Source organism: Argopecten irradians, chromosome 16 (assembly GCF_041381155.1).
Source record: "Argopecten irradians isolate NY chromosome 16, Ai_NY, whole genome shotgun sequence".
NCBI classification, from domain to species: domain Eukaryota; kingdom Metazoa; phylum Mollusca; class Bivalvia; order Pectinida; family Pectinidae; genus Argopecten; species Argopecten irradians.
Genome location: NC_091149.1, coordinates 18,176,369 through 18,239,318, shown reverse-complemented (window position 1 = coordinate 18,239,318; position 62,950 = coordinate 18,176,369). Strand labels below are relative to the sequence as shown.

The 62,950-nt window shown below is 34.2% G+C and overlaps 2 protein-coding genes across 2 annotated transcripts; one reads left to right on the top strand and one right to left on the bottom strand.

The window, feature by feature from the left end:
• Positions 1–30,259: 30,259 nt before the first annotated feature.
• LOC138310058 (N-acetyllactosaminide beta-1,6-N-acetylglucosaminyl-transferase-like) lies at positions 30,260–33,457 on the bottom strand. The gene is made up of 4 exons (XM_069251204.1): positions 33,451–33,457; positions 32,496–32,621; positions 31,283–32,227; positions 30,260–30,579 (listed from the first exon to the last, which is right to left on the bottom strand). The coding sequence occupies exons 1-4, from the start codon at positions 33,455–33,457 to the stop codon at positions 30,302–30,304; spliced, it is 1,356 nt and encodes a 451-aa protein (XP_069107305.1). The 3' UTR covers positions 30,260–30,301.
• An 8,063-nt stretch (positions 33,458–41,520) lies between these two features.
• LOC138310277 (neuronal acetylcholine receptor subunit alpha-9-II-like) lies at positions 41,521–57,402 on the top strand. The gene is made up of 7 exons (XM_069251410.1): positions 41,521–41,672; positions 47,264–47,385; positions 51,735–51,779; positions 53,266–53,375; positions 53,970–54,505; positions 55,446–55,615; positions 56,182–57,402. The coding sequence occupies exons 1-7, from the start codon at positions 41,630–41,632 to the stop codon at positions 56,452–56,454; spliced, it is 1,299 nt and encodes a 432-aa protein (XP_069107511.1). The 5' UTR covers positions 41,521–41,629; the 3' UTR covers positions 56,455–57,402.
• The last annotated feature ends 5,548 nt before the right edge of the window (positions 57,403–62,950 follow it).

Below are 62,950 nucleotides of genomic sequence, written 5' to 3'. Positions count from 1 at the left end.
TCTATGTGTTATCCGTCTCGAAGGAGAAATGGTTACATTCAATTTCTTAAAATACGTTCAACATTTAAGTTACTATTCATTTTCGTATGCACGGTTAGGACGATATTAGATTTTCCGGCGAACATATTGTTTGATTTTCTTACATATTCTTACACCTATCATATCCGAGGTGATATTTTACATCCGAGGAGTTCCGATTGTGCGATATACGCGAAAAATAATCACAAGCAAAATTATTATTGTTTGCAGCAGTCAAATTTATCTTTATTCTACAAAAAAGTAGGTATTCGATTCTAATGATAACGGTGATTCATTTGCTACTGACGCGAAGTTATTCAATTTAGGTCCACGTATATCCATGAGTATCCCATGAGAGGTCTTCACCAGGGGCAGAAAAATAAACGCGCAATGATTGACATAGCAAAAACACCGATCGTATCACGTTTTACGTCAATGTAGTCAAGGTAACAGGTGCACAGTTTTTAAACGTGTAACTAGGTTATGGCCTAAACCAGCCAAATAGATTCACAAGACCCTGTCAGACACATAGCCAAGCATGAGCTAAAAAAGGGAAGGTCAGAACTTTCGTTTAATAGTAGAACCGTAAATAATATTGGAAATAACTTTTTCTCTTGTAATGACCGGTTTGTTCGTTGCCTGCGAATGAAATTTGAAACTTGAACCAGCTGGTGGTATTTATTCAGTTTAAAAAAAAAGAATAAAACCTTGGTATTTTGGTTTATGATTTTATTAGTTTAACGTCCTATTAATAGCCAGGGTCATGTAAGGGCGTGTCAGGTTTATTTGTGAACCAGTCGTCCACCTCCTTAATGCTGAGTGTTAAGCAGGAACAGAAACAATCACTTTTATAGACTATGGTCTGTTATGACAGACCCCAAAACCTGCCTTAAAGCGTTCAACTGAAAGCAAAACGTGAGGTGGTGCACAAGGGAGCCGTTAGGAAGAAGACAAAATACAAGATCCAAAGTTCAGTCGCCTTTTAAAAGCTTGCAAAAGGGGCAGCAGGTACCATTCTGACACCCTATTTACAGGGTAGACATGGATGAAGTACGATAAAGCAAGTATTAGTCCCATATTTCGATGATCGTGAAGTCTTATTCTGACATCATTAGGTGACGTTACAATCATAAAGTTTTAGCATATGGTTATTTAATTTAATTCTTTATTTACTTAACGAGGATTACAAACAGCCCGAAGGCTACTAGATGCTCTCCTCAACATATATCAAACAAACAATATGTACAATTACACAAAAGACATACAAATTCGCGTGTCCATATGTATATAAATATATTTTTTGTGGAGTGGATAGATTTGACAGTGCTAGAGAGAAGGACGTTAGTGAAGAGCTATTTCTTAATGTGTCAGGTAGATTGTTCCAGTCGCGTATTGATTTTGGAAAGAATGATTGATGATAGAAAGATTTTCTTGACATAATCGGGAGAATAGTATTAGAATTTCTAAAGTTATAATTTTGTGTTCTATGAGTCTGAATTGGACAGATAGTTTTCAAATATGATGAACACAGATCATGCTTATTTTTGAATAACATTTTTAGTCTGCAATCCTTTCGTCTATCACTTAGTTTTTCCCATTCCAATTCACCCAACAGTTTAGCATATGTAATATTCTGATGGCTTTAGCTACAATTTCTGAAATATGAGAATGGCAGCTAAGGTTACCAGATAGAAATATGCCCAGATGTTTATGGTTAATTACATGTTTAATCGGAATGTTATCAAGCAGAAGGTTCGGTTTATTAACAAATCTTTTTTTTTGGGAAATTAACAAATTCAGTTTTTGTGCATTGAACGTGACAAGCCATCGCTTTGACCACAGAGACAGAGTTGTTAAATCGTCGTTAAGTGTATTTACTAGAGAAATGTGTCGTCAGCAAATAAGTTGAATAATAAATGCCTACATTGATATCATTTACATTAACTAAGAATAAGAGCGGTCCAAGGATCGAGCCCTGGGGGGACACCAGAGTTAATATATTTATGACCAGAAGATTGGCCATTTAAGACTACATACTGTTTTCTGTTACAAAGATAACTTTTAAGCCAATAAAGCAAACCTCCTCTTATACCTATGTTTTCTAATTTGTGAAGTAAACCTTCGTGCCACACTTTGTCAAAAGCTTTGGAGACATCTAAAAATACTGTGCCAACATCCTCGCCGTTGTCTATACTTTTATAAATGCTGTGGATTATTTTTAGCAATTAATTAATGGTAAAATCATTTCTTTTAAATCCAGAATTTTCTTTGATAAGAATGTTGTTTGCCACAAAGAATTCATAAATACGTTTGTATACTATTTTTTCAAGACATTTAGATATATTTGAAAGAAGTGATATTGGTATTTGCTATCTTTTTATGAATAGGACAAACTTGAGCTGTTTTCCACAAAGTGGGAAAAATACCTGATCTGATAGTAATATTAAAGATATGTGCCCAAATATGACATAAATTTTTAAGAATGAAATTCCCAATGCCATCAGGTCCTGATGCCTTTTTGGGGTTTAGCGACTTAAGTATATTATATACCTCTTCTGGAGTGGTTTGTACGGTACTAATTACAGGTAAGTTATTATTTACGTTAGTTTGGGGTAGTACTGGTTTCTCAATATTATCCGGGATAGTACATTGATCAGATAAGTATGTGTTAAATAGATATGTCTTATCAGTATCGTCGTGTATATAGTGATTGTTTTCCATTAAATGAAGGATAGTATGATCTCTATTTTTGCCAAGAAGAGATTTAGTTATTGACCAGACAGTTTAGAATTGGTATTTCCGTTAGATAGATTAGTAATGGTGGATTCTTGCCAACGTTTAAGTGCATCGCGTTTTACCCGATTTGCTTCCCTACGTGCTACCTGGAACCTGAGCTTGTCGAAGTCTTTACCTGTTTTTTGAAAGAATTTGAAAAATATATCTCTAGTCCTAAAGGCTCGGCGTACTTCGTTTGTTAACCACTGTTTGTGGCGAGGACGAATATTGACTACTTTATTTATTTTAAATGTTTTACACGTATCTAAGATAAACTTGTTTACATTTTCAATTATATCATCTAAAAGATCAAACACACCAAAGAATATATCGACATGGGAAGTGTAAAATGCATTGTTCAGACCATCGATATCAGCAGTTTTGTAGTCCCATATGGTTCTTTATATGACTGAGGCTTTGGAACATAATATTTCAGTTTACAGGAAACAGAACTATGATCAAGATTACAAAGTGGTAATTTTATATCAACGTTTGCCACCATGTGGACTTTATCAACAAAAATGAGGTCAAGTATATGTGATGAATTCTCGGTAAAATAGGTAGCTTTATCAATTAATTGAGACAAATTATTTTGGATCGCAATATCAAAAAGACGACGTCCGAGTTCACAAGTCACGTGCTGGGCATCCCAGGAAATACATCTATCATTAAAATCACCAGTTATTATGATATTTAACGGGTTTCCGGACTGCATGATTTGGACAGTGTCAGAGAAAATAAGATGAGAAGTCGTTTTTAGTGCGGGCATCCTGGTTAGGATGACGATATATTGAACTAAATAAGATATTTCCTGCTTGATGAGTTATTTCTTGTTCAAGACTATCAATATTTGGGAATTCTAAGTCTAGCCGACATTTGCATTTAATAGTATTACGGGCATATAACTACATCTTCACCATGTCTATTTTTGTCGTTTCTGTAAAGGTAAAATTTTAAAATTGAAGAATAGAATCTTCAGTTTCTGGACATAGCCATGTCTCAGATAAAGCTATAATGTCATACATAAAGTGATTGCAAAAAACGCTCTCAATTTCATCTAACTTATAAAAGCGACTCTTACTTTCATCTGTTGTGGCCAAAATACTTCGTGCATTTGTGTGACAGATAGATAGATAGTCAAGTTTATTAGGAGACAGGGGTTAGGCTGGACGTCACCACTAGTTAGAAGGAGAAGAAACAATAGGTAGCATATGCAGAGTAAAACTTTGTTTGTTTGTTTGTTTGATTAATTAACGTCCTATTAACAGCTTTGTTCATGTAAGAACGGCCTCCCATGTATGCAGTGTGTTGCGTGTATGTTGTGCGAGGTGCGTGTTTTGGGAGACTGCGGTATATTCATGTAGTGTCTCCTTGTATAGTGGAACTGTTGCCCTTTTTATAGTGCTATAACACTGAAGCATACCGCCGAAGACACCAAGCGACACACCCCACCCGGTCACATTAGAGTAAAACACTAACAGAAGCAGGGTGAATACAGCTATGTGAGGATTTAACCCTCGTATTGCTGCAAACCCGTTAATCTGTTCAATGCAAACAAATAACATTAAAAATGTATTCAATTATCAATAGAACGTCAACGTAGCAATTGGTATGGTTGTTAACTCATGGACATTGGCCGTTTTAATTCCGTGTAATTGTTTGAAAACAATTTTTATTTCATAACCGAATTAAAATTAAAAAAAATAGTGACACCAATGCTTTATAAGTAGTTTTCCAGACAACTTGTTAAACGAATATACTTTACATATACGATTCCAAGGGAATGGATTTTCCAAGGGATTATTATTCCAAGTCAATATGAAACGTCAACGTGTCTATTGTGACGTCACGAACTAAATGAATCAGCCATTGAGAAAGCCAGATTTAGTATGAAAATAAAGAGATGACGTCATATCAGTCAAGAATGGCAGCTTTCTATCTAGAACTACTCAAATCGTTCTTAAAGAATGTAGAGCGTTGATATATGTTAGTGTATGTGTACTAAGGTGGAAGATCTAGATGTTGTCCAAAAAAAACAGCTTTATCATCTAACCCGTGGTTATCTAATACACTCAATTGAGTCATATGACACCGGTTCTATTAAAAGTGTTAAAAATGTCGTGCAATTCGTCAGTCAATATTTTTCGGGTTTTTTCATAAATATATTGATACCATATTTTGCTTCGTGATTATGTAACAATTTATCAAATTTGTCTCTTTAACATATTAGTTTTTTGTGTATGTATATATATATATATATATATATATAAAGGTCGTGTATAGATCAAAATCATTGATCGTATCACGTTTTCGTCGTTATCTAGTGTTGACTAACAATTGTGTCCGAGGAATAAACTTTAAAAAAAACTAACTAACCCTGCAAGCCAGTGTTAAACACTAGGGTGTTTTTGTCTCTTGTTATTGTATAACTGCTGAATGCAAGGTCATTCATAAAACAGTGTCACGACGTGAGTCATTGTTAAGTGTGTAACGATCTACGTATTTCAACAGGTATACGACCATTAAGTATGTCAACAGGTCAGGGCACATACCCTTCCTCATAAAGCCAGTTTATACCCAGACAAGACGCTCCTGTCACACGCATCGCTCGTTCCCCGGTCGTCTGGTGAAAGTTGCGCTTGAGAGCGCCCACTTCCTCAGCACTTCAGTGAAATATATGAACTGCATCGAGGAAGGTTAAATCTGTTCTTCGTTTAAAACCCCCATTATGAATATTTTATCTTACAGATCAGCCTACCGAGAGATATAATCTGTGTAGATGTAGGTCATGTGCCCGGTTTAAAATCCACTTGTGTAACGACAGGCGTTTTTTAACACATCTGGGATCTGACAATAGATTATCTAATCACAAATATGTTAGCAGTGATTCATGTTGATTGCCATTTACGCAAATGACTTTTATTAGGTCACCTGAGACGAAGTTTCAAGTGACCTATTCTAATCGCCTTTTGTCCGTCGTCGTGCGTCGTGCGTCGTCCGTCGTGCGTCGTGCGTCGTGCGTCGTATGTCCGTAAACAATTTACATTTTCGACTTCTTCTCCAAAACTGCTGAAGCAATTTCAATGAAATTTTGCACAAACCTTCTAAGGCATAAGGCCAATCAAAATTGTGAATTATATGGTCCCCACCCCCCAGGGGGCTGTGGGAGGGGCCAAAAGGGGTAAAATTGAGTAAAATTTCAAAAATCTTCTTCTCTACTCACAGATGTGATGCTAAAATGACTCTATCTAAAACCTGACATTGATTAGTTAGCCATATACGAGTCTTATGGAGAGATAAAATAAAGCCAGAGTATTGGGAGAAAATCATCGATATGTTTCAAAATCCTGACAACTGCCCCACTCCACATAGGTTTCGAACTCAAATGTGAAAGACATCGCGCGACTGTCACTAATCGGACCAAAGACCAATAAACACTGCCATTCCAAAAAAATGTTTCTTTAAAACTACATGTGAAGAAAAGATTCATTGAGCTGTTTTGTCATCTGTCGCAGTGATAGTCAACTAACGCACGATATATTAGAACGAGGCGGAAAGCACAAGACGACCCGCGTTATGAAGGTGAACATTTTATTTAAAATGTTCAGAAGATAATGATAAGTGTAGTGTTAATAACTTTTGCAACTCTAAAAATTATCAGTCTCGTTTTATATTCTTATTTTTTTAAATTAAAAGGTGTTTCGAAAAGGTACATGTTGTGGGGTTTTATGTCAAACGGGATATTTTCCATGGATTTATTGTTGACTTTAATAAAAAAAAAAAAAAAAAAAAAAAAAAAAAACATGTATATACGCTGACTAATGATACACAAATGTTTCTCATTATTTTACAAATGATAGTCGATTGATTATCACTATAAATCGATTTGTTTTGGCTACTTTTTCACATTTTTGTTTCATGTATAATCAGTGTATGTATGCTGATCTGTACATATGAAAATATTTACATTAGTAATATTTAAATGAGTTGTAACATGGTCCGTCTTCATACAGTGGTGAAATACATGTATACTAATCTAGTATTAAATGGACACAATATATTGTTTGTTTCTTAACATCAACCTGTACATGAACGTCCGACTCACCCATTATATCGAGTCAAGGTCAGACGTTTAACTTACACCAACTCGTCCATGCTACAATAACGGCCCCTGGTTTCGCCAATTCGATAGCCCCTTCTCTAGCAGCAGCCCTTGGACCATCTATTAGTGAATTCATCACATCAGTAATGTCTCATTTTACATCCCAAATATCGAAATTGACTGATGAAATGGCTGCTCTCCTTGGGGACAATAAGCACTTTAAGTGTAAGGTAGAGCAGCTAGAATCTAAGGTTGATTATCTCCAGAACTCATTAGAGGAATTGGAGCAATACGGGAGACGTACATCATTAAGGTTTCACGGGGTGCCAATGGGTCCTGAAGAAATGCAGTTGACTGACGATAAGGTGGTGGATATCTGTGTTAGCAAACTTGGTGTGAATATCAATAAAGAAGATATCAATAGATCACATGTCATCGGTAAAGTTACGGATGGTAAAGCCCAAATTATATGTCGTCTACGTAATTGGAAGGTTAAAAACGAGATCTACCAAGCAAAAAAAAAGTTGAAGACTCGAGATAAAACGGACAAAATTTTCATATCTGAAGACCTCACACCAACTCGCCAAACAATTGTCCGACGTCTTGGTAAGGCCAGAAAGTCTAATGAAATGCACTCTTACTGGACCAATGACGGACGTATTTTCTACAAAGTCGGGCAGGATTCTAGAAAAATCATTGTTAAATCAATAACAGAAATCGCGCATCTTGTCACTGACACTGATCAAGCAGATGGCTGAACAGGTCTCTTTCAAAGTATAAATACCCAAATGACATTAATGTTCATTTTTGTTTGTATTTAAATTTATGCATATGTAAATTGTACAATTGGTGTTTACACTTTTTTATGAGATAACCTGCTTATGTATTCTTATGAAATAACCCCCTTGTGTGATATATGTGTAAGGTATACCTGAATTCAATATTATAAATATAATATATGTATGGTCACAATATAGATGATAAATGCATAAAAAGTTACATCTAAATATTATAAGTGACATTTAATTGATATATGGAACATCTACCCTGGTATCCAAATGGTAAAAGATATTTCTACATTGGTATCTGGATGGTATAGGATATTTTTACATTGATATCTGAATTGTATTGACTATTTTTACATTTGTATCTGAATGGTATAAGATATATCTGCATTACTATCTAAATAGTGTAGGGATTTTCTACATTGACATCTAAATGGTATAAGAGATATCTACATGAGTATCTGAATGATATAGGTGATATCTACATTGATTTTTGAATGGTATATATGTCTACATTAATATTTGATTGACATAGGAGATTTTGATATTGGTATCTGAATGGTATAAGGAATTTCTATATTGGTATCTGAATGGTATAAAAGTCTTCTACATTGGTATCTGAATGGTGTATGATACATCTACAATGGTATTTGATTTGTATAGGTATAAGATATATATGCATTGATATCTGAATGGTATAAGAAATATATACATGGGTATCTAAATGGTATAGGATATTTCTACATTGGTATCTGAATGGTATAAGATATATCTGTAAATGTATCTGAATGATATAGGGTATTTCTATGTTGCAATCCGAATGATATAAGAAATATCTACAACGGTATATAAATAGTAAAAGAGATTTCTACATTGGTATCTGAATAGTACATGATTTAAATAAGTTGGTATCTGAATGGTATAAGAGATATTTACATGGGTATCTGAATGGCATAGATGTCTACATTGATATCTGAATGATACAAGATACATCTACATCGGTATCTGAATTTGGTGGGTTTTGTTTTCTTTTTATTGTGATGTATAATATCACTTTGGGCCTGATAAAGTTATTTTTTGGTAAATCACATCATCAATCCGATAGTTATTTGTATTAATATGCAAAACTGAATACTTCATTGTGTCCCCTAGAGATTGAATAGCATTAAATTGTATAGTATAGGAACAATTATAATAATACCACATTAGATCTTTCTTGTGTGGTTTTGGTGTCGGTTTTTGTGTTTCTATTTTGTTATTTTCAAATGCTTCAATGCGCTCAATTGTTAAAAACATTAATTAAAGTTGAATTTATCCTAATTTTTGTTACAAATATCCCATGTGAAAATGTACATACAAAATGTTTATGTTTTTTTCTCTGTTTCTCTATTTATGTATTTTTTCTCTTAATACGAAGTGTTGTTACCTTAACCTAGAACAATTAACCACGTGCCTTTCTGTAGTGTACCTTATCCGGTTTTTCCAGCGTTTATATGTGAGTGCGTCCGTGCGAGACCTTGTGCTGTATTTATGCTATGACTATGGTTAACAGGCGATATATCTGCGATTTGGCATAGGGTTTCAATCGGTTGCTTCTATTGCAAAGCGTATGAAGGACCAAACTTTAAAAAGAGTCGATATATTATCCACGTTAATTTCGATTTCTTTGCCCACGAACATGTTATTTATCGTGACCTCTTTGTTTCTAGTATAAAAGCCAGTTTGGCATCTGTAATACTTATGTGCTTACAATCACATTTTAAGAATATTAATTTTTCTCATATTTTATTACTATTACTCTTTTTAGACATGGATGTAGAAAAAAATCCAGGTCCAACTGAAAATGAATTGTCTATATTCCACCTGAATACACGAAGCATAAGGAACAAATTAGAATACATAGAAAATATTTGTGATGAGTTTAACATTGTTTGCTTTACAGAAACACACTTAGATGATCGGGTGCCTTCATCTGATTTAACCCTATCGGGATTCATGGAGCCATTTAGGAAAGATAGAAATTTTGCTGGGGTTGGAATTTTAGTCTACTACTCTGATTTCTTAAAATGCATACGGAGAGATGATTTAGAATTTCAAGGCGGAGAAGTAATCTGGATTCAGGTGGATATAGCACGTCAATTTTTTTTAATCTGTACTGTTTATAGACCCGAAAACTCACGTCATCCTTTTTGGGAGAATTTTAAATATTCAATTGAAAAAGCTTTAGAAAGTACACCAAATGTTATTATTGTTGGTGACATTAATATTGATATGTTAACTCTATCAAATAATCACATTTTAAAGCAAATTATGTTGGAGCTTGACTTAAGCAATGTTATAAATGAACCGACCAGGTATAGAGCCACAAGACACAGTTTACTCGATCCTATTTTGTTAAGTGATATTTCGAAATGTATAGATTCACATGTAATTTCAGTTGATCGTGATATCAGCGACCATGACGCATGTGTCGTATTTTTATCTACGCCTATTAGCCTTTCACGAACCTATATTCGTGAAGTTTGGTCATACAAACATGCAAATTTTGAAAAATTAAATATATTAATAAATTCCTTTGACTGGGAAACAGTCTAATTACACGTCAATTGATATTGCGAGCGTTAAATTTACCGAACAGTTTTTGTTATTTGCTAAAGAATGTATACCAAGGAAAAAAGTATATATACGACCACATGATAAATTATGGATGAATTCTGATCTGCAGAAAGCCATCCGATTGCGAGATAGGCTACACAATGCAGTTAAACGAGTTAAGTCCGCATCCAACACCGATAAGTTTAAAAGACAACGTAATAAAGTCAATAACATGAAAAAATATGCTAGAGAAGTTTTTTTATGAAAATGTGGGCGATGTTATTGATAATCTTAATACTAGTGATCCTAAAGCATATTGGAGATTGGTAAGGAAAATTTTTAAACAGTCGAACAACAAAGAAGCTATACCACCTTTATTAAACGATGATACGGGAAATGTAGAAATAGGTGATTCTGAAAAGGCAAACATTCTCAATAAATACTTTTGTTCTATTTCCACGATAGATGACAGAAATAAACCTCTGCCTATTTTTGAATCTCGTACAGAATCTGTGCTTGAATCTGTTGTGGTAAACCAGTAATGAAATTTGTGATATTTTAAAAATTCTTAAATTAGGTAAAGCATCTGGTCATGATAATATTAGTCACCATATGTTAAAATATACTGCAAATACTGTGTGTAAGCCATTGGCTCTTCTATTTAATATGTCATTAAATCTTAATATTTTTCCAGAAACTTGGAAAAAAGGCATTGTTCTACCCCTATTCAAAAAAAGGGGATAGGCATTTGGTATCTGATTATAGACCTATAACGTTGCTATCTTGTCTAGGTAAAGTTTTTGAAAGAGTTATGTTCAAACATATTTACAATTTCTTTTTTGAAAATTCATTGTTTTATGAAAAACAGTCTGGTTTTATGATGAACCATTCAACGGTTCATCAATTAATAGAAATGTATAATACTATCTGTTGTTCACTTGAACAAAAGAAACATGCCTGTCTTATATTTTGTGATATCTCCAAGGCATTTGATCGAGTATGGCATAAGGGTATGTTATTTAAATTGAATGCGTATGGCATAAAAGGTAATTTGCTTAATTGGATGAAAAGTTATATATCAGGTAGACAACAGCAGGTAATTGTTAAAAACGAATATTCCAGCACAGGTTGCACCAATGCTGGAGTCCCACAAGGAAGTGTGTTAGGGCCTCTTTTGTTTTTAATATATATTAATGATATAGTTGACAATTTAGATAGTGTATCACGTCTATTTGCTGATGACACTTCTTTGATGTATTCTTCATCCTCTGTTCACGATATTGAATTAAATCTTAATAGAGATTTAGATAGATTAAACAGATGGTCTCTAGATTGGCTCACTAAATTTAATCCTCAAAAAAACGGACGTTTTACTAGTATCCAACTCTGAAAACCTGCATCCCTTGCAACTTTCTTTTGGTGATGAAATTTTAAGATGCGTTGACAGTCATAGGCACTTAGGTGTGACATTTAGTGCAGATGCTAAGTGGTCGTTACACATTTCAGAAATTCAAAAATCGTGTATGAAAAAACTTTCAGCATTACGTAAGTTAAAATTTTTACTCAATAGGAAAACTTTATTAAGGATATATAAAGCATTTGTGTTGCCTGTGTTGGAATATGCGTGCGAAGTATGGGATGGTTGCTCTCTGGGAGATGTTAACAAACTCGAACAAGTGCAGCTTGAGGCGGCAAGAATCATAACGGGTATGCCATCCTTCTCAAGTAAAGACTCACTCTATTTCGAAACCAATCTTGTACCTCTAGTAAAAAGAAGAATAAACTCCATAATAACCTAACCGCATCTTATCTGACCAATATCCTTCCTCCTAAAGTTGGAGAGCGATCCGCCTACAACATGAGAAATAGAGAAAACTATGTTATTCCGAAAGATTCTTGCCATCTTCTATTACATTATGGAATGATTTGCCTAGCAATGTCAGAGAGCAGCCATCCGTTCGTACCTTCAAAACATTGATACAATCTGATGTAAATTCTTTACTCGTTTATTATTTTACTGGGATAAGGAAGTTTAATATTTTACATACAAGATTGCGACATTCGTGTAGCAGTCTGAACTATGATTTGTACAGAGTAAATATAATTAACGACCCATCATGCGCATGTGGTAATCAATGTGAAAATGCAACTCATTATGTTTTTGAATGTAGTCTTTATACTAGACAAAGGGATGTTTTATTCCGTAATGTTTCACAATATGGTAATATTTCAATTAATATTTTGCTTTATGGTGCTCCACACTTGTACAACATGGAAAACCAAATGATATTTCAATGGGTACAAACCTTTATCAAAGATAGTGCTAGATTTTAGGTCAAGTCTGTAACAACAAACTCATTTTGATTTTTTTTCTATTTCTTCTTCAATATTTTCTGTATATATACATAATTATATGATTGTATGCTGTCAAAGTATTGTATATACATGTATTATGGAGAAGGCATTATTAAGTTGTGATAACTTGTGCCTAATCCATTATTGTATTTTTGACAATAAAAAATATGTTTGAATCGAAAACATGAACTCGTTCAATTTTAAAACTGTACAGTTGTCCTCGTCCGAACGTTGGAGCTCAAAGGCATCTGCAAATTAATCAGTTTATATACATGTATAACCATTTTCAGTCGTTGTATAGATTTATATAATAAATCGGCTGGAATCATACTCTACATGGTGTACATGTATAATACAAATGTAAGATTTAGACCTTTAAAACGTATTGTGGTAGACACAGGTCATACAATGTTTTCCATACACGAGTTCAAGCTCGTAACTTTCAACAAGTAACTCACCATGTGGAATATATTCTGTATTCAACAACAACGACTCATGTAACCTGTATTTCTATAAACTGTAACTAAATATCAGATCCCTGTATTGGGCTTACTGACGACTGGAAACCAATCTGACACTGTGACGTCTAAAGACGATATCAAGTTTGGTATAAAGACAGTTCGGAATAGCTTCAAGGTTATTTTATAATATTCTTTGAACTTATTCGGCTGAGCGTTGTAACAAATTTCGAAACATGAGGTGCGAGTACTTTCAAGTAGGAGTGGATAACATTGGCGAATAGAGAGATGTGACGAATACCTGTGCTCAAAATCCCAAGCACTGTGTTATTCTTTATATACAGGTACATATGACTTAGCACAGAAAGGCACAGATATATGTTTTTTTAATATATACATGTACCATACACATCGTTGTGTGCAGCAATGTTTTACAGAATTTGGTAAAACACCATAGAGTATTTAGGTACACATTCCTTGTTTTGTGGAATCACCTTGGCGTCGGCGTCAGATTAGGTTTTGGTTAGTTAGCCGTTGTAAATGACATTGCTTTCTACATTGTTTTATGGTCATTATTGCTTTATATGCAAAAACATTTAAAGGGAGAAAATGTAAGATTTTGAGAATTCCAATAACCTCAATTTACTTGCATGGTTCAGCGCAAGAAAAGGATGCTCAGTGAGGGGCGATCATCATCGATACTCCATGGGTTGCTATCATTGACGTTATATCCACGGTTGATATAAAAACAGTCATATCAACCCCTGGGTTATCGAGGATGAGTAAAGATTGATAAGTTATCTTGTAGAAATTATGATGTGTTTTTTTAAAGATAGGATATTGACTGAATAATGGGAAAACATTAAACTTGTGCTTGTATTTCGTCAATCTATAATATGAAGTGATTCTTCGCAGCCTCCTATATATACACCACACACTACAGCGATTTCCCTTGTACATGTTGTGAACCACAGTAGGGAACAACCAACTAAATGGAAAAAGACCTTCGAAATGGCCCCAGTGTATACGAGCCCAGGATAGAATGTAACCCGGCCGCTGATTGGCTGGCTAATTATGAATTTCAAAAGTAAAAATGTTTTCTGACAGGCAATTATTCCTAGATAACTATGATATGAATTTGGAAATTCATATTGAGATTTAAGTTCAAAATATCAATTTTGATAATGAATATATAAAATATTAGAATTTCAGGATTTTTTAGCGCAAAATGCGCCTGATTTCAATATAGCTACCCTGGTTGGAGTTTGAGCAGAAGGACCCATTTTTGTTCTATCTAGTGTTATATGAGAACATAGACTTTAATTATAGAACTCAATAGCTAACTAATATTCCTTTGTTTTAATAATACAGTACAAAACTTTATCAAAGTTTAACACTGTGGTCTATGTAAAATTATTTAGTTGGTTGTTCTCTATAAGGACGTAATCCTTGACCACAGGGACTTGATGGTCCATATGTACTTAAACTCGTGATATTGGACATACACTGCCCTCCAAAAGTTTTGTTACACATAGATTTTTGTCAAAACTATTTTATACAAAATTTAGACACTTGTAACAGACTGGCAATGTATATTATATGTTTTAAGGGTCTAGATTAAAATCGGTAAAAATCATACCTCTTTGTACTGTATACAGTTGTATACATAGGGAAGAAAGTTTTGAACTCGCGATCCAGAGGTTTGTGGTAATATGTCAGGACATCTGAACCACTTGGCCACTCTCCTTTAACTAATTCTTAGGCTCCTGTATTGTGCACGCGTTTAGAAATAATATGATAGCTACGCCAACTTTAGAATGAATTATAGGTATTGATATTACATATGTAGCATTCTTGAATAATGACAACATAAAGCGTAGGGCCCCCAATCGGTCAGACAACTGAGTAATGTTCCGACAAGCAAGGTAGCCCGAGTTACTATGACACTAATACCAAACTATAGAGTATGGTTTTTACCTATTTTTTTTATCTAGCCCCTAAAACATCTAAAATGGTCTGTGGACACTCTGATGTGTCCATGGTTATATGAAGTGTAACTAATTCTCAAATCCCTGTGAATCAGGCGTCAGCTGGCATGCTGCCCCTAATTATATAAATTGCCAGTTCGAAACTTGCTTTTTGATGGCTATGGCATAATAAGGCACCACTCATATATCGAAGGTACATGTACATGTACTCAGTTTTCCCCGACTGTCACGTCACATTCTAAGACGTTGTTCGATCTATTCAAAACGATGTCTTATATTCACTTGTATTTACACAAAATTTCAGGATTGCTTTAAATTTAAATACGTCGCATTTCAATTATTTTAAGTTTATCAGTGAAATAAGTCCCTTCATTGGTCGGGAACTAAGATCATTAATTATCTCTGACAATTATCTGCACTGTACTTTACAGTTTATTAAGCCCGTTGTATCACCGTGGATAATATCTATAAGGGTATTTTAAGCTTGCAGAAACCGTGGGTTGCTAAAAGGATTTAAAGGATTTATCCCAATGTGCATATTCCACATCAAAACTGAAGTTATGATTTTTAATCAAGCGATTATATGGATATATTTGACGAAATATCGCTTGTTCGATGGCATACATGTCCATCCGTCATCCATAACTGTAACAGAAAAAATACATTTTGCATAAACTACAGACAGTACATTGTAATACAACATTTTATGTATCCCAAAATCTGGATTTGATTATATGCCATTATCTTCTAACAATATTGTCTATATTCAGCATTTTATAATTAGTGGTTTAATGAATGAAAACGTCGTTTAAACTCGAAGAAAAACGTGGAAATTGTACACCTGGTATGTTTTCTCACATCATTTTGATTATATCACCAGGAAGTCAGAAGTAGAATACAGCTTTTCTCCCAAACAAAATAATGCAAAGAATTGACCAAAAAGGTTAGATAAGAGAAAGTAGCATGTCCTTACCTTATATAACCGTGTAATCCTTAATACTAGCTCCGTGTTAACCCTTAGAATTGAATTGAACCCTTGTTCAATTGATAAACCGTGCAAACGGATTCACAAACCGTGCGAACGGATTGACAAACCGAGTGCACGGATTAGTAATCCGTGCGAACGGATTGACAAACCGTGTGCACGGATTAGTAATCCGTGCGAACGGATTGACAAACCGTGCGGACAGATTCACAAACCGTGTGCACGGATTGATAAACCGTGCGAACGGATTCACAAACCGTGTGCACAGATTAATAAATATATTTCCAGGTCCCTTCGCGGGCTCCGTAGCTATATGTACTTCGATAATCAGCGGTTTATTTGTTCGCGTTTGTCTTCCGAAGATTTTGATTACACGACTTAGTGGTATGAAAACCTACCGGTAGTAACGGGAACAGTGAGGTTTTGTTACCCTATTTCCCCTGCAGGTTATCTATTCGCTTCTTTCTAACCCATTTTCTGATTATTATTTTGGCCTACGGTTGAACGTTCGCATGAGGAAGGTCGAGGTCTATTTATCGACCGAGAAAACAAATTCTATAAAACTTAAAGTATCTGCTCCTGCTTTGGGATTTCACTATAAATGGGGGCACGAGTTCCACTATACAGCAGTCTGCCAAATGACCCTGCAGGGGCGTAAGAAGCGGGGGGGAGGGGGGGGGGGGGGGGGGGGGGGGGACATGTCTTTTTGCCCCCCCCCCCCCTTTTTTTTTCGCCGACTAATGAAATTTTCTAAAAATGTTTACTTGAAGGAAAAATGGGTCCTCCTGCACATTTTTCATACTTCATTCTAGAAAATTTTCCGCTGCGCGACGCATTTCCTAAAACGTTCAAGCACATAATGTCAAACCTTAAATAGTAAAAGTTCAATACACACGAACTAGACTAAAAATGTCCATCAAGGGATTCTATGTACTATTTAAAAAATCCTCTTAAAAGATCAATTTGTTTATATGTCTTTTATGACGACACAATTATAATTTCTAAATGCAGGTAGCTTTAAATCGAAAAAATGACCATGTTAAGAACGCTTTATAATCATTAAAATGCATCGTAAAACTCATCTCAGTCATTCTAAATCGTAATTTTTTTTCCCGGGGAGACCCCAGGACCCCCCTAACACCAAATTCTCGCGCCTTTGGGCGCTCACAAATTCATCAAAATGCATCGTAATACTCATCTCAGCCATTCTAAAACGTATTTTTTTCCGGGGGAGACTCCCGGACCCCCAAAACACCAAAATCTCGCGCTTTTGGGCGCTCGCAAAATCATCAAAATACATTGTAAAACTCATCTCAGCCATTCTAAATTACAATATTTTTTCTCGGGGTTCACCCTCAGACCCCTAAAACACCAAAACCTCGCGCCTTCGACGCTCACATGCTAATTTGGCCAATTTGCGTATTCGTTAAATTCCTTTTAGCGACCCCACTGTCTATATATGTGTACAATGATTAAATTTAATGATATATGAGTATAGCAGGGAAGGTGTACGGAGTATAGCAAGTTTAAAACATTTTAAAACGTGTTCGGTTTTGGGAATTAGCTATCTTTGAAAAAAATAATCATAGTTGGATTTACAATCACAAATAAAGCATTTATTTGTTGATTTAATTAAGGTTCTCTCTAATTTACCAGTATAACAAAATATAGCAATATCATTACATAACTTTTTGGCCCATTGAGCCTCTTGAAATTTTCAAAATCCAGCATTTTGCTCATTCAAATGATTTTCATACCCATCACAACAATTACAAAATGATTGTAGAAATTAATGCCAATTGTGACGGATAGCATTATGATAACACTTGCACCAAAACCTTAACCTGGGATTTCGAACGCCGACGCCAAAGTGATTCCATAAATCCCCTCTCTCCTAGAGCTAAAAATGGAAACTATTAATGACATGATAATGGTTATAGTGATGTTATACAAACACTTTGGACAGTCTTCCGAAACAATACAAGACATTTACAAAGTTTTTTAACTTTTAATTATCCCCGCTTTTACCGAAACAGGAAATATTGCATGCAATTTTAATTTATCCTTCCATTTGTCTGTTACATTTTTTTAAATCCGCTCTCCAAGATAACCTGTTTTACTCCTACGGTTTATTCAACACTTATATGACTTATAATAAGGCACAACAGTGCCATTTATTCCAATAACCCCATGGGAAATTTTAAGTTCCCTTCCGTATATAGATACAAAATATCAGTATAAATACACGAACATACCGCAGTCTCCCAAAACACGCACCTCGCACTTCCCACACGATGCGCTCTGCATACACGGGAGGCCGTCCTTACATGACCATGGCTATTAAAAGGGCGTTAAAATAATCAAACAAACAAACAAACAAACAAACAAAAATAGCAATATCCATGTATAACTTTCATAGTCGTTTATAGCAAATATAACCAAATCGCTCCTGTCATGGCACCTCTCAGGCGCATATATTGCCCAGTACCAGAAACATATATATATTCCTTTCATAACTACGGGTGTGATACTGGCTGGTCTATGGCAATACACTCATGTCGCCTGAGGCTGTATTGCATGGCCTCCCATGCAATAAAGCCTCGTGCCATCACGGCGTCGACAAAATTTCTATTTCCTCGATAAAATTTTAACATTTTTTTCACAAACTTGACTGGTTTTACTATAAAAGTTGCATACAATATAATTTGTGCTGAAAATATCACGTATTTTTCATGTATGGAAAATTGACTTTCAGTCGTGGCAGAATATCCCTATCCTTCATATCCATATATGAAAGAGTCTTATAAATATGATATTAGAGAGCTTGGCAACTTCGCCATTTTTACGATCGGCAGATGTACCTCTGTATGCCTCCTGGGTTTTTTCAAATACATTCCTAAATATTTAGATGTAGTAGGATAATAAAATTATGTTAACTTATACACAAATAAAAGAAAAAGCACTGTTATGAATGCCAGGTTTTGGACAAACCTGGTAAAATAACTTATTTTCATGCTTTCAAAAATCATATTAATATCAATCATATCAATTTGGAAAAACTAGTCATTTCAGACCATGTTATAATGTTTTAACTTTATACTTATGCACAAATACACTAAAAAGTAGTTAGCTAAGGGAAACTAAGCCTATAACTCGATGGTCCCTCTGCATTCATGATAACGTTAAAAATAAAACAGGGGAAACGCAATACTATCGTCATAACAACATGTACACCATCACATGACGGGTTCCTTCACACCTCTTTTAATAAGAAAATTATAATTACACTGTACTATCATTATCAGAAAATATATCCACTGTAACACATATATGTACTGGGAAATTACAAGATCGCGTAAGTAAATACGTTATACAAAATTCAATCGTTTCACTTCTGCATACCAAAGTTCAAAAACTATTAATTTAAAAAAAAAAGTTTATATTCAAATGATAACCTTGAACTCAAACTCTGTTTCAAATTCATTTTCTATTACAGGTGCCGTATTAACAGTTTTGACTGCTTTTCCATAGATACTGACTGATTTTGTCGTTTTACTGGACGCATCAACTTCGCTAGTCAAGGGTATTTAGCCGATTCACATTTGTAGGAAGAGAATCAGACTAAATACTCTTGGCTAGCAAAGTTGCGGACAATTGTGTAAACAGGATCCACAATATGAAGCAAACAAACCGGAATAATCAAATATACATTAAATCATTGATACTATCACGCTATACTCCGTACACCACAATAAGAATTTTAGCTATACTCCGTACACCTCGCGAGCTATACTCCCTACACTGATGTCTCCTTATAAAATGAATATCTACAAATCATTGAAGAAACCCAGGTTACCAACATTTTGTATTAATGAATATTTATGTGTATCCTTTTATGTAAGAAAGGTGATTTGGATTAAAACCATATAATCATTTTTAAAATCAACGAAAATATGTGAGTAAACTAAATTTTTAGCAGGTACACACCAAATATCTTCACAGATTATTCAATAAAGACGCATTAAAATTCCACAAGTTTTACATTTTATTTAATTCGAATGTTTTTTTAAACGACGAGACCAGGATACAGTCCGCATTATTGTGTTGTATAGTTAAAAACAATGACTGAATCATCCCCTGTCATGTTGTATTTTTGAGCTGTCGCTTCGAGTGTAGCTATTTCCGGTGTACCGATGATAGACGGTGGTTATGCAATGGCTCCCAGTTATTTAGATCATTTAACTTATTCACAAACACACCTTTATTATTGATAATTGTTTTATTTCCTATAGAGTATAATACTAGAATTTGCTATCTGACCCAAAAGTTGCCTATTTTACTTTCCCCTCTCCCCAAAACACAAAGATATTTGGTATCAAATTTTAACATACAACACAAATTAATTGTGTTGCAGTAGTTTTTCGGTTAAACCTTAATTCAACTAGACGAGTTTATATGTTCATTTTTAGTTATAATAGAATCGGAATTGTTAACATCCGGTAGGTAAATGACGGTTATTCGCCAGACCATAAACCATTAAATCGTTTGAAATTATACACATCAGACGTTTATGCATAGCACGACGAAAAACTATGAATATATTCAAATTGCTAATTAGTCAGTATTTTAACATGCCAAACATGCATGGGTTAATTACATTTTAATACATACTGAGGTGATAAAGATAGCTAACTGTGCATTAAATATAGTAAACACCATTGCAATACATAATTAAAATATATTTCTGATTTTGATTATAATTCGTATAAACGGCGAGGGACGTTTATGGATGGTATACCTTTCTACAATGTGTGTGTATTAATGCCTTTATATTTTGGGAGGCTGTGGTACGTTTTTACTGTGTCTCATTGGAATAGTGGAAACCCTTACCTATCGCAAGAAAACATGACTATACAGTAATAACCCGCAACACGCACGCACCTCACACTCACACAACACATCACATACTCCGCCGCCGACAAGTGGTAAATTTTCTCTATCAAAAACAGGAAAAAACGAATTCGTATTTTTCTTCAGTTACCAGAGTTATTTACTTGAAGCAATTACCACCATTGTAAAGCTTCTCATTTTACTTCAACATGAAAAATTTGAAATAAAAAAATTGCGCCCCCAAAAAATTCCGCACCAGTATATTATATATGGATTGAAATACTGCTTGCTCTTGCACCAAACGGAATAGAAATTATTATATATTATTTCTTGTGTTAATAAGACATAAAATATACATTATTAAACACCAATTATTGTTAAAATGAGGAGCATGGTTTATGTTCTGTCGGCGGTGGAGCATCTTTAAAGGAACACTGATGTAAATTGGTTATCAAGCTCAACCATTCATCAGCCAATATTACAATATTAGCACAATGTTCAGTGTTTTCGTAAATTCATTCTTATGAATTTGAGGTCAACATGAACTTAAAGCCATCTATTTCATTCCAAACGGTACTCCCCCTAAACCTGGTGTTATTTTGTATGCCTATATATATAGCTTTATACGTATACTTTAACATAGCAAAGTTGATAAAAACTGTGTATGCATCAGGCCTAATCTTAGGTACTGTTGAGTCAAGGTCAAAAGGGTAAAAGGACTCGATGTGTATGATTTTGTTAGGTCGAATCATCACAAACAAACGTTCTTTGTACCCTACTACAGTCACAAGTACAGATAGTGGCATGGTTGTTTGGGGGGAAAATATGAACTAAACCCTGTGGAGTTCCTAAATTAAAATGATTTTTTTTTCATATTTTGTCATAATTAACAAACTACACAACAATCTTCGAGTCAACAGTTATACTAGTTAAGGTTTGGCTCGATGCATAGAAATTCATTATCAAATATCAAAGTTATGTTGATTTATGCCTAAGAAGTGATATATATATGTATACAAAGCAAAGTATCTCTAATTTAAAAATGGCCTAAAACCTTTAATTAATGCAGGTTTCCTTCTATTTGTTGGAGAATAAGCACAATTTATATAATTGAAGCTGGTCTCTGACCCCTGGAGACAGAGATGTGGGGCTACGTAACGAAAATTGAATGACAGTTAGGATCTGTATTTTAATTAGATTGTTTAACGTTATATGTGTGTGTTGAGTAAATATAATATCATAACTAGAACTGTCATCAGAGTGGACGACTAATACCCCCGCTGCACAAATTTAGTAATAATCCATTAATAGGAGACAGTACAGAACTCCTACTCAATTCCCCTTTTTATCAAAATATGTCAAGTAACTTAGGGGAGTTGTGACAGACGGACGGACCACCCGATTCCAGTTTACCCCTTAACCACATTACGGGGGTATTAATTATGTAAACTTTATCCCGTGTTTGCCCTAATCTGATGGATTTTACAAACATTAATACGCTTTCTTCTCACTAAACAGCACAATGTATCTCATGATACTAACGATGGGCTAACCGCTCCACTTCCTTGATTTGAATTAACTACTACTGACAGGGACTATTCGACTATAATGTAACTCGGTCACTGGATACATAAAAAATGAGGTCAGGTTTTTATGACGCAAAATATATCGAATAATCTGTTTGTTAATGAATAAGTACATAGTCAACCGTGTCATGTATGTTACTGTGGTCACGCTTGGTCTGGTTAACTATATAGAGTCATAGGACATAGGTTTTCTCCCTAAACATTCTTTGTGTATTTACTTAATTTTCTTTGAATTTCACTGACCTCATTTATTGATAGATTTTCACCATTTGGTATACTTATTGAGAATTGTCTACACGTGCAGCTCATACTATTTACAAAATTTTCCGATGTTTCATTTTCAAAATATCATTATTTTTGGGCACAGCTTTAATTTTATGCCGAAATTTCCTTTGCTTTTAAAGCACCGATTTCTGAAAAAGTACGTAAACAATCATTTTGTAAATATTATAGGTTAAAAGTGTAGACAATTTTCTATAATTATGCCAAATTTAGATGAGTTTTATCAATAAATAAGATCAGGAAAATTCAGAGAAAAGTATTAAAAATACATAGAATACATAGGGAAAAATAACAATGACAATACTTATGTCCCATTACTATATATCTAAACATAATAATAAATGTCAAGGCATAATTTATGTCACAGTCAAACCTGATAAAAAGTGTGGTTGTAACATATTATCTGTCATAATGTAAACAAAACATTTTTATTACATTTGCGCAATAGATTCGACCACATATTCATTCTAATCACAGGGAAAGAATATGTAGATCTTTCGAAATCAGCAATGACCAAACAGGTGTCGTCAATTGAAATGGTCCATATATGTCTAATTAAACAAAAAATATATATAATAATTTATCTATTATTAACTTTTGGTGTAAGTGCAAACGATACTGCATTTAATATAGAATATAGTGAGATGGAATTTTTCAGGACGCAATTAACTATTTCTGATTTTTTTTCTTTTGAAGCAAAATTAGAAGCTCAAACATTTCAATGGCGGTAATGGTGTAAAGTAAGTAACATTTGTAACTGAAGAAAAAACACTAATTCTTTTTCTCTTTTTCTTGATCGAGATACCTTTCGTCAGCGTTGTATCATCTTTAACAATACTTCACTGGATCCCCACAGAAATCATTAAGTTAACTTCTGTTTGTTTGAGTTGAACGGCCCATCGACAGCTATGGTCATTAAGGGCCAAATTAACATTACATAATTTTTCAATAGAATATACATTTGTTATATTATGGAATGTTTTGATGATAATAAAAATAATTAATAATTAAAACAGATATAAAATACGACAAAGTTTGTACACTGTAAAAACTCTTGTTTTTATGTATATTTAGATATCAATGACATAAATGATATGACAGTGATTAGTATAATATGACAGTGATTAGTATAATATGACAATGATTAGTATAATATAACAGTGATTAGTATAATATAACAGTGATTAGTATAATATGACAGTGATTAGTATAATATGACAGTGATTAGTATAATATGACAGTGATTAGTGCAATATAACAGTGATGAGTATAATATGACAGTGATTAGTATAATATGACAGTGATTAGTATAATATGACAATGATTAGTATAATATGACAGTAATTAGTATGATATGACAGTGATTAGTATAATATAACAGTGATTAGTATAATATGACAGTGATTAGTGCAATATAACAGTGATGAGTATAATATGACAATGATTAGTATAATATAACAGTGATGAGTATAATATGACAGTGATTAGTGTAATATAACAGTGATGAGTATAATATGACAGTGATTAGTGTAATATAACAGTGATTAGTATAATATGACAGTGATTAGTATAATATGACAGTGATTAGTGTAATATGACAGTGATGAGTTTAATATAACAGTGATTAGTGTAATATAACAGTGATGAGTATATAATATGACAGTGATTAGTATAATTGGACAGTGATTAGTATGATATGACAGTGATTAGTGTAATGTGACAATGTGACTGAATTGAACATCGCTGGAAACGTGTAATACTTAAAGGTTTTATCACAAAAATAACAATATATACGTATCCACATCAGGATACAAGTGTAAGGGTGATAATTCAAACTACTGTGCAGTGCCATGTTAGATGTAATAACTTAAAACAGAAATATTCAAAATTGTGCTTTTCGAGTAATAATTAAACTAAATATAATTATTGTTAACTAAATATCCTAGGAACAATTCCCACTTTATCTATCACTCACTCACTCACTCACTCACCCACCCACCCACTCACTCACTCACTCGATTACTCACTCACTCACCCACCCACTCATTCACTCACTCCATATACGCCCCAACCCGAGTATGTTTAGAGATATTTTTTGTCAATCTGCATGTTTGTTTCAGAAATAATTTCCGTAGGCTCCCATTCCTAATACATGGATATATCCGAGAATTGTATTATACATGTATCATGAACAGTAAAAAAAATATATGTTATTGCAACCGGATAAATATGCGAAATCAATTAAACTTTTGTTTCCAAAATAAATTGTGAAGAAATCATACATGTGTTCGGTGTTTTATTTGTTCATAAATGAAAATAATGGTCACTGTAAATGGGTATTTCGGGGTTCATTGCTTATGAAATTGCCACTGTTTGAAATGTTTAACACAAATCAGTTAGTTCTTTGGATTAGTACACCCTTACAGCTGTAACAGTACATTATACATTATCTACTTACCAAGATGAACCCATATCAAGAATAGCGGTTAATTGTGTTAATTTATATCTCCATGTGGCGAGATTGCGACGGAGATTAAGATGGGGAACTCTCAATTCTGGAGATTTATATTAAAATGTCAAACACATGTGTTACATTGTCGACAAGATTTTGTGAAAGCAATGTTTGCTAGATATCAGTTTTAAAATATTGTTTCGTTTGATATAGTAGTACATATATTGTGTACAACAGATCAACAGCTATGTCATCGCCGATTTGATATGTTTACCTTTACTGGCTTATTTATATCGAAAAGTTTACAAGTGAATAACTGTATATCAAGTAGGAGTTGTGTCCCTTTGTACATGTATGTGATTGTCTATACCACATTTTCACCGTTAAATTATTATATTATACAAAGTGTATTATATTATATTATTATATTATACTATATTATTATATTATATTATATCATATAATTATATTATATTATTTTATATTTATATTACATTATATTATATTATATCATATCATATATTATATTATATTGACAATGATGATATGCATAGCCACTAGTGGAACAGTGGTAATACTCTTGTGTGGTGATGTGCCTTCAAGATACACGTATGGTTTATGACTAGCCATGACCCCTAAAGCGGATTTTTTTCAATTTAAATTAATATTGTTATAAAAGAGCTGTTTGTTGACACTAAATATATCATCAATGGTAAATATACAAAAAGGATGAATATCCGGTTTCACAAATTATAGCTTAACGGTATCTACAGAAACACACACACATTTAAGTGTAAATTTGATGTGATCTTGTGAAATGATATGGAGATACATTGACATACATGTACAAAGGGACAAAACTCCTAATAGCCCAGCAAAGGTAGACGATATCGAAGTGGCGGTGTACTATCTGTTGTTAAAACATGGCTATGATGTCCTCTATTGTTATAGCTTAAGGTATAGTCAGAGCAAAGTCAACTATTATCACCTTCTACTGTGGAATTATTCCACGGGAAAAAGTAACTATTCCACGGTTGAAGGTAAATGTAGAGACCGTTGAACATAGCTTAGCATGTACAACTATAGTCAGAAATACATCCTCATTCACTAAATCCATGGAGAGATGGATTAAAGATTAATGTACTTGTCAACGTTGTCGTGATGTATTTGTAAAGTTATTTTCATAATACCGATATATTCAATTTTCATTATTTCGTTCAAAAATAAATTTCATATTTTTTTCCACAGCCCCTGTATTCACAATCCAGAAAAGAATTCACTTTAACAAATCCAGAGGAGAGAAGATTAAGATTAAATTCCATGAGACAAATGCTGAATTCTCTGCCAAAATGAAATTACAAATGCAATGCTTTACATGATTGTTCCATATTTCGTTATCCAATTTGCTTCATATTTTCATGAAAATGGCATCTATCGAACAAATTTACATCCCAACACCTTTAATGCTCCGATACGTTTTTCACGGTCCACCAAGGCTTACTAAGGATGAAAGTCTGATTCCGGGCTTTTTTGGAGCAAACGAAACAATATTTATTGCCGAAAATGTCATTTCAAACACGTTTTAATTACAAAATGTGTTAAAAGAAAAGAAAATCTTAACCATATTTGGTATATAATTATTATAGCCAAGTGTTACTACTCATTTTTTTTTCTGTATGGTTTTCACTTAACCTGCCTTTTTACAATAATAGGTTTTGTATAATTTGTGTTTGATAATGATTATTTCTATCTATCAAACAAATAATTCCAAAAAGTAGCAAAATGCACCAGGCAAGGCAATGATACTCTATCATATATTGCTTGCAACGTTAGACCGTAATAGGACGTAATACGCCATAGTACTGTGGCCAAGTGAACTATTCCACTATTAATTAGTTAATTGGTATTTTATTAATTTGATTGTATTGTATATTGATACATGGGTTGTATATAGTTTTAATTTCATTTGTTTTAAAGTAATTTCTTTCATGGTCAATGTAATGTTGATGTCTCACTGAATTATGTATCACAGAGTGTGGTAAGTGCTCTGTGATATACAAGTAATGTATATATGTAGAGTGAGCTCACTCACTCTGCCTGGTGAGCTATAAATAGATTTTACCTGTGTATGTATGAAGTATTTATGATCATGTGACTTGTCTTTGTGAATGTCCACTATTAAATGTACTGTCCATGTCCTGTGTGCATGTAGAGTAAAGTCCAGTGTTTGACCTGACCTGACCTATCTGACCTGTTGTCTTATTGACATTTTGTTGAGGGAAAGTTCTTTGTCCATTTGGATTAATATATTTTTGAGGCGAAAGTCTAAATATGGCTTTTTACATATATTTTTGTATCTAAAGTATGGTAATTAAGAAATGTAGATTGATTCAATTAATTATTGAGAAAGTGTATACATTTTGTATAGAGTGGAATTCGAAATAGATTGTAAACTTACATTTGGCCTATCTCTAAATCCAGTATGAATTTAGTAACTGTAATTTGTGTATGTATTTTAAAAGTAATTGTGTATGGTTTTATACTTGTTACTGATTGATTTATTTATAAATCTTTCAATGGAATCATGTAGATGTCTGCTATTGTGCATGTTATACATTATAGTCATAAGTGACCCTTAACCCATAGTTGTAGTTAGCTACATACACTTTATAGTTAGAAATGCTTTGTAATATTAATAGCTGATAACAGTAAGTATTATTGAATTTTGCTATAATATGTAACCCATTGTAAATTGGTTATATTTATGTGTTTATCAGAATAAATATAACTATTTTCATATTGTAATAGTTTTAAACAATACCCATTGTAATAGTGGGGAGTACCAGTGACTTTCAGTGCCATGTTTTGAGTATGAGAAACACCTCAAACTGTGGAATAGTCAAGATAATGAATAGTTCTCGGCCCTTACGTGTCTCGAACAATTCATTATCTTGACTATTTCACAGTTTGCGATGTTTCTCCTATACTTAAAACATGGTTGTTATGTCATCGATTGTTATAGCTTGAGGTATTGTTGAGACAAAGTCGACTATTATCACCAACTGCTTTTGTATAGTTATCTTTTCCTGTGGAATAGTTTGAGAACTATTCCACGGTAAAAGGTACCTATTCCACAAATAAAGGTGAATTTATTGACTGGTACCGGTGAACATTATTACGCACGTAGCCAGTATTATATCCATATTCCTTTAGGGAACTCGCATTCATTAAAGCCATGGAGAGATGGAACAATAGTAATATAAAAGCGACAAACAAATCCAGAATTCAAACTACAACAACCATTTGCTGTTCTCAAACAGCTCTTGTTTTATTACAGATAAATCCTCGGTACTTGTCGTGATGTATTTCTACAGTTATAGTGATAGTGATATCTATATGCATGCAATTTTCATCACTTCACAGCCATTGCACCCACAACTCATGAAATAATTCACTTTAATGAATTCAGAAGAGGGAGAAGGTTTAGATGGAATTCCATAAAACCATAGCTTGTCTAAGGAATCCATCATAAATAGATCTAAAGGTCGAATATGGGTTTACCTGTAGCTGTGGAATAGTTAAACAATACCAATGTAATAGTGGAGAGTACCAATGACATTCGATGTCATGTTTTAAGTATAAGAGACACCTCAAAATATGGAATGATTAAGATAATGAATAGATCTCGGCCATAACGGGCCTCGAACATTGATATTAGCCAATGATATGCCGGAATGTTTCCTTTATTCTGTTTAAGAATTTATTGTAAAATATCCAAACTGTAGTATTGATGTAAGGAAAACAATTCCTTATTTCCGTGTTTTTATACATTTACTTGCTAAAAATTAACCCCTGAAATATTTTCATCATTGAAATAATGATTTGCGATACGATCCTTTTGATCAAATGTACCTTGGTAAAAAGAGCATATTAGGCCAAAACAATATTTATGTTTAGGGTTACCAGACCGACCTTATTTTTTACCTCCGACCCTAATTTCTTTCCACTTATCTACGAAAAAAATAAAAGTCAGGATTTCGATCGATCTCAGACTACCGTTTCGGCCCTTACTTTTGAGTGAAAGAGACTTAAAAAAATTCAACTTTACCGAATAATATTTCATTGTGAACCCCTAGCTATAAATTATTGTATTCCAAAATGGTGGTATTTGCAAACTAAATCTATGGTTAGTGCACTTGTAGTGCCACACGTAGTGAACAACGTACATAATGACATTTCCAAAATGTATATAACGCATTAATCAAGTGCAACAAATTTCATAAAGTATTTCAATTGAATGGAATTGTTTTAACAGTAGCATAAAAATCAATGCAAATAATTCTTATAATTCAATGTCGTCATATTTCAATTTCATTGAATGGTTCTTTTTTCTATTAAATCATGATGCAGTTTTATCAGCCAATCAGAGGTGACGTTACAAAACCCTGGCGTCATTTGTTTTACGTTATGAGATTATAAGGTGATTTTTTAAGCCAATGAAAATGCTCGTTACAAGCAAAATTGAATTATTGTTTAAACATTATTGTGCTAAATACTGCTTAAGTTCGGTAAATACCAAAGTTATACATATTACATAATACTGTATATCAATTTGCTTTCTGCATCCCTCGTAATAGATTTGCACGTGCATTTTGTTTGTTAATCACGTTCTGTTACTATCACAGTGTTTTGTGTATGCTGTGGTGTTTTAGTTACACGGAGGAAGTCCTTACACGAACCTGGCTGTTAATAGGACGCAAATATGATAAGTCAAACCGAATACACCGGCCACCTTTAATACACAAAATAATGAGAGACACCAAACCATTCGAATTAGATTTTTCTGTATGATATATTCCGTTCCCTTGGCAGCATACTAAATGGTTTCAACCGTCTTTTCTTCAATAAAATCCGGGAGGGTCGGTGAAGGGCTAGTGGTACTGATTATGTACATGTTAACCACACTGCCACAACCCGCCCCTCTTTAATATACAAAACAATGATCGAAATCCAATCAATCAAATTATATTTTATTTTATATGAATCCGATTAACAAAAGGCAAGCGACTGTAGTAATGTAGTGGTAATGGGAGTGGTGTGAACGTTTTGTTGCGGTGCCATTCCTCCATGCAGGTGAGGGCTAGTGGTTGGAAGTCGTAGTAAAACTTGTTTGCGAACAATTCACGTCGGCCGACCAGCTCCGACAGGTCACCCAGACCGTAAACACATATACCGCGGACGTACTGTCCATAACAACCCCATCCCCAGTTAGCATATACTGCCAGAAAACGCTTCTTGTCGGGAACACCTGAAAGTAAATAGAACACTACAACTAAGCAGTATCAACAGCGATTGTAAAATTAAAAAAAAAAACTGCTACTGTAATATTTGCGGGAAATCGCGAAAATATATACCTTACTTATTTCGTTAAATATCTCACTTTTGCTTATCACACCATGGCACGTGAATGACGCATTCAAGCCAAAAAAAGTTATTCGCAAAAGTAGCCTTCGCAAATAAGTTCCAAACAATAAATTGAGTTCACTCGGAAAATTTAACAATTCCGAGCAAATAGTCCCCATCTATCGTGGTGTTTTTTTTTTTTTTTTTTTTTTTTTTGTGACGTCATAAACTTCCAATAATCATATAACACCACAGTCACCGGAGGATAGGGACAAATCATTCTTAAAGCACGCTGTCAAGTCATTTTATTAACTCAAAACCCCAGAATTGGTGAAATCGTGTAAGTTTAAGAAATAAAAACATAGTGACAACACCAATAGCCAAAAGACCACTTACGTTTAGGGCTAGAATATTGCAAGTAAATATTATACATGCAGTATTCTAGCTCTTGGCAAATGGATTCAGCGTCTTTTAATTACTTTATTTGGTTGGGTTTATTACGTTTAACGTTTTATAAACAGGTTCGGTCATTGAAGGACGACCCTCCTTGTGTGTAATGCGTTGTGTTTCTGTTTTGGAAGGCTGCGGTATAGTAGTGTCGAAGATACCTCTGTAACCTCCAGGAGCGTTGATAACCTTGTCGTGGTTTAACGTGGACCAATAGTACTCGTCAGGACTATAGATGTCACTCAAGTAGGCGAGAAGATCTTTAGACAATGGGTTGTGGAGTGTAAAATTAACGAACTGTCTGCTAAACACTCCATACGCGCTCCCCTTGACTATGGTGATGTTGTGTGGCGGTCTGGCCTTCTCCTCACCCGTACAAACAATAGTGCCATTCCTAACAACATATTTATACTTAATTCTACTCCTATACATCCTATCGGGATGTGTTATTCCTTCAATGTCATTCGAGCCATTATAGATAGTCAGGATTTTAACCAACTCTGAATTCGTCTTTAAAGGGAAATGTTGACTTGGGGTGTTGATGAAGTACTTCCATGGAACTTTTGATTTTAGTAAATCTGCCATACAGTTTAAATCCGCCTGTAGTCGGGATACACTAGAATATACCACATCTTCTAGTTTAGAACTGATAAATACATTATGAAAGCATTTGGCAATCGACCTCACCGCCTGGTGTACCATTGGACTCGCACTGCGATCCACATGAATACAGTATATATTATTTGGTCTGTAGATAGCGCGGAGTAGCCGTTCGGCCTGTTCTACGTCCTTATAAAGCAATATACTGAAAGCAATCGGGAAGTTTCTTTCGGTATCTGATAATACCTCTTCTCCCATGTAGCCTCTAACATGTTTAAATGTATCACAATTTTGGGTATAGTTAGCGTATGTCTCGTCAGGTATAAAACCAAGATCACGTATGGTGATTTTTTGTGCCTTTCTGATCTCCGCTTTGTTGTTTTCCATAATCCTCACGCAATCGACTACATGTACAAGTCGTCTTTGTCTTTGGATATCAGAAGTTCTACGTACGTTTCTTACCACGTCCGATGAGTCGAAGCTTTTGAAATATTGAAAGTTTGACACTGCAGATAAAATATCTCTTCTTAAAACACATAGAAAGCATATTGCCATCCCAAACACAAGATAATGAACTGTCTTCAATTGTGACCTTTTCATTGTTTTCGTTTGGATGATCTGGATCATATACGGTTGCTTGATAAAAAAAGGTCCGACTTCAGTTTCGAAGACTAGTGTGTTACTGACCTCTGTAGTCTGCACAAACAGGTCAAAGGTCATGAAATATATGTTGTGCTACGTCACTCAGTTCTTGCTAATAGGGTTATACTCAACCATTCCATAAACGATCCACAACCATCACTTCTCCAGGAAGGAGTCCTGATGTTGAATCAGGAATGTCATCACTGGTGGACGTCAGTATCCGGTAAACGCTTAGATGTGATATATTCCTGGACAATGCTGAAAAAGATAAGGTAACGAAATTACTGTATCATTAGAAATTGGCAATGCACAAACGATTCTTCCGTGAAACCAAAGAGAAAATGTCCATGCGAAATGAAATAACTATACGGTACAGTAATTAGATACTTTCATTGATACTGTAGTGACACCTTTTAATTATGTTTAAATAAAAAAACTGGTATAGAAATAGGTAATAAATTACTTCATTTTTGCTCATTTCTGAATAAATATGTTAGAACCATATGATGATTTATGTTGCGTTATATGCATAAAACTTTTAATAGTAATTAATGTCCATGCTAATGAGGTAAGGATGTTTCGGCGCGACAAGTGTCTCGTATTAGCCGACAAAGGAGTGGAAATATCGTCTTAGAAAGTGGAATACATGCGGAAAAGTGCATAACTGCCATTAATCTGTCGCCAGCTCCCTTTTAACTCTGGATTAACATATTATACATTGATAATTCCTTTGTCATCAGCAAACTAAGAAACAATTAACTTGAAATTCCTTATCAAGGTAGTACGCGTTTTCACTCAGTGTATTGTAACTGAAGCTGTACACACCTTCTCAATTAAGACAGACCAAATTTTATTTTGAATATTTTTATTCTGCTGAATATGCGTTTTTCTATTGGCGTAGTATGAAACCATATTTTTCTTTTTAACATCTGGTTTGCGTGTTTGACAATTCGCATTAGAGTTGATTAAACGAATTTTAAATATAAATACATTGTATCTATACGAAGGATGTTTTAGTGAATTAATCCACTCAGTGATAAGTTATATACTACAAATGACAAAATAACACATAGAGCCTCACACTCACCGGACATTAACATTAGATACATCACTTGTCATGAAATCACATTGCCACAAATCGGATAACTGTTAACTTTATAGATTAAATGATTTAGCGTTGAAGAACCTAATGTCACAATAGTAAGCATGCGAAAGCAAGCTCATTCGTACAAGGCTTAGCACACATTTTTTCAATATTACATCAATGTCGAATTTCTGTATCCGTTTTAATTAAAGTTGTATGTGCCATACCTGGGCGAAAATTTTAACATTAATTTTTATTGTTCGGTATTCTATTGAAAATCACAAGATTCAATGAATTAAGTCGTCACTATTATAAAGAGACATGGGTAAATATATTTCCATTAATAATGGTTATGCAATCAATACTAAAACATCTGTGGGTGCGGTGCGTGTTATTAATATTTTTGAATATAATAAAGTTCATAATTATGCAAATTACCTATAATATCGATGCATATCAAACTATTGAATTCGATTAATAAATTTCACAATGCATAACAACTTTTCTATGATACCTATTATCGGTTCTTATTTTAATTTGTTGATGTCAATTACAAAATATCGGATAAGACTCTTTTTAATATACATATGCATGTACTATCATATCTGAGTAAGGTATTGCCAATATGTAACGATTATATTCCTCTAAGTATACGGATAAATAGTCTGTATATGTTAGGCAGTCCGAGGTATCACGCATGTAAGCATACATTCAACGTTTCATCAAGATCTTTTTGACATTTTCTCAAGGAATTTGAAGACACAGGACAACGAAAAAAATGTTACCGAGGTCCTGATATATGTAATAACGCTCAGGTATCATGAGTGATAAAGAGGAAATGCAAAAGAATGTGACAGCAATATATGTTTACATTTTTTCAAGGAATTGGAAGACTCAGGACACCGAAAAAATGTCACTGGGGTTTCTTATGCATGTAATAATGCTAAAGTATCATGAGTGATGTAGAGGAAATGCAAATGAATGAGACAGCGAAATACAGCTGTTCCATTTATCTAGATCTCCTCATCTGATCTACATGAAATCTACATCAAGACATGAAAAAAGTGTAACGTTCATATTTCTCATTTCTCAAACATACGTGACAAAAACAAGGAAGTAATTTGTCTCATTTCACGAATGTTTCATGCTGCCGATGTTTTTATACGTCGTATATCACAGTGTTTTGATCAAAGGTTTTGACCTTTAACGTCAATAAAAAACGATCAAATATTGTAAAAGTACATTAAAAGTATCAAAACAATAGGCATGTAATTGTTTACATATAGATAATTCACAGTACAAGAACTTAAAATTCATACAGTTTCAATAATATACATGATAAAACTGGTAAAACTCAGGAGATAGTATCTAACTAGGAGGAAACATTTCATATATATTTTAATATATTAACATTCATGGATTTAAAATTAAGATGAAAATTATCATCAACATAAATCATGCAGATATTAATTCGGGAGATAAATTTTTAAAGTTTTACATGGATCACGAAATTCGCAAGCTAACACGCACGTGAAAGAATATTGGTTTACTGTACTAATTGACAGATCTTATTGTGAAATTGTTGGTGTATACCAGTGTTTCATAGTGCTATAGACGGATCACTTTCGAATGTAATGTCCAGTTGTCACAGCTGTCCATATTCTTCTTTTTTTACAGTGTAATTAGGACACTTAGTCTTACGACAGGGAATCAGTTGTATCTGCTTGAAATATTATATCTCCTCAAGTATATAATGTTAATACTTACATTTATATCTTGTCTTGATTTCCAGCTACATCATTACCACTATTCTTGAAATATGACAGAATGAACGGTGGATCCAACATGTTGGCGAGTCCGTAAAGAAGAAAATGGCAAATGTTTGACACGTGCTAATATCTTCTGTATATACTTTGTAATAAAGCTCGGCTGAATTCATTCTGCAGCATGCATAGGTTTTACATAATTAGTCATTAAGTAATAAACTTAATGTATAAATGCATTACAATATACATAACTGTCATTATAATCTCTTAGTTTTATAATTAAAACCCTAACTCAAATAGCAATTCGTTAAACATGTTTAATTATAATTAATGTGTCAATGGTAAATTCCATTCTTTATAACAAGAATTGATGACTTCATCAAAATAGCTAATTAGGGCTCCGTATCTAGACCTGCCGTTTTATAGCAATTAGGTTTTCCGTATGTCTGTCCGTCCGCCATTTTTGTGGGTTTTTTTTTTTTTTTTTTTTTTACAGTTTTCTAATTGAAATATAAGGTTTTATACTGAACATAAAAACGATATAATTCAATTTCATATTTCAATCGCTTTTGTCAAATCAGAAAGTAGCATTGAATGTGAAAATATAATTTTGATTGTTGCCTTATAAATGACGTTATATTTTTGTGTGGAAATATGACGTTATGGTCACAAAAATACGACGTAATAATCCCAAGGGCAAATAACTCTGTAAAATCAATGGCAGTTCTAGTAGTGACGGTCTTCTGTAAATGGAAGCGGGAAAACAAATGTAAAAAATAGAACATTCCTTGTGTTTTGGTGAATACCAGTAATATTTCATCTCGTGAGCTGGAAACGTTTTTGTTTTTCTCTCGTGCTAGCCACAGGGACCTGGCACGATTTTTATAAACTAACAGTATACATATATATATATTATAGTATCAAGGGTATGAATTCGGCGGTCGAGAAAAACTAACCTATTTTTTTAAAACCGTGATTATTTTAATAAATGGGTTCTATACAGTATTGACGGATATCTTACCTTAAAGAGAAATAATTTATCTTTCCACTGAGTGCTTGATGAACAAAATTGGCCAAGTATTGACGAAGTTATGGCTTGATGAATCGGGAAATTTACGAAAAATATGCTAGGTAGACATTTCCCTGTCCGGTCAAAATGTCGTCTGGGCTCTAATGGGCACCTCAAAAACCAAGCCATAATCACAAAATCTACGCTTGTGGTGGTAAACAGTACCCATAACTGTGTTCATCCACAATCTCCTTTGGAGGTGTCATGACCCGTACTTTGTAGAAACTCCATTTAAACATCGTGTAGCTCACTTACTTTAACCGTCACTTCATTTCTTTTTCGGAACGGTTCTCGAGATTACCCACAAGCACAACATTTCATAATTTGCATAATGTAGTCACGATATGTAAAGTCGAGAAGCGTTCCGAGAGAAAAATAAACATGGCGGTGACGGTTAAAGTAAGTGAGCTACACGATGTTTAAATGGAGTTTCTACAAAGTACGGGTCATGACACCTCCAAATGAGATTGTGGATGAACACAGTTATGGGTACTGTTTACCACCACAAGCGTAGATTTTATGATTTTGGCTTGGTTTTTGAGATACCCATTAGAGCCGAGACGACATTTCGACCGGACAGGGAAATGTCTACCAAGCATATTTTTCGTAAATTTCCCGATTCATCCAGCCGTCACTTCATTTCTTTTTCGGAACGGTTCTCGAGTTTACCCACAAGCACAACATTTCATAATTTGCATAATGTAGTCACGATATGTAAAGTCGAGAAGCGTTCCGAGTGAAAAATAAACATGGCGGTGACGGTTAAAGTAAGTGAGCTACACGATGTTTAAATGGAGTTTCTACAAAGTACGGGTCATGACACCTCCAAAGGAGATATCCGTCAATGTTGTATAGAACCCATTTATTAAAATAATCACGGTTTTAAAAAATTAGGTCCGTTTTTCTCGACCGCCGAGTACATACCCTTGATACTATAATATATATATGTATACTATTGGTTAAAAATTTTCGTGCCAGGTCCCTGTGGTGCTAGCAACTCGTTGAAATATCAAAGTTTCTTACAACTACGATTAGAGGAAGTATAGAGTATGCCATTTAGATCTGCAGTGTAATTTTTGGGGTTTAACTGAATTCAAAATAGTTGTTCAGCAGTCATCGTGAATTTCAACAATGAGATTTAATTATAATTAACAATGATATGTTTATAGCTGACTGAACTAAACATTTTGTGATAAAATTATGAAACAATGTCGTTCACAGATAAACAAGGAGCTACCTGAACGGAGTCATGCTCATATTTCCAAAGGTCAGGGTCAATTTTGTTACACATATTTATTTTGACAGGTTGAGATATAGTCTAATTACCTAATTGGTAAGCCATTAAGCGAGGCCATCTTGACTGGTCAATATTCTGGTGTGTGTGATAATTACATAAATATTCAATAGTACGTTCTATTTCCTTATTGATATTTTATGATAATAGATGTTAAATTGTAAGCAAGTGGCATTACATTTACGAAAGATGGTTTTTAAACCCAATAAACGCTCATTTTAACAAAATGATTTGCGTTAAATAATGCACTGTCTATGAACTAACGACTAAGAAGATATTCACATTTGCAATTATATTAAACACAAAGGCTATTGTGGTATTGTATAAAAGAAAATTAATATAAAACCGTTTCAGATAAATGCTCCGTAAGTAAGGCGTTAGAATTGGACCTGCTGCCCCTATTGCATGATCGTAAAAGGCTACTTAATTAAGGATATTTTATTTTCTTGTCTTCCTTATTACCTAACTTTCTTCTTCCTAACGACGTCCTTTACATCCCAAAGTTTCGGCTCCTGCTTTGCTCACAACGTACATTGTATATAGGTTAGAACGGCTGGTCTGTCGTCTGTGAACGGCTGGTCTGTCCGTTGTCAATATAATGTGACCGGCTAGATTGTTTTGCTTGATGTCTTCTGCCGCATGCATGAGAATGATATAGCACTATAAAAGGACATAAGTTCCACCGCTACAAGAAAACACAACACCAATATACCGCAGTCTCTCAAAATACGTACCACGTACTTCATACACACAACACACCGCATACATGGGAGGCCGTCCTCACATGATCCTGGCTGTTAATTGAATAAAACAAACAAAGTTTTGGATAAAATTGCAAACATCTTCACGATATAACCACTACCATAAAAATGACAAATGTTTCCGCCTTTACAAAGACACACAACACTAATATACCGCAGCCTACCAGTACATACATACGTCCAACCTCGCAACATATCGTATTCTAGGAAGTCCGTCCTTAAGGGACCTTAACTTTTTATAGGATGTAAGTCATAATAAACCAACTTACCGCTCCAAAACTAGATTTCTCTCCACTCAATACACAGGTTAAGTATCTCAGTTGTTTCAGTTTTAAAGACAATTTTTTATAATAAATTGAAATTGGATTGAACATAATGCAATCCCTATGTCATCCTCGATACTCCAGGGGTTCCGATCACTTACAATCTCTACACCCCTGGACTATCTCATAGCAAAAATGAAGACAGCTCAGGGGAACAAATCTGAACCAATTACAGGCTAGCAAAGACTTCCTTTGAAGACTACACAGAGCGAAGCCCAACTTTAAAGCCACACAGTCAACCACTGTGTACCGTTATACGATGTACAATCGAAGGACTAAATTACTTGTTTTGTTCTGTTGCCTCCAATTTTAGATAGTCCAGGGTGTAGAGATCGTAGGTGATCGGAACCCCCGGAGTATCGGGGATCTACCTATGTAAGTTCTCTCCTTAATGTAAAATTTAGTAACTGTACATGTATGTAAGATTCCTTGACGTTCGGTGAATCCTAGTTAAAACGGCCCACTGTAAAAACGGCTCCAGTCAGAACGACCCCACTGCAATAACGGCCTCAGTGAAAACGGTCCCGTTACAAAAAATGTTTAAAAAGGGAACTTATGTTGATTTCATATATATGTTCAGCGATGATTTTGTTTATTTTAATTTGGAGAATTTTTATATTATCTTGTACATTATAATGATAGAAAATACGAAACATGGCACTAATTTGTAAACTTATCATTTAATTATTCTACGATTCTTGTTACAGTGAAATTGTTTAACTTCCTTCATATTTTTTTTTTGTTTTGTTTTTTCTCGTTAAGATATATATACATACGTGTGATATGTCCGCGATGTACTGTTATTTTCTTCTGAACAACATGTGAGTTTAATTAGCACGCCAAAATATGTCGATGTACAGTATATTTGCGTTATTGTAACAATATTGATATGAAACCATGATAACATACCGCAAGGTTGGTTCTTGTAAGGTCGTTATTTTGGTTCGTCACACTGTAATATCTATAGCCAATAGATATAATGACATTCGTTAACATTACAATCTTAAAATCTCAAAATAATGGATGTGAATTAAAACTACCTCATTAAAATATTATCAAGCTATAGTCAGAATAAAATAATCATAATAATGATATATTTTATAAGCGTGTCACACATTTTTACACAAAATAATATACAATTAAAAATATGCTTCAGTCGTAAAAGTGCTCAGCCGTTAATTGCCTTACGAGACACGAATGCACTAAAATTATGTACAATATATGTGAACAGCATTATCAGTTATAGTAATAACAAGTTAAGATTACTATAATATATGTCATCTTCTCCTCATCGCTAAAAAACATATATAGCAATACAAACTTGTAAAACATCACAGGTCATTAAACAGATTAGTTGATTATCTGAAGATATACTTTCAAACTTTTCACATCAAGCAGCTACCATATCAAATATGTAAGTTTTCCTTAAATCACAATACTTCAGACTCAGTAATATTGTCAGAAAATAGGCAAGTTCTTTGGTATAAAGTTATTGGAGGCATACAACAATGCCCTGTCTCTATATTCAATAGCAAACTGCCACAACGCAACTTAGCAAGAACGCTTCGGTGACCTCTAGGCATAATGCAGGAGACATAACTCTCAGATTTTAAATCATTCTTAAAAGTTGTATATGTCCTTAGCTTATTTCCGTTTACAATTTCTATTAGCATTTCATATTTCCGTGAATCATGTCTGTTCATCATACCTAAAACCACACTGCTTAATAGACTTGATAGCAGTACGAATAGATGTAGCAGTTTATGATATTAGTTACACTATATTTAGAAGCCAGTTTGTTCGCTGTATCTCCCATGCCTTTCAGGCCATTTACATACTTTATATAACTGTCTATCCGTTGACAATGTTTTTAGTTTACAGCGTAGACGAAACACTGTTGTGTAGATAAGCATGACACCCAACCCATGTCCCCTCTTTTTCCACAGTTAAAAGTATTCTTCGAGACTACCAGGAACTATTGATGATGCGGTGTTCAGTCTGACCCCATATCGCTGAACAATAGAATAAAAAAAACTGGTTTTACTAACAATTATAGAGCTTTGTATAAACAGAGTAACTCATTCCTCCGGCAGCTATAAACTTCGATGATAACATTCCCAAAGCTCGACAGGCCGATTTTGCAAGTTCCTTTACCGCTATTTTTAAATACAGGTATTTATAAGCATTTCACATCTCCAATTCATTAGTACCACAAGTGTACACAGACTCCGTACGTGAAATAGAGTTGGGCCAAAGTGAATAATTTTGGACTTTGTCGTATTAATTGCGATTCTCCATTTGATGTACCATTCCGACACAATATTCAAAACCTTTTGTATATCACTTCTTGTCGGCGAGATGAGCGCTATGTCGTCCGCGTAGGAAAAGCGCGTCTATGTTGACACCACATTCTGACTGATTAAATATTTCAATTAAGTCGTTTATATACAAAGAAAAGGCTGACAGTGACAACAAACATCCCTGTTTTAGGCCCCGCTGTACATTGAAGCTGTCAGTAAATGTTCCATTTATCCGTATATAACATTTTACATCTTCATATAACGAAAATATGGCCCTGTAGAGTTTTTCTTTTGTACAAGCTGATTGTCATTTAAACCACAGACAATCCTTATCTTCCGTACCGACCATACTGTACAGTAAATTTGCGTTATTGCAACACTATTAATATGAAACGATGACAACAGACCGCAAGGGTCATTGAAGGGCTATATCTCGGTACGTCAAACTATAATGTCTATGGCCAAGACATATAATGACATCCGGTAACATTACAAACTTGAAATCTCCAAACTGTGGGTGTGAATTAATCTATCTAATTCAGATATTATCAGGCTTTACTCAGAATGCATAATACATGTATTGTCATGCACTGTGCATCCGCTAAGTGGAGAAACTTGCGTCATATATAATAATGTTGTGTACACATATTACGGACATTGGCATACACAATGGCTTGGTACTATAATACCAATTTGGTCTTGTGTTTACTAGGTAAGTCCCTTGTCCTTTATAGAAATATTTGAAATAAGTACAAACATCTAAGACTACTATTGATTTATATAATTATATCTATAGTACAAATGTACAGTGTCTAAGTAAGTCATTGGCTGGATGGACATACCTTACGTTGGATGAGAATATTATGTACATAGTACATATGTACAGTGTCTAAGTAAGTCATTGGCTGGATGGACATACCTTACGTTGGATGAGAATATTATGTACATAGTACATATGTACAGTGTCTAAGTAAGTCATTGGCTGGATGGACATACCTTACGTTGGATGAGAATATTATGTATATAGTACATATGTACAGTGTCTAATTAAGTCATTGGCTGGATGGACATACCTGACGTTGGATGAGAATATTATGTACATAGTACATATGTACAGTGTCTAGGTAAGTCATTAGCTGGATGGACATACCTTACGTTGGATGAGAATATTATGTACATAGTACATATGTACAGTGTCTAAGTAAGTCATTGGCTGGATGGACATACCTTACGTTGGATGAGAATATTATGTTCATAGTACATATGTATACTGTCTAAGTAAGTCATCATTGGCTGGATGGACATACCTTAAGTTGGGTGAGAATATTATGTACATAGTACATATGTACAGTGTCTAAGTAAGTCATTGGCTGGATGGACATACCTTACGTTGGATGAGAATATTATGTACATAGTACATATGTACAGTGTCTAAGTAAGTCATCATTGGCTGGATGGACATACCTTACGTTGGATGAGAATATTATGTACATAGTACAAATGTACAGTGTCTACGTAAGTCATTGGCTCGATGGACATACCTTACGTTGGATGAGAATAATATGTACATAGTACATATGTACAGTGTCTAAGTAATTCATCATTGGCTGGATGGACATACCTTACGTTGGATGAGAATATTATGTACATAGTACATATGTACAGTGTCTAAGTAAGTCATTGGCTGGATGGACATACCTTACGTTGGATAAGAATATTATGTACATAGTACATATGTACAGTGTCTATGTCATCATTGGCTGGATGGACATACCTTACGTTGGATGAGAATATTATGTACATAGTACATATGTACAGTGTCTAAGTAATTCATCATTGGCTGGATGGACATACCTTACGTTGGATGAGAATATTATGTACATAATACATATGTACAGTGTCTAAGTAAGTCATTGGCTGGATGGACATACCTTACGTTGGATAAGAATATTATGTACATAGTACATATGTACAGTGTCTATGTCATCATTGGCTTGATGGACATACCTTACGTTGGATAAGAATATTATGTACATAGTACATATGTACAGTGTCTATGTAATCATTGGCTGGATGGACATACCTTACGTTGGATGAGAATATTATGTACATAGTACATATGTACAAGGTCTAAGTAATTCATCGTTGGCTGGATGGACATACCTTACGTTGGATGAGAATATTATGTACATAGTACATATGTACAGTGTCTAAGTAAGTCATCATTGGCTGGATGGACATACCTTACGTTGGATAAGAATATTATGTACATAGTACATATGTACAGTGTCTATGTCATCATTGGCTGGATGGACATACCTTACGTTGGATGAGAATATTATGTACATAGTACATATGTACAGTGTCTAAGTAAGTCATCGTTGGCTGGATGGACATACCTTACGTTGGATGAGAATATTATGTACATAGTACATATGTACAGTGTCTAAGTAAGTCATCGTTGGCTGGATGGACATACCTTACGTTGGATGAGAATATTATGTACATAGTACATATGTACAGTGTCTAAGTAAGTCATTGGCTGGATGGACATACCTTACGTTGGATGAGAATATTATGTACATAGTACATATGTACAGTGTCTAAGTAAGTCATTGGCTGGATGGACATACCTTACGTTGGATGAGAATATTATGTACATAGTACATATGTACAGTGTCTAAGTAAGTCATTGGCTGGATGGACATACCTTACGTTGGATGAGAATATTATTAGTACATAGTACATATGTACAGTGTCTATGTCATCATTGGCTGGATGGACATACCTTACGTTGGATGAGAATATTATGTACATAGTACATATATGTACAGTGTCTAAGTAATTCATCATTGGCTGGATGGACATACCTGACGTTGGATGAGAATATTATGTACATAGTACATATGTACAGTGTCTAAGTAAGTCATTGGCTGGATGGACAAACCTTACGTTGGATGAGAATATTATGTACATAGTACATATGTACAGTGTCTAAGTAAGTCATTGGCTGGATGGACATACCTTACGTTGGATGAGAATATTATGTACATAGTACATATGTACAGTGTCTAAGTAAGTCATTGGCTGGATGGACATACCTTACGTTGGATGAGAATATTATGTACATAGTACATATGTACAGTGTCTAAGTAAGTCATTAGCTGGATGGACATACCTTACGTTGGATGAGAATATTATGTACATAGTACATATGTACAGTGTCTAAGTAAGTCATCATTGGCTGGATGGACAAACCTTACGTTGGATGAGAATATTATGTACATAGTACATATGTACAGTGTCTAAGTAAGTCATTGGCTGGATTAGCAAACCTTACGTTGGATGAGAATATTATGTACATAGTACATATGTACAGTGTCTAAGTAAGTCATTGGCTGGATGGACAAACCTTACGTTGGATGAGAATATTATGTACATAGTACATATGTACAGTGTCTAAGTAAGTCATTGGCTGGATGGACAAACCTTACGTTGGATGAGAATATTATGTACATAGTACATATGTACAGTGTCTAAGTAAGTCATTGGCTGGATGGACAAACCTTACGTTGGATGAGAATATTATGTACATAGTACATATGTACAGTGTCTAAGTAAGTCATTGGCTGGATGGACAAACCTTACGTTGGATGAGAATATTATGTACATAGTACATATGTACAGTGTCTAAGTAAGTCATCGTTGGCTGGATGGACATACCTTACGTTGGATGAGAATATTATGTACATAGTACATATGTACAGTGTCTAAGTAAGTCATTGGCTGGATGGACATACCTTACGTTGGATGAGAATATTATGTACATAGTACATATGTACAGTGTCTAAGTAAGTCATCATTGGCTGGATGGACAAACCTTACATTGGATGAGAATATTATGTACATAGTACATATGTACAGTGTCTAAGTAAGTCATTGGCTGGATGGACAAACCTTACGTTGGATGAGAATATTATGTACATAGTACATATGTACAGTGTCTAAGTAAGTCATTGGCTGGATGGACAAACCTTACGTTGGATGAGAATATTATGTACATAGTACATATGTACAGTGTCTAAGTAAGTCATCGTTGGCTGGATGGACATACCTTACGTTGGATGAGAATATTATGTACATAGTACATATGTACAGTGTCTAAGTAAGTCATCGTTGGCTGGATGGACATACCTTACGTTGGATGAGAATATTATGTACATAGTACATATGTACAGTGTCTAAGTAAGTCATTGGCTGGATGGACATACCTTACGTTGGATGAGAATATTATGTACATAGTACATATGTACAGTGTCTAAGTAAGTCATCGTTGGCTGGATGGACATACCTTACGTTGGATGAGAATATTATGTACATAGTACATATGTACAGTGTCTAAGTAAGTCATTGGCTGGATGGACATACCTTACGTTGGATGAGAATATTATGTACATAGTACATATGTACAGTGTCTAAGTAAGTCATCATTGGCTGGATGGACAAACCTTACATTGGATGAGAATATTATGTACATAGTACATATGTACAGTGTCTAAGTAAGTCATTGGCTGGATGGACATACCTTACGTTGGATGAGAAAATTATGTACATAGTACATATGTTTAGTGTCTAAGTAATTCATCATTGGCTGGATGGACAAACCTTACGTTGGATGAGAATATTATGTACATGGTACGTATGTACAGTGTCTAAGTAAGTCATTAGCTGGATGGACATACCTTACGTTGGATGAGAATATTATGTACATAGTACATATGTACAGTGTCTAAGTAAGTCATTGGCTGGATGGACATACCTTACGTTGGATGAGAATATTATGTACATGGTACATATGTACAGTGTCTAAGTAAGTCATTAGCTGGATGGACATACCTTACGTTGGATGAGAATATTATGTACATGGTACATATGTACAGTGTCTAAGTAAGTCATTAGCTGGATGGACATACCTTACGTTGGATGAGAAAATTATGTACATAGTACATATGTATAGTGTCTAAGTAATTCATCATTGGCTGGATGGACAAACCTTACGTTGGATGAGAATATTATGTACATGGTACATATGTACAGTGTCTAAGTAAGTCATTGGCTGGATGGACATACCTTACGTTGGATGAGAATATTATGTACATAGTACATATGTACAGTGTCTAAGTAAGTCATTGGCTGGATGGACAAACCTTACGTTGGATGAGAATATTATGTACATAGTACATATGTACAGTGTCTAAGTAAGTCATTGGCTGGATGGACAAACCTTACGTTGGATGAGAATATTATGTACATAGTACATATGTACAGTGTCTAAGTAAGTCATTGGCTGGATGGACATACCTTACGTTGGATGAGAATATTATGTACATAGTACATATGTATAGTGTCTATGTAATTCATCATTGGCTGAATGGACAAACCTTACGTTGGATGAGAATATTATGTACATGGTACATATGTACAGTGTCTAAGTAAGTCATTGGCTGGATGGACATACCTTACGTTGGATGAGAATATTATGTACATAGTACATATGTATAGTGTCTATGTAAGTCATCGTTGGCTGGATGGACATACCTTACGTTGGATGAGAATATTATGTACATAGTACATATGTACAGTGTCTAAGTAAGTCATTGGCTGGATGGACAAACCTTACGTTGGATGAGAATATTATGTACATAGTACATATGTACAGTGTCTAAGTAAGTCATTAGCTGGATGGACAAACCTTACGTTGGATGAGAATATTATGTACATAGTACATATGTACAGTGTCTAAGTAAGTCATTGGCTGGATGGACAAACATTACGTTGGATGAGAATATTATGTGCGTGAGATGTTTCACACTTACATAAATTAATCGATTGGTTGGTTGGTTGATTGAGTGATTGATTGATTTATTAACCTATTTATTTATTTATTTGTTTTTTTACTTATTCATTGATTGATTTATTGTTTGATTCGAAGGTTGATTTATTGATTGATTGTGATTGATGGATCGACTTATTGATTGATGGACAAATTGATTGATTGATTGATTCAATGATTGATTGATTGATTGATTGATTGTGATTGATTGATTGATTGATCGACTTATTAATTGCTTGATTGATTGTGATTGATTGATTGATTGATCGACTTATTAAATGCTTGATTGATGGACTAATTGATTGATTGATTGATTGATTGATTGATTGATGGACTAATTGATTGATTGATTGATTGATTGATACACTGATTGATTAATTGAAAATACTTAATGTTTCCTTTTACTGCAGGGATTATCTTTGCTACAGCGGTGACAGCTACGTACGACAAGAACAGACGACCGACATGTGACGGACCACATCGCCCTGTCAACATCAGCATGGACCTGGGACTTCGGCAACTTATCGACCTGGTCAGGTTTTGTATAAAGTATACAGAAATGATAACTATGTCCTATATAAGAATTACTCGTAGATTAAAGTGTATACCGCAGCCTCCCAAAACATTCAGACATTCACACACCGCAACATTACACACCTGGGCGGCCGTCCTTAATTGTTATTGGCTGCTACTATTACGTTTAACCGAAATATACCATGGAACAAATGGAAAATCTATTCCAGTATTACAACCACACACATAGTCTACTCACTGTATGCAGTTTTATCGATTTTGAAGCATTTTTCAAAAGTCCATCAACTAGCGGATGTAAGAATGAGCTATGAACGTGAACTCTAGCGGGGGTCATTTCAAAATGACTTGCCATTACAATCAGGTTAGCAATACAGGCCATCTAGTCGTCTTGTTTTTACAAATTGATGATTGTACATATACCATAGTCTAACCACATAATATGGTCATTTAAGTATTTGTTTGCTGATACAGAATAATGTATTATGTATGGAATACTCGAGGACAGTCGGGAGTTGCAATATGATATGATAAAATTAAATTACATATACATAATACAAATCAATAACAAAAGGTTACAGTTTCTTAATTTCTTGCCTACGATTTAAGCAGAGGCCGGTCAGAAAAGTAAATAAAATATCTTTCTCACTCTTTAATTCAAATACATTTTCTGCTCCTAGTTACATTTCCTGAAAACGACAATCTAAATGAAATTCGACGTTAACTCCATATGTTCATACGGAGTTTACGGAGTAGTTAGTGAACATCGAAATTTATTTAGATAGTGAAAACGACAGAAACTTTGATGAGTCAAAGATGGAGGAACCATATCAAAATGTTGCACTCCTTTGGACTCAATGACCGACGAACCTACTGGGTCTAGACAGTGCGCATACTTGCGGTTTTGTTGATATCGTTTATAACAAGTTTTGAAGATTTTTAACATCTTAACTTTAAATACATTTCAATCTAACTGATACAATAAAATCAACTGAACGGATCACTGCCTGTCGTGTGAAACCTACAATCCATATCAATCTCTACAATTTGTGCGATTAATATCACTGTTTACATAACTAAGACTCCATTGGTGAAGAAGAAACGTGTTCTGTATACAAGTAACACCGCATGCCTCAGTGGCCACTAACATGCATGGCTGGTCATTGTTCCTTTACACTTATGTACTGGAGACCCGATAAGTAATCATAGATCTAGAGCAAGAAAGCACATGATATTAAGATTGCTCCTACAACACCACTTGAATATGACAAATCTATTCATGTGTAATTTGCAACAATCCGGTACGCGAGGTAACAAGAGTAACAAGTTAATCTGTGTACAGCAACATCTGTGTTCGACTTGTCGGTGGTAATTCATTTGATGCTATAAATGGGCTGTCAAATTTACTTCGACTTGTAGAATAATTTGACTAATGAAACCTCAACTCATTAGTAGTAAGATAACTAGTTTTTAGGTCACCTGACCATAGGTCATGGTGACCTATTGCGATAGCCTTTTGTCCGTCGTCGTGCGTCGTGCGTTAACTTTTTGTTGTGAACACGATAACTTGAGTAAATGTGAACCGAGATTGATGAGACTTTGTATGTAGCTTAATATTAACAAGATCTCGGGCGAGTTCGAGTTTCAGGGTTGCTGGGTCAAGTTCAAGGTCACTGCTACTATTTTTAGAAAATCCCTATCAGCACTCTAGCGGCTTCATTCCTTGAGTGATTTTGATCACACTTCACACATAGACAAAGGATCATAATATCTCGGACAAGTTTGAGTGTGAAGATTGCCAGACTAAGGTCAAGGTCACTGTTACTATTTTTAGATAATTTCTTTGTCAGCACTCTAGTGGCTTCATTCCTTGAGTGATTTTGATCAAACTGCACACAAATACAAAGGACTGAAAAAGTTTGAGTTTCAAGGTTGCAGGGTCAAGGTCAAGGTCACCGTTACTATTTTAAGAAAATCTTTTTCAGTGCTCTAGCGGCTTCATTCCTTGAGTGATTTTGATCAAACTTCACACAAATTTAAAGGACCATAATATTTTCGACAAGATACAGTTTCAGGATTGCCAGGTCAAGGTCAAGGTCACTGTTACTATTTTTAGGTCACCTGACCATACGTCATAGTGACCTACTGCAATAGCCTATTGTCCATCGTGCGTTAACTTTACTTTGTGAACATGATGACTTGAGTAAATGTTAACCGAGGTTGATGAAACTTTGTATGTAGCCTTATATCAACAAGATTTCGTACGAGTTCAAAAATGGGAATTATTCGACAGTAACGTACAAGTTATTGCCCATTGTTCTAATTTTATCATTGTGCTTGTGAACAAGATAACTTTGGTAAATGTGAACTGATTTTGATGAAACTCTGTATGTAGCCTTATATCAACAAGATCTAGGATGAGTTTGAAAAAAGGAATTTTTCGACGGTAACTATATTTTAAAGTTCATGTTCTTTGTAATTATGCTATTATTGGACCTTGTGTTCTAAAGATATTGTAGTGTTTTATCAGAATTGTGAATTCTATAACCCTTGGCCTCTTTGTTTGCCCCTGGGGAGGAGGCTAAGTTTGCTATAGTTTATATTGAATACTTCTTGGGTATATTTTGTTTATTTTCTACTGGAAATTGTTCAAACTTTTGATTCACATTATAACCACAAGAGGACATTTTCCTATTATGTCATTTTGACCCTGTCTCATCCCCAAAGGCTGAGGGGTGGAGCCCAGTTGGGTCCAAATGGCTTAAATTTTTAGGTCACCTGACTATAGGATGATAAAATTAGAAAGAAAAATAACAACCATATGTCAGTTATGATAAATTGTTCCAGTATGCAAATTCATCCAAGACCTCATTGCATACAGAGTTTCATCAACATCAGTTCATATTTACTTCAGCTTCTGTGTTGAATACACGAGGGAAAAAATTAACACACCATGTGTTAAAGTCCCTCATAGCTATTATGTTGGCCCTTAAATGACAAATTACTATTGGATGTCAAGTGACCGTTAAGGCCCATGGGCCTCTTGTTATACTGATAAAATAAATCCGTTTTTACTTTTGATGTTTTCATTTTAAATCATTTAATAAACGTAATCTCCTTTCAAGGAGCTTATAATTACGGCATACACGCCTAATCGAATGAGCAATACGTGCGTGTACATAGGACCAGTGATTTTAAAATATGAAATCAGTGAAAACCAATTTCATTTTGAGATGACCCCCGCTAGAGTTCACATTCATAGCTCATTCTCATATCAGCTTGGTTGATGGAAATGTCTAATAGCATGTATTAGGGCTAGAGTCAAACTATACAAGAAGACACAATACGAATATACCGCAGCCTCCCAAAACACGCACCTCGCACTCCATACACACTACACCCCGCATACATGGGTAGCCGTCCTTACATGGCCCTGGTTGTTAATAGGACGTTATACATGGAATGCCGTCCTTACATGGCCCTGGTTGTTAATAGGACGTTAATTGATAAAGCAAACCAACAAACAATCAAAAATGAAATAATGATAATTATTGCCAACACACAATTTTAATTTAAAATTTTGATGGATTTCAAAAACAGAATCAACAATAAAAGGTTGGAAAAGCAATTCCGTCGATAAACATTGCTTTCTTTTATTAATTTGCATGAGGAAATATTGTTATTTAGTGCATGAGGAAATATTGATACTTTTTTTCACTCAGAGCAGCAGAGAATCACTTAACCACCAGCTAACAGCAAATTTTCTTTTTTTTAAACTGAATTTTATTTATTCTACTTAAACACATACACCTACACAATATACAATATACACTTTTAACAAATGCATACAGTACACACTTATCAATTATACGTTTACATGCAAGCAAACATGCAAAAAACACTGTATATACATACATACATACATACATACATACATACATACATACATACATACATACATACATACATACATACATACATATACATACATACATACAATACATACATACATACATACATACATACATAACATACATACATACATACATACATACATACATACATACATACATACATACATACATACATACATACATACATACATACATACATACATACATACATACATACATACATACATACATACATACATACATACATACATACATACATACATACATACATACATACATACATACATACATACATACATACATACATACATACATACATACATACATACATACAAACAAACAAACGCATATTACAATGAAATATTGATACTAAGTAAGGTATACTTTCTTACATTTGACAAATTATTTTATTTTATTTTTTATTTGTGTTATCCAGGATGAGCCAATCCAACTGTTAAAGATAAGCCTGTGGGTTCGACTTGTAAGTGTCTAGCTATTTTGTTTCTATTTTCCTATATCTTTATGTACTTTGGCCACTACCTTTCCGAAACGACTTTTTATTTTTAAAATGGGAATGTAATGCAAGATTTATAACTTTGTAGAGTCGCAACAGTTATTAGCTTAACGTTAATACTAAACTTATCATCACCTTCAAAACAGTTTAATTCAAATGATTTAAATGTTATTTAACGTTGGTCATATATTGTTTCCCGCCGTCGTCCTAAATACAGAGCGTTAGTTGATTATCACTCCGCCAGACGGCAAAACAACTATATGAATTGCTACTGTTAAAATATATTACGCAAGGAATCTTGCATTTGTTTGGTGTTATGACCTTATCTTAGATCATCGATATGTATTTTCTAATGTTATTATTACTGTTTTTAAGAAACTTTCAATTTTTATGTCGGTAAAGTAGCGAGCCTTTAATAATTCTTTATAGTGCGTCCTGTATTTTGAATAGCGTATTTTCTCGATTAAATTGTGATGAGAAATTCCTGCAACACTAATGAGTAGAGTAAGCGGGAAGAAAGTGCTATGAAACTCACAAGAAAAATTAGTTGTCTGATTATAAGGTAGCATTTTTTATTAATTGTACTAAGGAATATACATGCATGAGCTACAAAATAATTCAATACAACGTATTCAATTATACTAATAGGGAAACAACTACATTTAAATACCCTAAAATATCTATTTCAGTTACTGTTAATGCACTAGGTATATTTTGAGGTTTTGACATCAATCCTTGCTATAATTTGGATGACTGTTAAACTGTAATTACATTTCATATCCATGCGTCGAAAGATTATTTAGCAAATACCATGTCACTGTATATTGGTATATCCTATATAAGGTATGATAATATAAGACTCTTTCATATATGGGTATGAAGGATAGGGATATGCTACCTGAGGGTCATAAAATGTTGTAAAACCTGAGGCTTGTCGAGGGTTTTACAACATTTTGTGATCCCGAGTATTTTTCTCTCATACCTCGACGTTTTATTGCAGTTTTACTACTATCATTTTCCGCTATTCTGAAATAAATTCGAAAAAAAACTTGATTGCAAGTAAATTCTCCATACATGAAAATGATGTGATATTTGCGACACAAATTCTATTGTTTGTATCTTTTAAAATAAAAAGCCTAGTTTCTGAAAGGAATAGATTAAATTGTACCTATAAAATAGTAATTTTGCTGAGGCTGTGACGTCGGTGTCACGAGGCTTTAATGCATTGGTAGCTGTGCAATACAGCCTCAGGCGACATGAGTGTATTGCCCTAGACCAGCCATACATATGGCTATATATATGGCTAGATATACATTTCAAGGCTGTTGTTGGACTTTTTGGATCAGCCTCAAAGATGTAAATAATGTCCCTATATATACATATTCAAAACTATATTATTTGTAATAGTATTTCGGCATTGAAATGCTACAGCTATTGTAAATGTTTGCCGCAGAGCTGGTATGACTGTCGCCTAGTCTGGAATGAGACTGATAAGGAAGGCAAATCAGCGATCGTGTTACCCGAGAGTTCGGTATGGACACCGGATGTTGAGGTGTATGACAGGTAAAATATAATGGACAGAACTGCCACAAGACTGATTTTAATTAAGATACTAGAAGATAATAGAAACAACTACCAATCTCTTATCCTTCTGTTTCTATATAATTACTCACTATAATGAACACCAACATCGACACATTATCATGCAGTAATCACCCGTTGCCTGATACTGAGGTGAAAATTTCCGCTGATTTAACAAAAGGTCGCATGATTTTGAAAATTTCCTCGCAGATTATTTGCTTGTGAATGTATGAACTGTGTAGCATATATAAAAGTGTGAAGATATCCATCGCAAAAATAACGCCAAATCGCAAGATTTACGCTTGCAAAAAATCGAGAAATTAAGCACTCTCGAAAATTTCCACTTTTACAGTAAACGACACCACAAGGCCACAACAAATAATACTTTATAAAGTTTAAGCATTTTCATATTAATTGTTTATGCTACCTAATTTTGTTCTTTTTCATGAATCCCTAACACGAAGAAATAGCCTTTTAGATTCAAATTATTATAGATATTTTTTTCTCTTTCTTGACAATTTTTGATATCAATGTAGACTATCATTCTTAATGAGAGAAAACGTTTGATGTTAACAGCGTTTCAGATGACATCCGTCGTGAAAGAGACTTCCGTGTGTACATCACATCCACCGGGAGGGTCACATTTAACTTCCAGGCTGTGATCATCAGTCGTTGCAATGTAGATGTGACGTCATTTCCGTTTGACGTGCAGACTTGCCCTTTGGCCTTTGGTTCTTGGGTTTACACCGGATCGGAAATGGACATCCATCCGAAGAGATCCACTGGAGATTTATCCACTCTGGTTCCAAATGTGGAATGGGATATTGAAAATTTTAGTGTGATTCGACAGGAGAGACGGTTTGAGTGTTGCACCGATGCCTTCCCATTTTTAAACTACAGCATTCGAATGAAAAGAAAGCCAAACTTTTACATTATAAACCTAATCCTGCCGTCCATGTTTGTAATGGCCCTGACGATTTGTGTATTCATTGTTCCCGTCGAGTCAGGAGAAAAGCTGTCTTTTGCTGTGAGCCTGATGTTAGCGCTGGCTGTATTTCAACTCATGTTAGCCAACGCGTTGCCGCCTTCAGCCGAAACTGTCCCACTCATTGGTAAGACAAATATTTAGACATCTTAATGGATAACACAGTTGTTTGTTTGTTTGTTTGTTTGTTTGTTTGTTTGTTTGTTTGTTTGTTTGTTTGAGTCATGTATGGATGGCCACCCATCTGTGCGGTGTGTAGTGTATATGAGTTACATGGTGTGTTTTGGAGACTAAGGTATTTTGGTGTTGTGTCTTCTTATATTATGAACCTTTTGGCCCTTTGTATATTGCTATATCACTGAAGCCTGCCGCCGAAGACAACAAGCACCACATCACACCCGGTCACATTATACCAACCAGTCGTCCTACTCCCTGTACTCTCAGTATGCTGAACACTAACACAACTGATCTTAGAATTGATTTGATTAGGTTTATTGGGCTTAACGCTCTATTAACAGCTAAGGTCATATTTTGGGAAGCTGTGGTATTCCGGTATATACTTATTTTATTTCTTTGTCATATAGTTACCCTTGCTTTCTTATTACGAAGTTTAATAGTTCGGATGACATAATTGTCAAATCTGTTTCAAATTCTAAACCGTCAAAGCTTTTAAAACCTTATTTGTTTAACCTTACTAGCACACTCAATAAAACTAAAATTAGAATTTTAACCCCGCTCCACTACGATACTTTTATACAAGGTCGAACAACTTTCCGTTAATGATCACCTCGGGATAACCCCATCGCCTAGAATAGAAACATCTCGGGACATACTAGTAGCAGTTTATACTTCCGAGAGATTCAATCACACCGAAGACTTCATAGGCGACCCACTTATTGACTCAGCGTAGGGTCATTCTGAAGTGACCTCGAACGGGATGTTATTAGATCTTGTTTTGTAGCGTATCGTAGAGTATCGTAGGAGAAGCCAGAATTATAAGTCCTATATTAATTAGACTGTAGCTCACTAGCTATTTATTTTAAATTGTTATTGGCTTTTTTCAACAGCGGAGTACTTCGCTATCTCGGAAGGCCTGGTAGCGTTTGTCTGTGTTACGTCTATCGTGGTACTCAACGTCCACTATCAGGGAGATAAGGAATTACCCACATGGGTCCGAGTACTTTTTCTGGAAAGTCTCGCGAGATTTGTATTAGTGACATGGAAACGAAACAAGAAGGTATGTCACACTTTCTACCAACCTCGGTATGCCAGGGGTAACTATCACCGTCGTATCCACCCTGGACTATCTCATAGTAAAACTGAAGGCTGTTCAGGAGAAAAAATGATAACAAACCTACAACATCTTCCTTTGAAGGCCATCTAGAGAGCGACGCCCAAATGCAAAGCCATAAAGCCAAGAACAGTTTACATTTATTTGATTCTTTTGACAAAATATATGTCTCATCTTTTGTTGCGCATATGGCAATCAATTTTGCTAAAGGCCAGTCCATCGCGTAATATGACAATACGTGAAGAGGTGGCGGACGCAAAATAATCAATTCAACACATTGACCTATATCTAATTTTCATAAAAAAACATAACGATTAAGACATTTTTCTTTTCGAGTGGTCATTATTATTTTGTTAGACTGCATATCACTTGAAAAGAAAGATAATAACTTTTTGTCAAAAAATGCAAAAAATCAATCCACATCAAATCACATCTTTTGTGACAGCAGTGCTCGAGCTAATATAGACATTTCTGAACTATTTTGATTTAATTTAGTTGCTTGTTCATTTCAGAAAAAGACCAGCATTACAATCGACACTACCAATTCAAGCGACAGTGGAAACGGTGACGATCCCGATACCGACCACAATGCAAATAACAATGACGTAATCACACGTCACTTCCAGGAAAAGTCCCAGGGAGAAAACAATACAACGCTAACGTTAACAGAGGAATGGAAGATCGTTGCAATAGTGATAGAGAGAATTACGTCCATTTTGTTTGTCACTGCTCTCGTCGTCATATCATTATACGTTTTCATCAGTCTTGCTTACGAATCCATGTAATGGGTTCTGGACGGAACGTTCATTTTAACTGCATGTATGGAAGTTTGAACGCAGCTGGCTGAAAATATTCTAGTGAACAAGCAACTAAATGAAGAAAGACCTTCGAAATGGCCCCTGTGTATACAAGATTGAGCCCAGAATAAAAGTTTGACACGGCCAGTGATTGACACGTTAATTATGAAATTCATATGTAAAAAATGTTGTTTGGCAGATAATTATTCCTAGATAACCATGATATAAATTTGGAGATTTAGATTGGAAATTAAGTTAAAAATATCAATATAGATAATGAATAAGTAGGTAAAAACATTAGAATGTCTTGATTTTTCAGTGCTGAATGCACCTATTTCAAAATGGCTACCGTGATGAGAGTTTGAGCTAAAGCCCCCCTCCCCCCATTTTTTCTATTTATTGTTACATGAGAAAGTATACTTTAAGTATACAACATGGTGGCTCATCAGAAGTTAGTAGTGTTACAAGTAGATGCCAAAACGTTAAAACTGTGGTCTATGGAAAAGCATTAAGTTGGTTTATCTCTCTATGGAGAGTGTTAACGAAGTCAAATCCTTACATTTACAATCCTGTTTTGGTTTTAGTCAGAATGAAGCTGGTAACTATGGTAACCATGGTTGCTAGGGTAATAGACTACGTATAAACTAATATATACGCAATATCAGACTTTACAAAACCGAATAATAGAAAGATGTAAATATATAAGCTACATCATTCTAGTTAAGTGGGGTTTATTATCAAATCTGGCTGAAGATTAATGATATGTGAATATGAATACTACTATTTGCATTTTAATGTCTTCTGGTGACTGAAACCAATTAGGCATTCAAAATATACTACATGCTATAAGTGATAAAGTGAGAGTGAAAGATGTTTCTTTTGTATGTCTTTGTATACTGTGAAAAAACTAATAAAATGTGTTTTAAGTGAACAAAATACTGCCTGGAAGATGAGATTGTACGAATTCCAAAACTGAGTCATAATCGAGAGAAATCATGAGTAAAGGCCAACTACCTTTCCGGAGGAAAATTTAAAAGGTTTTTTTTTTAAACATTAATAACAAAAAGAAATACATATTGAAGGCCTAGGATGAGGTAACAACACCAAAAATATTCATGATTTCTGCCTAATGTACGATAATAGTGGAGAGTCATTTCGCTGTTTTGCCGTCTGACGCAATAATACTCAACAACCGCGTGGTATTTAGGACGGCGGCGGGAGACATAAGACGACCCGCGTTATGAAAATTAACATCTGACTTTATTCATGTTTAAAACACTACGAAGACTACGATTAGTATAGTATTAAAGGGAAATTAATAACTTTTGCGACTCTACAAAATTATCGATCTCGCTTTTTTCCCATTTAAAAAATAAAAAGCCGTTTCGGAAAGGTAGTGGGCCTTTACCTTTTTTAATCATTTGAAGACTAAATGACTATATACTGGCCCAGGGATCATAATACAGACAGAAACCTAATTTCATTTTGACTTGGCCAAGGACAAAACATCATATTTAAGATATCTGGTTTATACTCCTGAAATCAGGTGTCATAATATCACACTGTCTACTAGGGCTGTGCATTCATCAAATTACTTATCCGCCATTTCAAAATAATATCTTTTGTGTGAACGACGATGAGTTGGACGTTGGAAATTCACACACATTTAATGTTATTTCATGAAGTAACACAGTGTATTTAATGTTGTTCCCTTTCAATATTTACAGTATGTATGTTCTTGCGTATTTTTATCATTTGTTTTTGGGAAGGTAACCAGCTTTACCGTATATACAACAATAAAACAATCATGTACAAGGATGATTTATTTTCCATGCTTTGATGAATCCCTTTCCCTTCTACAAGGTGAATTATATACATGTAAAGGTTGATTGTCACGAATGAGTGCGTCTCCATAATTATTTAGATTTAAGATTTTTCTGGATGTCGCTTGTTGTTAGTAAAAGGTACGCCATGTGATCACCGATCAAAACTCTATCGACAAATTGTTCCGAAAAATAGTTTTTAGAAAAATGTATCTTATCTTCCGTGGCTATTTTACAATACGCTGTTATATGTTACTGAGACGCTTTATGATCCTGGCGCTTTGAAACAAACGTTCTGATGATCCGGGATTGTATCAGTTGGCGGTTTCGTGGACATGGATCTATACACAAATTGGTGGTGATTTCATATTTTGCTTTTCAATTTAGCATATAAAACATTTATCAGCTTCATATTATCATCATGATGCAGAATTAACAGTGTGATGCCTTTTGATATTCAAACTCATTTAAAGATTTTAAAACAAAAATCAAAACAAAAATCAGACTAGTTATATCGACCAAAGAAAAACCCTGGTCAATATGTTTTCTAAGGTCTATGTAACCATTATCGACCTCGTCAAAATGCTATATTTGTATAATATCAAAATCACTACAGTAAGATAATATATTTCTTCCTGCCTACTTAACAAAAATTCTACAAATTTTGATATTATATTCGGGACAGTATTTTATTTTTATTCATTTATATTTAATATTTATAGGATAGTTTTTTATTTGTTTATTTGTGTGTGAGGGTGTGTGTGTGTGTTTATTTATCCAGATAACTTCCTAGAAGTGAGTCTACGTTACATATCAACTACAAATAGATTGTATACAAAAATTTACTAACATTTTACATGTGACAATCTATATTTAAAATCAATAAGCTATCTAGTTGATATTCCATATATCTTTATATCTTTTTCGTATTTGCATACTGTTAGAAATGCGATTTTTTTTAATCGGTCTTTGCTTTAAACGTCCATTATTTTTGTCTCAATACAAGTCAATAATTGATTACGCCGAGGGATACTTTAACGAAGCAGAGACGCGTGAATGATTAATTATCAACAGTGACTTTTAAATAAAAAAAATTATCGATAAGAAAATTGAAATCTTAATTAAGTTGATATTGAAACTAAACTTGACAGTGACCTGAATTAATTGATAATATATATACAATCCAATATGTCTACAATGCTCTTCATCTAAAAACACAGTCCTTATACCAAAGTAGTTTTTCTAGACATGCCAAAAAGTATTGAATACTTACGAGCCAGTATCCCTGCTTCTCAACTTAATGAATAATCCATTATGGGATTAACGCAAATATAAAGTGCGTATTTTGGGACCAAAAGAAAGTCTTATATAACAAGCTGTCTTTTTACTATGTTATTGTTTATACGAATGAATATCTCTTTCGTCCATATTAAAGTTGCTATTTTTATGTAATATATTCTTACTTGTAACAAGCATTTTCATTGGCCTAGAAAATAATGTTATCAGCCAAATAAGAGACGTCGCCGTTTTTAACGTTGTCTTTGATTGGTTCATACGGCAGCGATATATTTTCTTGAGTTGAAAGAATACAATAAAAGTGGCATTACATGTGAATTATTACACTATACGCATTAGCTTTAATGTATTTTTATGTAAAGGAGAAATCACACAAAAATTTGAATGTATATACCGCAGCCTCCCAAACCACGCAACACACCGCATACATGGTAGGCCGTCTTGGTGAACCTGGCTGTCAATAGCGAGTTTATATAATAAGCTACCAAACCAACTCTCATAGTTCACTCAGAATCCTGTATTGATATATCAATAACATTAAAAATGTATTAAAGTTAATCCTTAGATAAAATGCAGGTCGATGCCTATTATCGGATCAACACATATCAATACATATATACCGTACTTATTTCTATACGCAATCTGCGTTTATGACTTCCTGCGTTAGATTTAATGTAAATATCGATAATGCGACAAAAATGTTTAACAATACCGCTTGTTTCTGATACGTATAACGTCGCAATGGTGAAACGTCTGGTAAAATATATGTATGCCATTATCTTAATATTGCTGATTAAGATGATTCTCATTAAGGTTCTGCTAATTGATGAAACAGAAAACGATGTGGCATTACCAGGTAAGGTATTATTTTATTATGGCCCATATTAGCCGTCAACTTATTGTTACCTGACTTAAAGATGCTCCACCGCCGACAGAGCATAAATGATATTCATCATTTGAACAATAATTAGTATTTAATCGTGTATACAGAAGTCTAATTAACACAAAAAATAATATGAAATAATTTATTTTACCTTTGGGTCATGCGCAATCAGTACTTTATTCCATAAAGGATATAGTGCCACGGAATTTTTTCGGGATGCAATTAATTATTTTTTTTATATTTTTAACTTGAAGTAAAATTAGAAGCTCAAACTTTTCAATGGCGGTAGTGGTGTAAAGTAAGTAACTTTTGGAACTGAAGAAAAATATTAAATCGTCTGCTCCTGTTTTTGATAGTGAAAAAATACCATTTGTGAGCGGTGGAGCATCTTTAAGTAGTTGTATACCCTATAAATTAAAAAAGTATTCATCTCAACTTAGTAATTATCTTACATTATTAGTCTTAGTAATTGATGTTTACAGTTTATAAATTGATTAAGTATACATGTCAGCTTAGCAATTAGGTTACACTTTTAAAAAGTTATAAAATGTATAACGACTTTAATACTAGGTAAGAATAGCGACTGTCATAGGTTACTGTACTATTCTGATAAACATTTTGAATTATCCGTCAACATATCGGTCTGTTTGAAAGATGACCAGGATATAGAGTATAGAATAATTAAACAACATTTACCATACTTAAGAAAAAATAAAAAAAACCCCCGCAAAACAAACATTAAGTAATAATTTAACCCTTACCATTTATATTGGGACTAAAATATGTAAACACATAACAGTTTACATTTTCCCCCCAATCAAATTATACATTGTAAAACACAATTTATCAATTTGTTTTAACCAACAAAGTTATCCAAATCTACAAGAACCCAAGTATTGATGTTACTCCATTTTTAAATTTATCAACAGTAATACACATTACACACACCCAAAATACCATTAAGTAATGTACCAACCCACCCCACATGCACTACACAACCAATTATGTTTAGAATTTTATCAATTACAACTACCCCCACAAGTTATCACTAATCATACCCCTAAATATTCACCACAACCCAACCCCACCAACCTAAAACTCCCCATTGGGGCAAATTTGTGGTCCCCAATAATTTGGAACACCCACCCCCCCCATGTTAATATAACATTTTAGTAAAAGAGTTTCCCCCCCCCCTCCCCAATTATCACTACAATCATATAATCCCATTGGGAAAATCCACTACCCACCACCCACCCATACTATTTGACGGAAAATTTTTAATACCACATTGTATCAGGTGGTAAGTTACTAAACCCCCATTTATTCATTGGTAAGTTTATCAACCTAAATTTACAATTGGTAACCATCACCTAGAACACTTGTATACATACCCCCCACCCCCACCACCACTAAACAATGGTGGTAAAATCTGAAAAATAAACTTAACATTGTATACCCAACTTCCTGGTTTTATTTAAAACATACACATTGATTTTAACCCACCCCCCCCATCACCCCTCCAAACCCAAAAAAAAAACCAAATTGCATTAATAAGAAAAAAAATATAGAGTTAAAGACTCCCAAAAACCCATTGGATAAAATTAAGATACAATCAAAAATTTGGTGTGAACCAAGATTGAGTACCAATATTCTAAACACACGAGAATTATTACACAACCCCCAAATAAATTTAATTAAGACCCCCCATAACCCCACTCTGGAAGAAGTAAAGCCCCCAACACCCCCCAACCAAAACACAAATTTGAAAACAACAACCAAATCGATTACACAAAAATCCAACAAACCACCCCATAATATTGTTAAAATCCCCAATCAACTTCATAGACCATTTTCACCCCAAACAACCCCATGAATACATATAATTGTTTAAATAATTATTTACAACAATAACCCATAAATAAAATTTTATTATAAAACCCCCATTTCATTTTATTAAAAGACCTATCATGTTTTCTGTTGTCATAAATTGAAAACAAAACCAACCTAAAAATCAAACAAAATAATGTACACCATGCAATCCCACCCCTTAATTATTACCAAAAAATGTAATACAAAGGCATAACATATAACTACCCCACATTGCCCACTTTTTCCCCCCCCCCCACCCCCACCCCAAACTCAAACAACCCAAAAAATTCCCCCTAACATTTTTGAGAAAAAAAACATAATACAAAGTAGACATATAAAATTGAATAGGAAATGAATAAATAAAAAAAAACTAAATGTTATTAAAGACATTTTTTGATACCACCCAAATTAACATATTGGAAATAAACTTAAATTTTAAAAAAACAAATATGTACATAACAACCCCATGTAAAACTAAAATAACATTTATTTAAACCCAAAAACCCAACATTCAGTAACATGAGGTAAAATTAAAAAACATATTAATATTTAGTGAAAAACAATTAAAATATGAAAATCATAAATACCAAGTTTTCAAGTCCATTATTTTTTA

Bases quoted from the DNA above. Each gene is read 5' to 3' on its own strand.
- LOC138310277 (XM_069251410.1), top strand. From the start codon at position 41,630: ATGGCTTGGTACTATAATACCAATTTGGTCTTGTGTTTACTAG. The intron at 41,673-47,263 runs GTAAGTCCCTTG...CTTTTACTGCAG, and splicing joins TTTGGTCTTGTGTTTACTAG to GGATTATCTTTGCTACAGCG. The intron at 47,386-51,734 runs GTCAGGTTTTGT...TGTGTTATCCAG, and splicing joins TTCGGCAACTTATCGACCTG to GATGAGCCAATCCAACTGTT.
- LOC138310058 (XM_069251204.1), bottom strand. The intron at 32,228-32,495 runs GTTGAGTATAAC...TTTTATCTGCAG, and splicing joins TGTGGATCGTTTATGGAATG to TGTCAAACTTTCAATATTTC. The intron at 30,580-31,282 runs GTATCTTCGACA...ATTTACTTTCAG, and splicing joins CGCTCCTGGAGGTTACAGAG to GTGTTCCCGACAAGAAGCGT.